Source organism: Mytilus trossulus, chromosome 10 (assembly GCF_036588685.1).
Source record: "Mytilus trossulus isolate FHL-02 chromosome 10, PNRI_Mtr1.1.1.hap1, whole genome shotgun sequence".
Classification (NCBI taxonomy): domain Eukaryota; kingdom Metazoa; phylum Mollusca; class Bivalvia; order Mytilida; family Mytilidae; genus Mytilus; species Mytilus trossulus.
This window is the reverse complement of record NC_086382.1, coordinates 12,949,996-13,022,084: the sequence shown is the minus strand read 5'-3', so window position 1 is coordinate 13,022,084 and position 72,089 is coordinate 12,949,996. Positions and strand designations below refer to the sequence as shown.

The window sequence follows — 72,089 nt, the reverse complement described above, 5'->3', positions numbered from 1 at the left end:
TCTTAAATCAGTGACATTTGATTTACAATTACTGTGAATTCTAATTAAAATATACCTCATTCGAGTCTAAATTTGAATAAAAGAAATTGATTTAAGACCAAATTTATCATACAATTCTAAGCTATTGTTACAGTAAAACATATTTTTATTGTCTCCCTTATATTAACATAGTTTCAAGTACAATTGTAATTAGCAAATACTAACATGCGACTCTTCCCGGTAGTTTTTTACCATGAAATCCCTCTCGTTGGAGTGGAACATATTTGGGTATCTGTAACAGAAGGAAATAATAAATTAGTATCAGCTTCAAAATGGGGAATATATTTTGGCTATTGAAATTGATGTGATGTGTTTTGAATTAAATCTTAAATCAGTGACATTTGATTTACAATTACTGTGAATTCTAATTAAAATATACCTCATTCGAGTCTAAATTTGAATAAAAGAAATTGATTTAAGACCAAATTTATCATACAATTCTAAGCTATTGTTACAGTAAAACATATTTTTATTGTCTCCCTTATATTAACATAGTTTCAAGTACAATTGTAATTAGCAAATACTAACATGCGACTCTTCCCGGTAGTTTTTCACCATGAAATCCCTCTCGTTGGAGTGGAACATATTTGGGTATCTGTAACAAAAGGAAATAATAAATTAGTATCAGCTTCAAAATAGGGAATATATTTTGGCTATTGAAATTGATGTGATGTGTTTTGAATCAAATCTTAAATCAGCGACATTTGATTTACAATTACTGTGAATTCTAATTAAAATATACCTCATACGAGTCTAAATTTGAATAAAAGAAATTGATTTAAGACCAAATTTATCATACAATTCTAAGCTATTGTTACAGTAAAACATATTTTTATTGTCTCCCTTATATTAACATAGTTTCAAGTACAATTGTAATTGTACTTAGCAAATACTAACATGCGACTCTTCCCGGTAGTTTTTCACCATGAAATCCCTCTCGTTGGAGTGGAACATATTTGGGTATCTGTAACAAAAGGAAATAATAAATTAGTATCAGCTTCAAAATAGGGAATATATTTTGGCTATTGAAATTGATGTGATGTGTTTTGAATCAAATCAGCGACATTTGATTTACAATTACTGTGAATTCTAATTAAAATAGGCCTCATTCGAGTCTAAATTTGAATAAAAGAAATTGATTTAAGACCAAATTTGTCATACAATTCTAAGCTATTGTTACAGTAAAACATATTTTTATTGTCTCCCTTATATTAACATAGTTTCAAGTACAATTGTAATTAGCAAATACTAACATGCGACTCTTCCCGGTAGTTTTTCACCATGAAATCCCTCTCGTTGGAGTGGAACATATTTGGGTATCTGTATCAAAAGGAAATAATAAATTAGTATCAGCTTCAAAATGGGGAATATATTTTGGCTATTGAAATTGATGTGATGTTTTTTGAATTAAATCTTAAATCAGTGACATTTGATTTACAATTACTGTGAATTCTAATTAAAATATGCCTCATTCAGGTCTAAATTTGAATAAAAGAAATTGATTTAAGACCAAATTTGTCATACAATTCTAAGCTATTGTTACAGTAAAACATATTTTTATTGTCTCCCTTATATTAACATAGTTTCAAGTACAATTGTAATTAGCAAATACTAACATGCGACTCTTCCCGGTAGTTTTTCACCATGAAATCCCTCTCGTTGGAGTGGAACATATTTGGGTATCTGTAACAAAAGGAAATAATAAATTAGTATCAGCTTCAAAATGGGGAATATATTTTGGCTATTGAAATTGATGTGATGTGTTTTGAATTAAATCTTAAATCAGTGACATTTGATTTACAATTACTGTGAATTCTAATTAAAATATACCTCATTCGAGTCTAAATTTGAATAAAAGAAATTGATTTAAGACCAAATTTATCATACAATTCTAAGCTATTGTTACAGTAAAACATATTTTTATTGTCTCCCTTATATTAACATAGTTCCAAGTACAATTGTAATTAGCAAATACTAACATGCGACTCTTCACGGTAGTTTTTCACCATGAAATCCCTCTCGTTGGAGTGGAACATATTTGGGTATCTGTAACAAAAGGAAATAATAAATTAGTATCAGCTTGAAAATAGGGAATATATTTTGGCTATTGAAATTGATGTGATGTGTTTTGAATCAAATCTTAAATCAGCGACATTTGATTTACAATTACTGTGAATTCTAATTAAAATATGCCTCATTCGAGTCTCAATTTGAATAAAAGAAATTGATTTAAGACCAAATTTGTCATACAATTCTAAGCTATTGTTACAGTAAAACATATTTTTATTGTCTCCCTTATATTTTTACATAGTTTCAAGTACAATTGTAATTAGCAAATACTAACATGCGACTCTTCCCGGTAGTTTTTCACCATGAAATCCCTCTCGTTGGAGTGGAACATATTTGGGTATCTGTAACAAAAGGAAATAATAAATTAGTATCAGCTTCAAAATGGGGAATATATTTTGGCTATTGAAATTGATGTGATGTGTTTTGAATTTAATCTTAAATCAGTGACATTTGATTTACAATTACTGTGAATTCTAATTAAAATATACCTCATACGAGTCTAAATTTGAATAAAAGAAATTGATTTAAGACCAAATTTATCATACAATTCTAAGCTATTGTTACAGTAAAACATATTTTTATTGTCTCCCTTATATTAACATAGTTTCAAGTACAATTGTAATTAGCAAATACTAACATGCGACTCTTCCCGGTAGTTTTTCACCATGAAATCCCTCTCGTTGGAGTGGAACATATTTGGGTATCTGTAACAAAAGGAAATAATAAATTAGTTTCAGCTTCAAAATAGGAAATATATTTTGGCTTTTGAAATTGATGTGATGTGTTTTGAATCAAATCTTAAATCAGTGACATTTGATTTACAATTACTGTGAATTCTAATTAAAATAGGCCTCATTCGAGTCTAAATTTGAATAAAAGAAATTGATTTAAGACCAAATTTGTCATACAATTCTAAGCTATTGTTACAGTAAAACATATTTTTATTGTCTCCCTTATATTAACATAGTTTCAAGTACAATTGTAATTAGCAAATACTAACATGCGACTCTTCCCGGTAGTTTTTCACCATGAAATCCCTCTCGTTGGAGTGGAACATATTTGGGTATCTGTAACAAGAGGAAATAATAAATTAGTATCAGCTTCAAAATGGGGAATATATTTTGGCTATTGAAATTGATGTGATGTGTTTTGAATTAAATCTTAAATCAGTGACATTTGATTTACAATTACTGTGAATTCTAATTAAAATATGCCTCATTCAGGTCTAAATTTGAATAAAAGAAATTGATTTAAGACCAAATTTGTCATACAATTCTAAGCTATTGTTACAGTAAAACATATTTTTATTGTCTCCCTTATATTAACATAGTTTCAAGTACAATTGTAATTAGCAAATACTAACATGCGACTCTTCCCGGTAGTTTTTCACCATGAAATCCCTCTCGTTGGAGTGGAACATATTTGGGTATCTGTAACAAAAGGAAATAATAAATTAGTATCAGCTTCAAAATAGGGAATATATTTTGGCTATTGAAATTGATGTGATGTGTTTTGAATCAAATCTTAAATCAGCGACATTTGATTTACAATTACTGTGAATTCTAATTAAAATATGCCTCATTCGAGTCTAAATTTGAATAAAAGAAATTGATTTAAGACCAAATTTGTCATACAATTCTAAGCTATTGTTACAGTAAAACATATTTTTATTGTCTCCCTTATATTAACATAGTTTCAATTAATTGTAATTAGCAAATACTAACATGCGACTCTTCCCGGTAGTTTTTCACCATGAAATCCCTCTCGTTGGAGTGGAACATATTTGGGTATCTGTAACAAAAGGAAATAATAAATTAGTATCAGCTTCAAAATAGGGAATATATTTTGGCTATTGAAATTGATGTGATGTGTTTTGAATCAAATCTTAAATCAGCGACATTTGATTTACAATTACTGTGAATTCTAATTAAAATATGCCTCATTCGAGTCTAAATTTGAATAAAAGAAATTGATTTAAGACCAAATTTGTCATACAATTCTAAGCTATTGTTACAGTAAAACATATTTTTATTGTCTCCCTTATATTAACATAGTTTCAAGTACAATTGTAATTAGCAAATACTAACATGCGACTCTTCCCGGTAGTTTTTCACCATGAAATCCCTCTCGTTGGAGTGGAACATATTTGGGTATCTGTATCAAAAGGAAATAATAAATTAGTATCAGCTTCAAAATGGGGAATATATTTTGGCTATTGAAATTGATGTGATGTGTTTTGAATTTAATCTTAAATCAGTGACATTTGATTTACAATTACTGTGAATTCTAATTAAAATATACCTCATTCGAGTCTAAATTTGAATAAAAGAAATTGATTTAAGACCAAATTTATCATACAATTCTAAGCTATTGTTACAGTAAAACATATTTTTATTGTCTCCCTTATATTAACATAGTTTCAAGTACAATTGTAATTAGCAAATACTAACATGCGACTCTTCCCGGTAGTTTTTCACCATGAAATCCCTCTCGTTGGAGTGGAACATATTTGGGTATCTGTAACAAAAGGAAATAATAAATTAGTTTCAGCTTCAAAATAGGAAATATATTTTGGCTTTTGAAATTGATGTGATGTGTTTTGAATCAAATCTTAAATCAGTGACATTTGATTTACAATTACTGTGAATTCTAATTAAAATATGCCTCATTCGAGTCTAAATTTGAATAAAAGAAATTGATTTAAGACCAAATTTGTCATAGAATTCTAAGCTATTGTTACAGTAAAACATATTTTTATTGTCTCCCTTATATTAACATAGTTTCAAGTACAATTGTAATTAGCAAATACTAACATGCGACTCTTCCCGGTAGTTTTTCACCATGAAATCCCTCTCGTTGGAGTGGAACATATTTGGGTATCTGTAACAAAATGAAATAATAAATTAGTATCAGCTTCAAAATGGGGAATATGATTTGGCTATTGAAATTGATGTGATGTGTTTTGAATTAAATCTTAAATCAGTGACATTTGATTTACAATTACTGTGAATTCTAATTAAAATATACCTCATTCAAGTCTAAATTTGAATAAAAGAAATTGATTTAAGACCAAATTTATCATACAATTCTAAGCTATTGTTACAGTAAAACATATTTTTATTGTCTCCCTTATATTAACATAGTTTCAAGTACAATTGTAATTAGCAAATACTAACATGCGACTCTTCCCGGTAGTTTTTCACCATGAAATCCCTCTCGTTGGAGTGGAACATATTTGGGTATCTGTAACAAAAGGAAATAATAAATTAGTATCAGCTTCAATAGGGAATATATTTTGGCTATTGAAATTGATGTGATGTGTTTTGAATTAAATCTTAAATCAGTGACATTTGATTTACAATTACTGTGAATTCTAATTAAAATATACCTCATTCGAGTCTAAATTTGAATAAAAGAAATTGATTTAAGACCAAATTTATCATACAATTCTAAGCTATTGTTACAGTAAAACATATTTTTATTGTCTCCCTTATATTAACATAGTTTCAAGTACAATTGTAATTAGCAAATACTAACATGCGACTCTTCCCGGTAGTTTTTCACCATGAAATCCCTCTCGTTGGAGTGGAACATATTTGGGTATCTGTAACAAAAGGAAATAATAAATTAGTATCAGCTTCAAAATGGGGAATATATTTTGGCTATTGAAATTGATGTGATGTGTTTTGAATTAAATCTTAAATCAGTGACATTTGATTTACAATTACTGTGAATTCTAATTAAAATATACCTCATTCGAGTCTAAATTTGAATAAAAGAAATTGATTTAAGACCAAATTTGTCATACAATTCTAAGCTATTGTTACAGTAAAACATATTTTTATTGTCTCCCTTATATTAACATAGTTTCAAGTACAATTGTAATTAGCAAATACTAACATGTGACTCTTCCCGGTAGTTTTTCACCATGAAATCCCTCTCGTTGGAGTGGAACATATTTGGGTATCTGTAACAAAAGGAAATAATAAATTAGTATCAGCTTCAAAATGGGGAATATATTTTGGCTATTGAAATTGATGTGATGTGTTTTGAATTAAATCTTAAATCAGTGACATTTGATTTACAATTAGTGTGATTTCTAATTAAAATATACCTCATTCGAGTCTAAATTTGAATAAAAGAAATTGATTTAAGACCAAATTTATCATACAATTCTAAGCTATTGTTACAGTAAAACATATTTTTATTGTCTCCCTTATATTAACATAGTTTCAATTGTAATTAGCAAATACTAACATGCGACTCTTCCCGGTAGTTTTTCACCATGAAATCCCTCTCGTTGGATTGGAACATATTTGGGTATCTGTAACAAAAGGAAATAATAAATTAGTATCAGCTTCAAAATAGGGAATATATTTTGGCTTTTGAAATTGATGTGATGTGTTTTGAATCAAATCTTAAATCAGCAACATTTGATTTACAATTACTGTGAATTCTAATTAAAATATGCCTCATTCGAGTCTAAATTTGAATAAAAGAAATTGATTTAAGACCAAATTTGTCATACAATTCTAAGCTATTGTTACAGTAAAACATATTTTTATTGTCTCCCTTATATTAACATAGTTTCAAGTACAATTGTAATTAGCAAATACTAACATGCGACTCTTCCCCGTAGTTTTTCACCATGAAATCCCTCTCGTTGGAGTGGAACATATTTGGGTATCTAACAAAAGGAAATAATAAATTAGTATCAGCTTCAAAATGGGGAATATATTTTGGCTATTGAAATTGATGTGATGTGTTTTGAATTAAATCTTAAATCAGTGACATTTGATTTACAATTACTGTGAATTCTAATTAAAATATACCTCATTCGAGTCTAAATTTGAATAAAAGAAATTGATTTAAGACCAAATTTATCATACAATTCTAAGCTATTGTTACAGTAAAACATATTTTTATTGTCTCCCTTATATTAACATAGTTTCAATTGTAATTAGCAAATACTAACATGCGACTCTTCCCGGTAGTTTTTCACCATGAAATCCCTCTCGTTGGATTGGAACATATTTGGGTATCTGTAACAAAAGGAAATAATAAATTAGTATCAGCTTCAAAATAGGGAATATATTTTGGCTTTTGAAATTGATGTGATGTGTTTTGAATCAAATCTTAAATCAGCAACATATGATTTACAATTACTGTGAATTCTAATTAAAATATGCCTCATTCGAGTCTAAATTTGAATAAAAGAAATTGATTTAAGACCAAATTTGTCATACAATTCTAAGCTATTGTTACAGTAAAACATATTTTTATTGTCTCCCTTATATTAACATAGTTTCAAGTACAATTGTAATTAGCAAATACTAACATGCGACTCTTCCCGGTAGTTTTTCACCATGAAATCCCTCTCGTTGGAGTGGAACATATTTGGGTATCTGTAACAAAAGGAAATAATAAATTAGTATCAGCTTCAAAATGGGGAATATATTTTGGCTATTGAAATTGATGTGATGTGTTTTGAATTAAATCTTAAATCAGTGACATTTGATTTACAATTACTGTGAATTCTAATTAAAATATACCTCATTCGAGTCTAAATTTGAATAAAAGAAATTGATTTAAGACCAAATTTGTCATACAATTCTAAGCTATTGTTACAGTAAAACATATTTTTATTGTCTCCCTTATATTAACATAGTTTCAAGTACAATTGTAATTAGCAAATACTAACATGTGACTCTTCCCCGTAGTTTTTCACCATGAAATCCCTCTCGTTGGAGTGGAACATATTTGGGTATCTGTAACAAAAGGAAATAATAAATTAGTATCAGCTTCAAAATGGGGAATATATTTTGGCTATTGAAATTGATGTGATGTGTTTTGAATTAAATCTTAAATCAGTGACATTTGATTTACAATTACTGTGAATTCTAATTAAAATATACCTCATTCGAGTCTAAATTTGAATAAAAGAAATTGATTTAAGACCAAATTTATCATACAATTCTAAGCTATTGTTACAGTAAAACATATTTTTATTGTCTCCCTTATATTAACATAGTTTCAATTGTAATTAGCAAATACTAACATGCGACTCTTCCCGGTAGTTTTTCACCATGAAATCCCTCTCGTTGGAGTGGAACATATTTGGGTATCTGTAACAAAAGGAAATAATAAATTAGTATCAGCTTCAAAATGGGGAATATATTTTGGCTATTGAAATTGATGTGATGTGTTTTGAATTAAATCTTAAATCAGTGACATTTGATTTACAATTACTGTGAATTCTAATTAAAATATGCCTCATTCGAGTCTAAATTTGAATAAAAGAAATTGATTTAAGACCAAATTTATCATACAATTCTAAGCTATTGTTACAGTAAAACATATTTTTATTGTCTCCCTTATATTAACATAGTTTCAAGTACAATTGTAATTAGCAAATACTAACATGCGACTCTTCCCGGTAGTTTTTCACCATGAAATCCCTCTCGTTGGAGTGGAACATATTTGGGTATCTGTAACAAAAGGAAATAATAAATTAGTATCAGCTTCAAAATGGGGAATATATTTTGGCTATTGAAATTGATGTGATGTGTTTTGAATTAAATCTTAAATCAGTGACATTTGATTTACAATTACTGTGATTTCTAATTAAAATATACCTCATTCGAGTCTAAATTTGAATAAAAGAAATTGATTTAAGACCAAATTTATCATACAATTCTAAGCTATTGTTACAGTAAAACATATTTTTATTGTCTCCCTTATATTAACATAGTTTCAAGTACAATTGTAATTAGCAAATACTAACATGCGACTCTTCCCGGTAGTTTTTCACCATGAAATCCCTCTAGTTGGAGTGGAACATATTTGGGTATCTGTAACAAAAGGAAATAATAAATTAGTATCAGCTTCAAAATGGGGAATATATTTTGGCTATTGAAATTGATGTGATGTGTTTTGAATTAAATCTTAAATCAGTGACATTTGATTTACAATTAGTGTGATTTCTAATTAAAATATACCTCATTCGAGTCTAAATTTGAATAAAAGAAATTGATTTAAGACCAAATTTATCATACAATTCTAAGCTATTGTTACAGTAAAACATATTTTTATTGTCTCCCTTATATTAACATAGTTTCAATTGTAATTAGCAAATACTAACATGCGACTCTTCCCGGTAGTTTTTCACCATGAAATCCCTCTCGTTGGATTGGAACATATTTGGGTATCTGTAACAAAAGGAAATAATAAATTAGTATCAGCTTCAAAATAGGGAATATATTTTGGCTTTTGAAATTGATGTGATGTGTTTTGAATCAAATCTTAAATCAGCAACATTTGATTTACAATTACTGTGAATTCTAATTAAAATATGCCTCATTCGAGTCTAAATTTGAATAAAAGAAATTGATTTAAGACCAAATTTGTCATACAATTCTAAGCTATTGTTACAGTAAAACATATTTTTATTGTCTCCCTTATATTAACATAGTTTCAAGTACAATTGTAATTAGCAAATACTAACATGCGACTCTTCCCGGTAGTTTTTCACCATGAAATCCCTCTCGTTGGAGTGGAACATATTTGGGTATCTGTAACAAAAGGAAATAATAAATTAGTATCAGCTTCAAAATGGGGAATATATTTTGGCTATTGAAATTGATGTGATGTGTTTTGAATTAAATCTTAAATCAGTGACATTTGATTTACAATTACTGTGAATTCTAATTAAAATATACCTCATTCGAGTCTAAATTTGAATAAAAGAAATTGATTTAAGACCAAATTTGTCATACAATTCTAAGCTATTGTTACAGTAAAACATATTTTTATTGTCTCCCTTATATTAACATAGTTTCAAGTACAATTGTAATTAGCAAATACTAACATGCGACTCTTCCCCGTAGTTTTTCACCATGAAATCCCTCTCGTTGGAGTGGAACATATTTGGGTATCTAACAAAAGGAAATAATAAATTAGTATCAGCTTCAAAATGGTGAATATATTTTGGCTATTGAAATTGATGTGATGTGTTTTGAATTAAATCTTAAATCAGTGACATTTGATTTACAATTACTGTGAATTCTAATTAAAATATACCTCATTCGAGTCTAAATTTGAATAAAAGAAATTGATTTAAGACCAAATTTATCATACAATTCTAAGCTATTGTTACAGTAAAACATATTTTTATTGTCTCCCTTATATTAACATAGTTTCAATTGTAATTAGCAAATACTAACATGCGACTCTTCCCGGTAGTTTTTCACCATGAAATCCCTCTCGTTGGAGTGGAACATATTTGGGTATCTGTAACAAAAGGAAATAATAAATTAGTATCAGCTTCAAAATAGGGAATATATTTTGGCTTTTGAAATTGATGTGATGTGTTTTGAATCAAATCTTAAATCAGCAACATATGATTTACAATTACTGTGAATTCTAATTAAAATATGCCTCATTCGAGTCTAAATTTGATTAAAAGAAATTGATTTAAGACCAAATTTGTCATACAATTCTAAGCTATTGTTACAGTAAAACATATTTTTATTGTCTCCCTTATATTAACATAGTTTCAAGTACAATTGTAATTAGCAAATACTAACATGCGACTCTTCCCGGTAGTTTTTCACCATGAAATCCCTCTCGTTGGAGTGGAACATATTTGGGTATCTGTAACAAAAGGAAATAATAAATTAGTATCAGCTTCAAAATGGGGAATATATTTTGGCTATTGAAATTGATGTGATGTGTTTTGAATTAAATCTTAAATCAGTGACATTTGATTTACAATTACTGTGAATTCTAATTAAAATATACCTCATTCGAGTCTAAATTTGAATAAAAGAAATTGATTTAAGACCAAATTTGTCATACAACTCTAAGCTATTGTTACAGTAAAACATATTTTTATTGTCTCCCTTATATTAACATAGTTTCAAGTACAATTGTAATTAGCAAATACTAACATGCGACTCTTCCCGGTAGTTTTTCACCATGAAATCCCTCTCGTTGGAGTGGAACATATTTGGGTATCTGTAACAAAAGGAAATAATAAATTAGTATCAGCTTCAAAATTGGGAATATATTTTGGCTTTTGAAATTGATGTGATGTGTTTTGAATCAAATCTTAAATCAGCAACATTTGATTTACAATTACTGTGAATTCTAATTAAAATATGCCTCATTCGAGTCTAAATTTGAATAAAAGAAATTGATTTAAGACCAAATTTGTCATACAATTCTAAGCTATTGTTACAGTAAAACATATTTTTATTGTCTCCCTTATATTAACATAGTTTCAAGTACAATTGTACTTAGCAAATACTAACATGCGACTCTTCCCGGTAGTTTTTCACCATGAAATCCCTCTCGTTGGAGTGGAACATATTTGGGTATCTGTAACAAAAGGAAATAATAAATTAGTATCAGCTTCAAAATGGGGAATATATTTTGGCTATTGAAATTGATGTGATGTGTTTTGAATTAAATCTTAAATCAGTGACATTTGATTTACAATTACTGTGAATTTTAATTAAAATATGCCTCATTCGAGTCTAAATTTGAATAAAAGAAATTGATTTAAGACCAAATTTATCATACAATTCTAAGCTATTGTTACAGTAAAACATATTTTTATTGTCTCCCTTATATTAACATAGTTTCAAGTACAATTGTAATTAGCAAATACTAACATGCGACTCTTCCCGGTAGTTTTTCACCATGAAATCCCTCTCGTTGGAGTGGAACATATTTGGGTATCTGTAACAAAAGGAAATAATAAATTAGTATCAGCTTCAAAATGGGGAATATATTTTGGCTATTGAAATTGATGTGATGTGTTTTGAATTAAATCTTAAATCAGTGACATTTGATTTACAATTACTGTGAATTCTAATTAAAATATACCTCATTCGAGTCTAAATTTGAATAAAAGAAATTGATTTAAGACCAAATTTATCATACAATTCTAAGCTATTGTTACAGAAAAAAAATATTTTTATTGTCTCCCTTATATTAACATAGTTTCAATTGTAATTAGCAAATACTAACATGCGACTCTTCCCTGTAGTTTTTCACCATGAAATCCCTCTCGTTGGAGTGGAACATATTTGGGTATCTGTAACAAAAGGAAATAATAAATTAGTATCAGCTTCAAAATAGGGAATATATTTTGGCTTTTGAAATTGATGTGATGTGTTTTGAATCAAATCTTAAATCAGCAACATTTGATTTACAATTACTGTGAATTCTAATTAAAATATGCCTCATTCGAGTCTAAATTTGAATAAAAGAAATTGATTTAAGACCAAATTTGTCATACAATTCTAAGCTATTGTTACAGTAAAACATATTTTTATTGTCTCCCTTATATTAACATAGTTTCAAGTACAATTGTAATTAGCAAATACTAACATGCGACTCTTCCCGGTAGTTTTTCACCATGAAATCCCTCTCGTTGGAGTGGAACATATTTGGGTATCTGTAACAAAAGGAAATAATAAATTAGTATCAGCTTCAAAATGGGGAATATATTTTGGCTATTGAAATTGATGTGATGTGTTTTGAATTAAATCTTAAATCAGTGACATTTGATTTACAATTACTGTGAATTCTAATTAAAATATACCTCATTCGAGTCTAAATTTGAATAAAAGAAATTGATTTAAGACCAAATTTGTCATACAATTCTAAGCTATGGTTACAGTAAAACATATTTTTATTGTCTCCCTTATATTAACATAGTTTCAAGTACAATTGTAATTAGCAAATACTAACATGCGACTCTTCCCGGTAGTTTTTCACCATGAAATCCCTCTCGTTGGAGTGGAACATATTTGGGTATCTGTAACAAAAGGAAATAATAAATTAGTATCAGCTTCAAAATGGGGAATATATTTTGGCTATTGAAATTGATGTGATGTGTTTTGAATTAAATCTTAAATCAGTGACATTTGATTTACAATTACTGTGATTTTTAATTAAAATATACCTCATTCGAGTCTAAATTTGAATAAAAGAAATTGATTTAAGACCAAATTTATCATACAATTCTAAGCTATTGTTACAGTAAAACATATTTTTATTGTCTCCCTTATATTAACATAGTTTCAAGTACAATTGTAATTAGCAAATACTAACATGCGACTCTTCCCGGTAGTTTTTCACCATGAAATCCCTCTCGTTGGAGTGGAACATATTTGGGTATCTGTAACAAAAGGAAATAATAAATTAGTATCAGCTTCAAAATGGGGAATATATTTTGGCTATTGAAATTGATGTGATGTGTTTTGAATTAAATCTTAAATCAGTGACATTTGATTTACAATTACTGTGAATTCTAATTAAAATATACATTCGAGTCTAAATTTGAACAAAAGAAATTGATTTAAGACCAAATTTATCATACAATTCTAAGCTATTGTTACAGTAAAACATATTTTTATTGTCTCCCTTATATTAACATAGTTTCAATTGTAATTAGCAAATACTAACATGCAACTCTTCCCGGTAGTTTTTCACCATGAAATCCCTCTCGTTGGAGTGGAACATATTTGGGTATCTGTAACAAAAGGAAATAATAAATTAGTATCAGCTTCAAAATGGGGAATATATTTTGGCTATTGAAATTGATGTGATGTGTTTTGAATTAAATCTTAAATCAATGACATTTGATTTACAATTACTGTGAATTCTAATTAAAATATGCCTCATTCGAGTCTAAATTTGAATAAAAGAAATTGATTTAAGACCAAATTTATCATACAATTCTAAGCTATTGTTACAGTAAAACATATTTTTATTGTCTCCCTTATATTAACATAGTTTCAAGTACAATTGTAATTAGCAAATACTAACATGCAACTCTTCCCGGTAGTTTTTCACCATGAAATCCCTCTCGGAGTGGAACATATTTGGGTATCTGTAACAAAAGGAAATAATAAATTAGTATCAGCTTCAAAATGGGGAATATATTTTGGCTATTGAAATTGATGTGATGTGTTTTGAATTAAATCTTAAATCAGTGACATTTGATTTACAATTACTGTGAATTCTAATTAAAATATACCTCATTCGAGTCTAAATTTGAATAAAAGAAATTGATTTAAGACCAAATTTATCATACAATTCTAAGCTATTGTTACAGTAAAACATATTTTTATTGTCTAAAAAAACTAGAGGCTCTAAAGAGCCTGTGTCGCTCACCTTGGTCTATGTGAATATTAAACAAAGGAAGCAGATTGAAAATTGACTACAAAGGTCAATAACTCCTACAGGAGTCAATTGACCATTTCGTTCATGTTGACTTATTTGTAGATCTTACTTTGCTGAACATTATTGCTGTTTACAGTTTACCTATATCTATAATAATATTCAATATAATAACCAAAAACAGCAAAATTTCCTTAAAATTACCAATTCAGGGGCCGCAACCCAAAAAACAGGTTGTCCAATTCTGAAAATTTCAGGGCAGATAGATCTTGACCTGATTAACAATTTTACTTCATGTCAGATTTTCTCTAAATTATTTGGTTTTTGAGTTATAAGCCAAAAACTGCATTTTACCCCTATGTTCTATTTTTAGCCGTGGCGGCCATCTTGGTTTGATGGCCAGGTCACGCCACACATTTTTTAAACAATAAACCCCAAAGATGATTGTGGCCAAGTTTGGATCAATTTGGCACAGCAGTTTCAGAGAAGAAGATTTTAGTAAAAGATATATAAAATTTACGAAAAAATGGTTAAAAATTGACTTTAAAGGGCATTACTCCTAAAGAGGTCAACTGACCATTTTGGTCATGTTGACTTATTTGTAAATCTGACCTTGCTGAACATTATTGCTGTTTACAGTTTACCTATATCTATAATAATATTCAATATAATAACCAAAAACAGCAAAATTTCCTTCAAATTACCAATTCAGGGGCCGCAACCCCAAAACAGGTTGTCCAATTCATCTGAAAATTTCAGGGCAGATAGATCTTCACCTGATTAACAATTTTACCCAATGTCAGATTTGCTCTAAATGCTTTGGTTTTTGAGTTATAAGCCAAAAACTGCATTTTACCCCTATGTTCTATTTATAGCCATGGCGGCCATCTTGGTTAGTTGGCGGGGTCACCGGACACAATTTTTAAACTAGATACCCCAATGATGATTGTGGCCAAGTTTCAAATAATTTGGCCCAGCAGTTTCAGAGGAGAAGATTTTTCTAAAAGATTACTAAGATTTACGAAAAATGGTTAAAAATTGACTATAAAGGGCAATAACTCCTAAAGTGGTCAACTGATCATTTTGGTCATGTTGACTTATTTGTAGATCTTACTTTGCTGAACATTATTGCCTTTTACAGTTTATCTCTATCTGAAATAATATTCAAGATAATAACCAAAAACAACAAAATTTCCTTAAAATTACCAATTCAGGGGCAGCAACCTAACAACAGAATGTCAGATTCATCTGAAAATTTCAGGGCAGATAGATCTTCACCTGATTAACAATATTACCCCATGTCAGATTTGCCCTAAATGCTTTGGTTTTTGAGTTATAAGCCAAAAACTGCATTTTACCCCTATGTTCTATTTATAGCCATGGCGGCCATCTTGGTTAGTTGGCGGGGTCACCGGACACAATTTTTAAACTAGATACCCCAATGATGATTGTGGCCAAGTTTGGTTAAATTTGGCCCAGTAGTTTCAGAGGAGAAGATTTTTGTAAAAGTTAACGACGGACGACGACGGACGACGACGACGGACGCCGGACGCAAAGTGATGAGAAAAGCTCACTTGGCCCTTCGGGCCAGGTGAGCTAAAAACTAAGTCCATTTAAAAGTAAAATACTGAAAAATGGATTTATTTTTACAAAACTTACTTCTGGATACTATTTTATGATCATAAACAAGCTTCTGTCCAAGTTTGGTAGAAATCCAGTAAAGGTTAAGAAAGTTATTAAAATTTCACAGTGAATATTTGTGGCCGCCGCGGACGACGACGGAATGTAGGGTCGCTAAGTCTCGCTTTTTTTACTAAAGTCGAAGGCTCGACAAAAAAGGTCCATTTTGTTAACAAACATGAACATAGTTTTAAGAAATACATACATTATGACTCTTGCTATCTGCCATGAATGGGTCTTCTTCCATCAAGGAGGGCAACATAAATTAAAGAAATTTAACAAAAGCTCTTAATTTATATCTGCTTTAAACAGAAGCTTTTTGCTGTTACAATTTTTCAGAATTTTTATCAGTGAAAATACAGCCAATTATGAAAATCTATTTTGGTGCACCAGCCATTAGCCATGCTATCAAATTTCACAAATTGGTAAATATTAAAATTCAATTTTCTTAACACTTCAAATTGGCAAACTCATTTATACTGTGGAGAAACTATAATAAGTCTTGGGTCAAAGTCAATCCAATGTTTTAATGCATGATTATTTATCAATGCAACTATCAAAAACATGATTTCATCATAACACATCAATATAGAGGTCAATAATGAATCTGTTTTTTGAAGGAGCTAGTTCCAGTGGTCCCTAGTCCCCTTTAACTTGGATATTATGTCTGAAGTCTTTAGTCTATGTGTAGTATTTGTCTTCAGTCCAGGTGCAGTGTTTGTCTTCAGTCCAGGTGCAGTGTTTGTCTTCAGTCCAGGTGCAGTGCAGTGTTTGTCTTCAGTCCAAGTGCAGTGTTTGTCTTCAGTCCAAGTGCAGTGTTTGTCTTCAGTCCAAGTGCAGTGTTTGTCTTCAGTCCAGGTGCAGTGTTTGTCTTCAGTCCAGGTGCAGTGTTTGTCTTCAGTCCAAGTGCAGTGTTTGTCTTCAGTCCAAGTGCAGTTTTTGTGCAATACATAGGACCTACAGAGTACAGATGAGTAAAATTATTTTTAATAAAAATTTTCTTCACAAATTTGTTATATATATGGTGTATGACTTAGAATACACTTAGAAGTTTAGTGTGCTTATAATTGGGATTCATGCAGTTACAACTTATTGTTAAAAGAAATGGCATCCAACATCATAACCAGTTTTTGGAAAAATGAAAATTTATCTGTAATTGATGTAAGCATGGCTATGGCTAATGTTATATTGGAAAAGTGTTTGATTTCTTTAAGTTGTGTTATCATTTTAAAGAAATGCTGAAAAAAATGTTTATCAATTATATACCAAGAAACAAGATTAAGAGAAGGCATACACATAAATTAGCTCATTTAAATACATATCTTAATTACCGAAATAAATATAATTAAAAATAAACTAGTTTTAAAATGCTTTAAAATGGACCTCCTCTCAATGTGATTGGAGTTATCTCCCTTGGCATACTTCATGAAAACAACTACCAGTCACTTTTCAATAACTTTTTTCAGTTCATGGTGATTAAGAACTTGAAATACTGAAGGCTTTTTCTTCAGTTAATACTAATATATATTTAAGTATCTTGTAATACGAATGATGCAACAAAAAACTAATCGCCATGTATGTTAATAGCTAATATTCTTAATTATCATACTTTTTTGTTATACGTTACCTTTACATTGCTTTCTCTAAACCTTTGGTTGTTCAAATTTTCTGCTAGTTATTAGATTTCTGTAAAATATCAAATTTGCATATATATAAATGTTTGAAAATAAAATTGAGAATGGAAACAGGGAATGTGTCAAAGAAACAACAACCCGACCATAGAAAAAACAACAGCAGAAGGTCACCAACAGGTCTTCAATGTAGCGAGAAGTTCCCGCACCCGGAGGCGTCCTTCAGCTAGCCCCTAAACAAATATATAATAGTTCAGTGATAATGAACGCCATACTAAACTCCAAATTATACACAAGAAACTAAAATTAAAATAATTCAAGACTAACAAAGGCCAGAGGTTCGTGACTTGGGACAGGCGCACAAATGGGGCGGGGTTAAACATGTTTATGAGATCTCAACCCTCCTCCTTTACCTCTAGCCTATGTAGAAAAGTAAACGCACAACAATACACACATTAAAATTCAGTTCAAGAGAAGTCCAAATAGAAAGTAAGCTTACTCCTTATTTTAACCATGATTTTGTTTACTTAAGCGATAAATTTAGATATGATCCAGCTAAACTTAACAAATGCAAGTGCAACCTCAACAGAAGGGCAAGGCCAAATAATCTCCATGGAAATGAGATGTGCCTAGGTAATACAACTGCAGTGTTCTCCCCAGAGTTTTTGGATATAACGCTGTGGTAAGCGTGTAATTTTGGACAATTCTCAGTAATTTTGTTGAGGTGCACTGATTGTTTGTAACTGATTTGTTATGCGTTTTTCTTATTGTAACAAACCCCTGTGTTTGATCCTTTTTAAGATCATTATTTGTTTAAAGTTCGTAAAACAAGTTTGTGATTGTCATTGGGAAATGCAGTCAATTTATTTCATCTCATTTCATTCATATATGCCTCTATATATATATATATGCCTCTATATACTGTAAATTCAGAAATTATTGTGAGGTTTTTATTAATGCAAATAATGAGACTGAGTTGTTAATGCAATAATTAAAACTCGCATTTTGTAATATTTTAACTGAATTAAGCATGACTTTTCTCAAAATCGTAAAAATAAAAATCGCATTAAAATGTAAAATGACAAAATCGCAATAATAAATTCACGCAATAATTTCTGAATTTACAGTGTTCTTTAAATTAATAAACAGCTGCGCCATGAGCGCATAATACGCCTGACGTCTTATGTTGAAGTCATATGCAATAATCATAAATAGTTTCTGAGAAAGTTTTAAGCAATAACCATATATAGTTTTTGAGACACGGCAGGAAACCACCCACCCTGTTTTTTTTATTACAAAAAACTAAATATCACTAAAATAAAATTTTGAATCAAACCAAAAAGTACAGATCTTTAGATAAATATAACAAAGAAGTGTGCAAAGTTTAAAGCAATAATCATAAATTATTTTTGAGATACGGCGCGACATGTAAAAAAATCTCCCCTGTTTAACAAAACTCAATAACTCAAAAATAAAATTTTGAATCATCACCAAAAAGTATACAGATCTTAAGTTGAATATAACAAAGAAGTGTGCAAAGTTTTAAGCAATAATCATAAATTGTTATAGAGATACGGCACCATATGTAAAAAAAACCTCCCCCTTTTTTACAAAATACTCAATCACTCAAAAATGAAATTTTGAATCATCATCAAAAAGTATACAGATCTTAAGATTAATATAACAAAGACATGTGTAAAGTTTGTAGCAATTATCATAAATCAACTTTGAGATATGGCACGACTTGTAAAAAAAAACTCCCCCTTTTTTACAAAATTTTGAATCATCACCAAAAAGTATCCAGATTTTAAGATTAATATAACTAAGAAGTGTTTAAAGTTTTAAGCCATAATCAAGAATCATTTTTGAGATACAGTGCGACATGTGAAAAAAACACACCCCTGTTTTAGTTACAAAGTGCTGTAAATCAAAAAGTTTAAATCTAATTTTCACCAAAAAGTATACAGATCATAAGAAACAACTATATTAAAATTCAAGAAATTTGGATAAGTCATTCTCAAGTTACGATGCAACATGTTTACGCCGGACAGACAGATGAACTGACATGTGTATACCATAAATTTTGACGGGCGTATAAAAACAAGAATGTGTCCCCTGTACATGGATGCCCCACTCGCACTATCATCAAAAACTACCTCGACCAAAAACTTTTACCTGAAACTGGCACTATCATTTCTATGTTCAGTGGACCATGAAATTGGGGTCAGAACTCTAATTTGACATTAAAATTAGAAAGATCATATCATTTGGAACATATATATATACTAAGTTTAAGGTTGATTGGACTTCAACTTCTTTAAAAACTTTAACCCTAAACTGGACAGATGAACGAACAAACGGACGGATGGACGAACAGACAGACGGACAAACGAACAGACAGACCAGAAAACATAATGCCCCTCTTCTATCATAGGTGGGGCATAATAAGTAGAGGCTCTAAAGAGCCTGTGTCGCTCACCTTGGTCTATGTGAATATTAAAGAAAGGAAGCAGATGGATTCATGACAAAATTGTGCTTTGGTGATGGTGATATGTTTGTACATCTTACTTTACTGAACATGTCAGATTTGCTATAAATGCTTTGGTTTTTGAGTTATAAGCCAAAAGCTGCATATCACCCCTATGTTCTATTTTTAGCCATGGCAGCCATCTTGGTTGGTTTGGCGGGTTACGCCACACATTTTTGAAACTAGATACCCCAAAGATGATTGTGGCCAAGTTTGGAATAATTTGGCCCAGTAGTTTCAGAGAAGATTTTTGTAAAAGATATATAAAATTCACGAAAAATGGTTAAAAATTTACTTTAAAGGGCAATTTCTCCTAAAGGGGTCAACTAATCATTTTGGTCATGTTGACTTATTTGTAAATCTTACTTCGCTTAACATTATTGCTGTTTACAGTTTATCTCTATCTATAATAATATTCACGATAATAACCAAAAACAGCAAAATTTCCTTAAAATTACCAATTCAGGGACAGCAACCCAACAACGGGTTCTCTGATTCATTTGAAAATATAAAAGCAGATAGATCTTGACCTGATAAACAATTTAACACATTGTCAGATTTGCTCTAAATGCTTTGGTTTTTGAGTTATAAGCCAAGAGCTGCATTTCACCCCTATGTTCTATTTTTAGCCATGGCGGCCATCTTGGTTGGTTTGGCGGGTCACGCTACACATTTTTTAAACTAGATACCCCAGAGATGATTGTGGCCAAGTGTGGATTAATTAAGCTCAGCAGTTTCAGAGGAGAAGATTTTTGTAAAAGTTAACGACGACGGACAACAGACGAAGACGACGACGGACAATGGACGCCAAGTGATGAGAAAAGCTCACTTGGCCCTTCGGGCCAGGTGAGCTAAAAATAGATGTCAATGTTGAAATCTTTGTTTATTTTGATCTTTCAAAGTCGACATTTTGTAAAATTCATTAGACTGGTCCTACAGAGTTACTAAATACAACAGAAATAATTCATATCTTACTTTGCTGAACATTATTGCTGATGATTTTTGGCCCCTTATTCCTTAATGTTCAGGGATACTAACCAAGGCTTCGAAAATCTTCCCGATTTGAATATCTAAGACTACATCACAAAAGGCAATTATGGTAATCAGATGGCCATCCCAATGATTGACATTAGTCTAGATTAAAAAAAAACGATATTAAACTTTACTTTGATATGAATTCTAAGTTATGAAGTAAACTTAAAATTGCCAGTGCATCATTCAAAGTGTACACATCAGCGTGCTCATATCTGCCTTAGGCTCTTTATTTGTGCAAAATGACATTTTCAAAAACTTTTAGTTTTTAAAGTCACATTTTCCCAAACCTGATGTTGACTTGTCAATGGTAAAACATGGACCAAATTGGATAAGTAAAATCATAACGTACGCAAGATACAGGTATCAATGATAATTTTAGCATTTTTGAAGAAATGTAGGATGCATAATTGAATTTCCCTAAATTTCCCACCTGTGCACATGGGCACACGTGTACTTGTTCATGCAACGTAGTTCTGATGATTTTTCATTAAAACCTTTTTAAATGTTTAATCAAATCATGTTTATAAATGTATTTATTATAACTTAATCTTTTGGTCTAAATCAATTAGATACAAACCGCTAAAATGTATGAAAATAATTGTGAATAGACGGATTAATTTAAATACGATGTCCGGTACTGAAAATTATAGTTTACCTGTCACCTGAACAGGTAGTTTTCAGCTGTCCAACAACTAATCAGCCTTGATTAAAATTAGAAAGTATTGAAGTAGGTGTTGTTTTGATAGTAATTAATCATCATGTCACTTTTATGACCGGAAATGTGGGGCTTTTAAAGCAAAAGTTTAGGTCAAAAAGATCGTGAAATATATTAAAATGACCGAAAAAGTCTTGAAAACTAAAAAGTATATGACCGTTTCATGCTTTGCCTAGCCGGACTTTTAACGGAAATAATACAAATGACCGGAATATATGACCGTTTTGGAAGCCTTGATATTAACCCCAATCAGACACTAAGACTTCCCTTATAATATATAATTGTCCCGAAACTTTAAAATGAGACATCTCTCAATCCAAATCACAATTTGTAAAAGAAAAACCATTAAATACAATGTGCCCTGGCTCACACCTAACAATAAGCTAAAAAGAGCCCCAAAAATCTTTCAAAAGGGAAAACCAACTTATCTATAAAAACAAGAGGCTCTCAAGAGCTTGAATTCCCTGAACCTGTTTTTCATAGATTTTTAAATGTTAGCAAAATTGATGAACAAGTTGTGAAAAATTGTCTTAAGGGTAATAACTCCTCTTAGGGTTCAATTGACAATTTTGGTCATATTTTCTTTTTTGTAGATCTTACTTTGCTGAACATTATTGCTGTTTACAGGTTATATCTATCTATAATAATATTCAACATTATAAAAAAAAACTGCAAAATTTCCTTATAATTAGCAATTCAGTGGCAGCAACCCAAAAACTAGAGGCTCTAAAGAGCCTGTGTCGCTCACCTTGGTCTATGTGCATATTAAACAAAGGACACAAATGGATTCATGACAAAATTGTATTTTGGTGATGGTGATGTGTTTGAAGTTCTTACTTTACTGAACGATTTTGCTTCTTACAATTATATCTATCATGAACTTTGCCCATTAGTAACAGAGAACTATGACTATATTTGGTAAAAATTTACATAAACTTACCGAATTAATGAAAATTGTTAAAAATTGACTATAAAGGGCAATAACTCCTTAAGGGGTCAATTGACCATTTAGGTCATGTTGAATTATTTGTAGATCTTACTTTGCTGAACATTATTGCTGTTTACAGTTTATCCCTATCTATAATAGTATTCAAGATAACCAAAAACGGCAAAATTTCTTTAAAAATTACCAATTGGAGGGCAGCAACCCAACAACCAGTTGTCCAATTCATCTGAAAAATTCAAGGCAGATATATATTGACTTGATTAACAATTTAACTTCTTGTCAGATTTGCTCTAGATGCTTTGGTTTCATAGTTATAAGCAAAAAACTGCATTTTACCCCTATGTTCTATTTTTAGCCGTGGCGTCCATCTTGGTTGAATGGCCAGGTCATCGGACACATTTTTCAAACTAGATACCCCAAAGATGATTGTGGCCTAGTAGTTTCAGTGGAGATTTTGTAAAAGATTACTTAGATTTATGAAAAATGGTTAAAGATTGACTATAAAGGGCAATAACTCCTAAAGGGGTCAACTGACCATTTTGGTCATGTTGACTTATTTGTAGATCTTACTTTGCTGAACATTATTGCTGTTTACAGTTTATCTCTATCTATAATAATATTCAAGATAATAACCAAAACAGCAAAATTTCCTCAAAATTACCAATTCAGGGGCAGCAACCCAACAACCGATTGACCGATTCATCTGAAAATTTTAGGGCAGATAGATCTTGACCTGATAAACATTTTTATCCCCATGTCAGATTTCCTCAAAATGCTTTGGTTTTTGAGTTATAAGCCAAAAACTGCATTTTACCCCTTTGTTCTATTTCTAGCCGTGGCGGCCATCTTGGTTGGTTGACCAGGTCACGCCACACATTTTTTAAACTAGATACCCCAAAGATGATTGGGGCCAAGTTTGGATTAATTTGGCCAAGTAGTTTCAGAGGAGAAGATTTTTGTAAAAGATTACTTTAATTAACGAAAAATGTTTAAAAATTGACTATAAAGGGCAATAACTCCTAAACGGGTCAACTGACCATTTTGGTCATGTTGACTTATTTGTAGATCTTACTTTGCTGAACATTATTGCTGTTTACAGTTTATCTCTAACTATAATAATATTCAAGATAATAACCAAAAACAGCAAAATTTCTTCAAAATTACCAATTCAGGGGCAGCAACCCAACAACCGATTGACCGATTCTTCTGAAAATTTCAGGGCAGATAGATCTTGACCTGATAAACATTTTTACCCCTGTCAGATTTGCTCTAAATGCTTTGGTTTTTGAGTTATAAGCCAAAAACTGCATTTTACCCCTATGTTCTATTTTTAGCCGTGGCGGCCATCTTGGTTGGTTGACCGGGTCACGCCACACATTTTTTAAACTAGATACCCCAATGATGATTGTGGCCAAGTTTGGTTTGATTTGACCCAGTAGTTTCAGAGGAGAAGATTTTTGTAAAAGTTAACGACGACGGACGACTACGACGACGGACGACGGACGCCAAGTGATGAGAAAAGCTCACTTGGCCCTTCGGGCCAGGTGAGCTAATGAGTTATTCGATTTGTCTGAAAATTTCAGGTCTGATAGAATTTGACCAATTGAACAATTTTTCCCAAGTCAGATTGCTCTAAAAAGTTTAGTTTTTGAGATTTGAGCCAAAAACTGCATTTGACCCCTATGTTTTATTTTTAGCCTTGGTGGCCATGTTTGGCGATAGATCAATATTTCAGATACAATTTATATACTAGATACCCTAAGGAACATTAGGTAAAGTTTGAAGGTATTTGGCCCAGAGGTTTCAGAGAAGATTTTTTTATTGGTTTACCATGACAGAAGACGACTGACACCAAGTGATGGCATGAGACCCTTCGGGCAGCAGTGAGCTAAAAATGAAAGATTAACGAGAAATAATATTATTTGTGTTTTTCTCAATTTCATTAGATTTCAATAAAATGGTCACTAGTTTGAACCGAGAGCAATGACCAAATAAAACTAACAGATACCATACAGATATAATTCTGAGCCACTTAAACTTTGTTTTTAAAATAACAGTTTGTACATTGCAAATTAATAGTTGTTTTTTATTTCTAAGTGCAATAATAATTTACCGGATATGAAATATATTTACCACACACTTTTATATTGAGAAATGCATTTATACATTCATGAGTGAATCATTGATTGAGTGAAGACCAGCGGCAAATATTTCTATGTACATCCAGTAAATTCAGGAATTATGTTGCTTTCCGTCTTGATAAGGGGTAAATAAAGCTACAAAAAGTTTTCTTTATAACATTGAAGCAACATATCAAGTTTAGCTAATTAATTCTGTACAGAACTTTATTACAAATTTTTTCGATATTAATTTTTACTCAAAAAAAATTTGTTCTTTAGATATACATGGCTAGTTTTTTGTACTGTTAACTCAGACAAGGCCTACATTGAAAATCAACTGCATGTAAAAATACCATGATTTAACTACATGTAAACCTTGAGTTTTATCAATGAGAACGTAAATTTCACAGTTCAGTTTACGTGTGGATTACACTATCACAATAGTTTACGTGTGGATTACACTAGCACAACACTGTGTTTAGGTCAACATTAACATGGCCCAAGACAATGAGGTCATGTTAAAACAAATACATTGCTTAGCTGAGCACACCTGAATAAACTGCAGATGTCCAACACTGAAAAGTTGTGGCCAAAATGGACAACATTATTTGCACTTGAAACAGGTCTGAATTTGGATTGTTATTAAATATAGTCACAAATTCTTATTTACCCCTCCCCCTCCCCACAATTTTTTTCAACTCCCTCATTTCTTTCTTCCAAAAATAATCTCAATTCAAATTTCTAATGGAGCTAATTTGCAACCATAACTACTTATTTAAATACATCAAAAATAAACATAAAATGACATACAGTCATGGTTAAAATTAATAATAATTGATAGTTGCTTCTAAAATAAATTACCAGCTTATCATCTAAAGACAATCATCACTTCTTAATACATTATTTACATGCAGTGTAAGGGAGGTACAATGTTATCACAGTATTCTTTAAATGGATTGGATTACCTCCCTTGCACTGCTTTTAAATTGTCTAAATTGTCCATGCTTAACATTGACCAAGAAAACTCAATATTTATATTTCCGACAGACATATGTACAGCTAACAATTCTTCCATTCAACAAATATAGTTGACATATTGCTTATAAATAAGAAAAACAAACCAAAACAAAAACTTCACACTGAGCAATGAACCATGAAAATGAGGTCAAGATCAAATAAAAACTGCGCGACCGACATATATATATATATGTAGATAGATTGTAAAGTACATGTATTTCTATACACCAAATATTGTTGACCTATTGCATAGTATTAAACAAGAATGTGTCCATAGTACATGCCCCATCACTCTATAATTTTTTATGTTCAGTGGACTGTGGAAATGGGATAAAATCTCTAATTTGGCATTTAAATTAAAAAGATCATTTCATAGGGAACATGTGCACTAAGTTTCAAGTTGATTGGACTTCAACTTCAAACTACATGGACCAAAACCTTTAACCTGAAGTGGGACGAACAGACACATGTAGGAACAGTTGGACGCATTCACAGACCAGAAAACATAATGCCAATAAACATGATAAATAGGACATAAAAAGACCAAAATCCAAAAACTTAACTTTGACCACTGAACAACAAAAATGAGGTCAAAATCAGATGACACTTGCCAGCTAGACATTTACACCTTACAATCATTCCATACACCAAATATAGTAGACCTGTTGCATTCAGTATAAGAAAAACAGACCAAATTGCAAAAACTTTACTTTGACCACTGAACGATGAAAATGGATCAAGGTCAGATGACACCCACCAGTTGGACATGTACACCTTACAGTCCTCCCATACACCGAATATACTTTAATTACTAGACCTGTTGTTTGTAGTATCTGAGATATGGACTTGACCTCCAAAACTTAACCTTATTCAATGATCCATATAATGAGGTCAAGATCAAGTGAAAACTGTCTGATGGCAAGAGGACTTTGCAAGGAACGCACATACCAAATATAGTTATCCTAGTATTACTTATAATAAGAGAGTTCTAGAATTTAACATTACAAGAATCTTAACTGAATCATGAAAATGAGGTCAAAGACATTAGACATGTAACTGTCAGAAACTTCGTAACATGAGGCATCTATATACAAAGTATGAAGCATTGTAGTTAAAAACAGCCTTTCTGAGCATTATCTAACTTATATTAAAAATTTCACAGCTCAATTTAAACTGACTAATGTATGACTTTGATAGAAAATACTGGAAAATTTCATTTTGGGCTACAGGAACATAAACTTTAAATATCAAAATCAGTTTTTGCTGACTTTTTCTTGTTTGTCCTACTCCTTTAAAGACTTTCAACAATTTTTACAATGAATTTAGTACAAAATCCAAGGTATTGAAGTGTCAAAGAATATGTTTAACCACATTTCGCTTAAAGGAGGGTGGTAAAGGGATATTTTCGTGAAACGTTTCCCGCCTTTTTATTTCACTTGTTTTCGTGTTTTGGTGTTTTATTTCTCATTTTCTCATGTTTGGTTTGATGTGCGTGCTTCGTATTTCCCCTTATTTATTTTCCGTGTTTCGTGTCGGTGCTCCTAATTCCTCGTTCTTGCATTGTTCCGCATTTGATTAAAAAGTAAATTGGAACTAACTCAAAGTCAGTGAGTTATAGTACCTTTTGAAACTTGTGTAATAAAATAGAAATTGATGTATATTGTTACCATTCTACTTTCTACTGTATATGTATGCTATACATGTAATAAAGTCCATCATAATATTTTTTTTCAAATCAGATGCAAGTAGCATACGCTAAAAAGTGACCACAAGGTATTTATGTCCATTAACAATGTCTACATGATCTCCAAAAACGGCTGAGTAATAACTGCTGGTACTTTTTTTTCTTAAATCTTATGATTTTTTTTCTCGTGCTTCGTTTTTCCTGATTTTTATTTTTCATGCTATGTTTTTGCGATTTTTATTTCACGTGTTTCCATGTTCAGTATCCCCCTTTACCACCCTCTTAAAGGTGTCACACCACCAATTAAAAGTGCCAATCTGTTCAACCAAATTTTGCAATTTTCACAGCTTTCAAAATATTTTATCCCTAAGGGACAACATCAAAAGTTCAATGAAGGATAAAAAACTTTATTCGCTTAGTTTTTTCACTGACCCCCCTTCCCCCTCTTTAACTTAATTTGGGAAAAATTGATTGACCCATATGGATATATGTAAAAATTATGTCAGATAACCAAATTTTGCAGCAGTTCAAACCCCCCACCCCCAAACTATTTGAATTATGTTTTTTTTTATCTTACATTGATCTTTTGATGTCGTCCCTAAGTTTAACTTCATAGAAACTAGGTATATACTGAATTGTACAGGTGTCACCTTTCTGCATGCCAATTTCAACATACATTCAAAATCACACAAGAAAGATGAGAGCTCCTGAAAGGAGGTACCACTAAAAATAACCCCTGGTTTTCTTGAAATCTTAAATTAGTATACAATGGAGCGCATTAATCCTCAATTTTAAATGCAAACTCCTACACAGGTAAAATTTGGCTCAAAATGGTCTTAATATATTTCTCTTTCAACAAAAGTTTCATTTCTGCAAATTTGTTGGTTTGTTTAGGTGAACAGTGTCATCAAATGCACTATTTTTTGTCCAAGTAGGCTGCTACTTTCACATACATTTTAAATTTGAGGGAGTAATTGGTGGTATGACACCTAAAGCAGGTTTTTTCAGATTTAAAAAAAAAATAAACATTTATTTTTCATTACAAATTTTATTAATTACCTTAAGTAATTGTTACTTTATCATATGGTACAAAAATCATTCCCAAAAATCAATTCCTGTTGGCCCCAGGTGACATATCATTGAAAAAACTCCAAATTATCTCCCTTTGGTGAAAAAATGCCTTTTTTAGCATTTAAATTGAAATATCTTTTTTAACTTATCTGTGACCTATATTTTTTAGTGTTGTTTTCGAATAAGCTGTATATAAACTAAATTATAGTAAAATTGAAGCGATTTCTGTAATAAAATTCTTTTTTTATTTCGATATAACTGCCTTTTCTCGAATTAGTTCAACAGAAATAAAGGTCATTAACAAAACTGTATGCTTCTTTCAAAGGCAGATTGTGAACGTAAATGAACAATGACCCCATTTTGTTATTTCATTTTTCTACTAAGTATAAGATAAAGTTCATTTATAGAAAAATATAGCGAAATCTTATATTAAATTATAAAAAAATGATTTAGACCCGCGATCCCCCTGATCCCCCTTAAAATAGTGAAAAACCGACCAAAACACAAGTTATTAGTAACATGGTGAAATGTCTCGCCTTATTTTATACTAACTATTGATTTTATGTTGATAGTCCTATAAATAAATCCTTACAAATATCACATTAACTTAACATGATCCAAGAAAATGAAGTCAAGGTCAAAAAGGGGAAAAGAGAAATACATGTACACCTTACAATCAATCATTTTATATATATACCGAATATATAGTTGACACACTTCTTATAGTTTCTAAGTAAACTAAACTAGACCAATGAACCATGAAAATGAGGTCAAGGTCACTTGAACCTTGCCAGACAGACATGTACACTGAACAATCAATAGATGCATTAAACATAGGTGACTTATTGCTTAAAGTATCTAAGAAGACAAACTTAACCATGAAAAACAGGCCAAAACACAAAAACTTAACACTAAGATTTATGAACCATTAAAAAGAGTTCATGGTGAAATAAACATCACAAATAATTTCATACACCAAATATAATTGACCTATGGCTAGTGTTGGATAATCGGTTGAAATTACCAACCGATTATCTATTACAATCGGTTGACAGCAACCAACTGACTATCGGTTATAATCGGATCATAATACCTTGCCCTTTTTTTTAAAGGAAATCATGTATTTAGTCTCATTGTCTATTGTCTATTGTGTACATTCAATATCATTGCAGAGTTTATATATTCATATTTGATCTTTTGTTTCCTTTTCATATTCTTGTGTACTAAATTATAATCCTGGTACCTTTGATAATTATCTATTCAGTAGTTAAAACAATGAAATGTCTTGATAAGAATCAAGATTCATATTGAACATATTTTATCTCATAATTACAACATTTATTACCAACAGTGACACTAACATTTCTAAATTTCAATGGTGTAACTCACAAAACAATTTCAATAACATAGCTGTATGAACATTTGAATGCTTCTAATTAGGAAAAGATATATAAAGTTTTTAATTTTTAGAAATTTAAAATTAACACAAAAAAATAAAATAATGCATTTGCATTATAAGATATACAGTATACAAAGGGTATTAAGCCATTGTCTGTTAATTCGTGAAGAACGCTTTTTTTCACTCTTGTGATCATTAATTCTGTCAATTGTGTCATTCGTACGTCTGAACTTATAATTTTAAGAATGCGGAATTATTACATAGTTGAACCGTATCCGATTCGTGATTCTTATATTTTTATAAATGGCGGACAAATTTCGGAAAATTTACAACAATAAACGATGTTTGGCAAACAATTTGGAAAGGAATATGACGTTTTTGATGCAACACATGGATAAACATTTCTAAAAGGCAATTTGCAACGTTCTAATGAAGCAACGAAATTATTTTGTCTAAAATCAAAATGATTTGTACCGCTCTCAAGTAACAAGTACCGGTAATGAAAGAAAGTATTTCATACAAAGTTATTAATGTTAAATAACCTTCCATCAATCTGCAAATGCTTTTGTCACGTTTATAAAGAAGGAAATTGGTTTATTCTTTAATTATTGGATGTTTGACATTGTTACTGTCATCGACTGGTTAATATTGTTTGACTGCGCATATAAAATGCAAACCGTAAAACAGACCGGAAGTTGACAACCTAAAGGTCCGGAAATTTAAAACGACAATCGATTGAACAAAATCCCAATCGATTATCGACATCGCAAGGCCCAACCAACTGATTTCCGACTTATTCCGATCATCGGAACAACACTACCTATGGCATATAGTATATATCAAAATAGACAATAACTGCGAGGGTGGGGCCAAATAATCTCCATGGCAATAAAATGTGCCAATTCTTATACAACTGCATACCAAATAGCTTTGACCTACCACTAGTGGGTCACCATAAACTTGACCAAATCACAAACTAATACATTGTTGATGCCTGCAATGACCCCAGAAACAGCATACCTATGTCTCACTTTTTGACTCTGTCAAGCAAGACAAAAATGAAAGATTTATTGACTGTTGGTGGCTGCTTAACGTATAGTGACAAATAGTTCATGCATGTTGAATATTTAGAATGAAAACAAGTCAATAAATACAAGACATTGTCTCAAAAAAGGCCATCCAGGATGATGGTCATGGTCAGTAACGGATCCAGAGGGAGGGTTCAGGAGTTGGAACCCCCCTTCTGTTTGGACAATCAATGCATTTGAATGGAGACATTAAGTTGTCCCCCTCCCAAAAAAATCCCTTTATCCTCTGTTGTGTTTTTAAAACTGCGAAATTTCTGAGTTACAGGATAAGATTCTAATTAACCATATTAGATAAAACAATTTAATTTTCTATGGCATAGTAATATTTCAAATCGATTTGCACATGCATACCGGTCAACTCGAATCGAAAATCCGCAGAGTTCAGCCCAATTCTTTGGTTGAACCAGAAACTTAATACAATAGCATTTAATATATATTAAAAGATGAAATCTTCTCTTCTTATCTTTATTATAAAATATGTTAAACTGTTTTTATAAAGTGAATTACAAAAAGTTTTCTATGAAACTCAAATTAACATTGCGATACTGTGTAACTTTTAAAACTTGACTATTTATACTGCGTAACAAAATATACTAGGCCATATATTATTTATAAATTAAAAGAAAGAATACAACCTACCTTTTCGACGAAACTTTCAAATCAAATGTGTTAACAGCCGTTCAGATCACCATTTTTATACCAAAATGGATCCTTCCACAAGAGTTGAAAAATTAGATCAATAGAAAATTCCCGCCAGTAGTAGCCCACAATGCACGTGGTTCGATGAAGCGTGAAGGAAATGTCTTGGGGATTTACCGAATAGAGAATAATTGATCATTTTAATTGGCAAAAAAAAAAGATAGAGAAAAATGGGCAAGCATTACAGAAAAAAGAGAATAATGGATTGTCAAAAAGGATTCCGCTAAAATATAAACTGAACGCAAAAAAAATGGGAAATTAATTAAAGAATTTGTAAAATTAAATAATTTGATGAAAATATACCGATTACAGAAAAGAATCATGTGTTATTCATTAAGCAATTGCATCACTCAATAAAACTTTTCATTCAGGATAACACGTGGTCCCACAATAAAGTGCACAGGTGAATTAAATAAACAAGTTGTAAAATTCGTGTGTTCATGATTTTAGCTAAAAAATGTAATTATAAGTATTGAATGCTTCTGTTTGTAACTGCATAGGGTTGTAAAAGCGTTGACCGTGCGCACATTTTTAGTATTATGAAGCGCTTCATACAAAATGTACTTCCGAGTCGTTCAACGCTTTTACACCCCAATGAAGTTACAAAAAGAAGCATTCAATTCAATTCTTAAATGAGCGAATGTTTAAAAAAAAGGATAACAAATCATAATGAAGGACCCGGCTTATTTAGTGGCAGGTCAGGAATTTGTCATAAGTGGGCCCACTGACTACAAAAGTGGATGCATTTTTCTTGAAAAAAAGCAGCGGGGACTCAAACAAAAAAAGTAGGATGTTATTTATGTAAAAAAAAGTCAGGCTAAACTGAGACTAGGACAACATTTTCCAGCCTAGCCCCCTCCCCAATACAAATCAAATGAATGCTCCCTAGATTAGTATTAGCTAGCATACTGCATACTGCAATGTCTGATAAAAAAAGAATAGTTGAACTTTTTATAAAGCAAAGAGTATATATGTTTTCCGCATCAACACCAAAAATATCGCCAGAAAGAAGTTCCATAAAGATAAAAAAAAATAATAGCGTTTGTTTGAGCTTTATGCAACATAAAACCAATGCTCTTCAACTTCGTAATTTATTTGGCCTTTTTAATTTTTTTGGATTCGAGCATCACTGATGAGTCTTTTGTAGACGAAACGCGCGTCTGGCGTATATACTTAATTTAGTCCTGGTATCTATGATGAGTTTATTTAGATAGTATGAATGATTTTTTACTTTGGATATACATCTAACGACAGCACATTTTCATATCAATTTGTGTTTTAATAAAAATAAAAAAATATTTATAGGAGTATTCATTGAAAAAATGAATTTGAAACAAGCGATAAGTAATGTTATTTTGCACTCAGACAATGACCGCGGATCTATATTTTTTATGGATCGGTTGAAAACCCAAAAAATAATTTGCATAATGGAAATTTAGGCAATAACAATACATCGGAATGACCTCACGGTCATCTCGAAGTAAAAAAAACACCGATTGAATTAAACCTAATACTGAACTATTTGAGTATTGATATTTTTATTATATCACAGTGTTCGTGTGTCCGGCTACAAAATATATGCCCTAAAATGTTTGCACCAGAATCAGGCGCGGAGCTTATTTGTGTCAAAACGCTGTGGTGTATGCACATGCATTTTGGTGCTAAAAAAAATAGAACTAGTATTAAAAAATCAAAATAACTAGTTATGTATGTTAGAGTTTGTTTTTGTTGCACTTCTGTGTTTCTGATGTTCAGTTGTTTTCTTCATATAATTGCTGTCCACTATATATCGTGTTGTTTGTTGCGTGCGTTACTTCTAGAGGGAAATATTTTATGCATTCTAGTAAAACAAAACATTATGAAGTATCCATAAGGCCAGAGGCTCCTGACTTGGGACAGGCGAAAAATGCGTCGGGGTTAGACATGTCTTTGTGAGATCTCAAGTTCTCAACCCTCCCGCTATACCGGCCTCTAGCCAACGTAACATAAAGACACACATATCAATATCCTTATTATAAAAAATAAGTGGACCCCTTTTTGAAAAAAGTCGTCGCAAATACATCGTGTAATATATATAGGGGGTTGAATCCGCGTTTCCGGAAATACTGTTCAGTCCGTATATGATTTTGTTATATACATGTATGTAATTGTAATCACATGTACTGTCTCTTTTTCATTTTGCAAGTGCCATTAAAGGACGTAATTTTATTAGCTGTTAATGTTTTGCCTCTCGCACCCCCATACAGGATCATTACATGGCGGAGGACCCGAAATATAACTTCATTCAAAGGACTTTATTTGTGTAAACCTGAACTGAAATGATCTGAAATGAATTGAAAATTGTTTTCCCCATAATTTTCACTGAAGTGGGAAAACCACGTGGGTGGTCAAATTTTTGTATGTGTGTCCATGCAGATTAAAATTTTCTTCAAGTTGCCTTATGAATCCCAGTTTTCTGTACGTGAGATTCATCTCATTACAGGCGTATTATTGAACATGCACATTTAATTTTTTTATCTGTACGTGAGATTTATCTCATTACAGTGTTGGTTTTTTTTTCTGCGTTGATGTCGGCGCCGAAATATAGCAATTTAAATGATATGAGCGATGGTGAGTCTACTTTAAGTTTACACTCATTAGTTGAAACGGACGAAGAATTTACCGACGATTCACTTTTAAGTTCATATTTATTGGCACCGACTAGGCCTTCTCAAAACCAAGAATTAGATCAAAGTTTACATTTATTAGACCCGACTAGGCCCTCTCAAACCAACAAATTAGATCTTTCTATGCCAATTTTAACACCACAAATAAGTTTGGTTAACAGATTGCATCAAAATAATTTGACTTATAACACAAGTGCATGTTACACTACAAGTACGCCTAGATTAGAACATACAAGTATACCTAGAATAGTACATACAGCTGTCATGGAAAAATTAGCTCCGTGTAGGAAATTCGGGGGATATCCCCATGAAAATGGACTTGTTTTCTTGCGCGAATTTGACTCTTTCGCTACACTACATAATATCATGCCTTATGAATACCAAAGGCGAATAGCAGCTTTTCACCTCCAGTTAACGGGCCCGGCCCTCACGTGGTTTAACTCGTTAACATTCAATGACAAAAGCTCCTGGGAAAAACTTATTGAACTGTTTAAGAGAAAATATGTTAATCTCGATTGGCAAAGTCCAACAATCATGCTAGAAAATGAGGTTTTTGAACACATAAAGTTGTCACCGGGTCAAGCACTCGAAGATTTTTACTGCCAGCTTGTAGAAAAAGCTCAATTATTACACAAAGCTGATCATGAAATTCTCACCAAATTCATCAAGGGTCTTCCCGAAAAGTTAGCTTTCTTTGTAAGGGCAGGTAACCACAAAGACAGTAATGGTGCACTATCATCTGCCAAAATGGGCGAAGCATACGGGTACAGGTTACATGATGAGATATCTGTTTCTGCCATCAAACAACAAATTACACCTAAAGCTGTTGCCGAACAAAACCCGTCAGTCGTACATGAACTGAAATCTCAAATTCAAGATTTGACAAGTGCAATACAAAAACTTTCAGCTCAATCAGAACAGCCCAGACAGCAATCTCAAAACCGCAGGCAAAATTATCAAAATTTCCGTCAGTCTGATTACCCTAAAGAACAGCGGGATTACAATTTGAACAGGCGGTCCGAAGATCGTCCACCCTTTTATTGTCACGCTTGTAAAGGGCCACAACATTTTAAGCGCGATTGTATGTGGGATGGTGAAGGTCAGGCTAACCCAAGCTCACAATGTCAGCTCTGTAGTCAGTATGGGCATTCAGCATCACACTGTTTACGTTTTTCAAGACAACAGGGAAACTGTCCGAACCCGGGGGACACTGGGCACGTTCCCTCGGGCGACCACCGATAAGTGCCAGAAGGCGTAGTCGCTCTCCTAGTAGACAACATAACGTACATGTACAATCTTGTAATTATACTTGTGACAATAATGAATCTGACTCATATGATAGTACTTGTTCTGAAGTGGAAGGAGAGGAGTCATCTCGCCCTAAATTTTTATATATGCCAGTAACTATAGACAATATAGAGATAGCCGCACTCATAGATAGTGGCAGTTCCATAAATGTAATATCACAACAACTTTTTAATTCGTTGCCAGAACATTACCGTAATTCTTTTAAAAGTGCAAACGAAAAGATACTTTTGGCAAATAATGCGTCAATAAACATTGTTGGTACAGCACGTATAAAGATCAAAGTTCCGACTGGCAAACATTGGTTACATGTGTACATACTATCTCAAACCTCGAATCCGTTGATATTAGGTACCAATTATTTATTTACTAACAAGATAGTGCTTGATTTTGGTAAATTGTATATAAATACTAAGACTGTGAAGGTTAAGTGTCAAAAACGAATTTCTGTCCCTGCAAATTCAGAATTTTTTATGTGGAGTAAACTCGGAAAGAATGTATTATACGGTACGCAGGGCATATGTACTAGTAGTGACTATATGAACAAAATAGGTTTATTAACAGCTAAGGCTGTAGTGTCGGTTGATCAGAAAAACTCAGTGCCGGTAAAACTAATGAACGTTACTAATGAACCTATCACAATTCAAAGAGGGAAAGTTTTAGCAATTTTTAAGGTATTAGATACTGATTATTCAATCACTTCATTAGAACAGGACAATGGTAAAATGCAAAGTGTGCAAAATGTACAGCTATGTCATAAAACGGAGAATGAAAGTGATGATAGCAAATTTTTATCTTACTTTGATATACCTAGTCACTTGTCCGATACTGAAAAATCAAAACTTAGTCAGTGTTTGCAGTCAAATAAATGTTTGTTTGTAACGGATGAAAATCCAGATTTAGGATACACAGACATTGTTCATCATAAAATATGCATGAAATCCGACTTTAAACCTAAAAACCAAAGACCTTATAGACTTCCGCCTGATAAAAAAGAGGCCTTACGTGAACACCTTGATGAACTCCTTCGTCAAAATATAATAGCGCCAGTCAGTGAAACTGAGGATGTTCCAATAATCAGTCCTATTGTTTTGGTTTCAAAACAAGATCGAAACAAGAAACAACAAGAAAATTCACAAAAGAGCAGTGCTAAGTACAGATTTTGTTGCGACTTTCGCTATTTAAACTCCCAAGTTCAAGATTTTTCGTATTTTATTCCTGATCTGACCGAACTAACTGAATCATTTTCTGGGAAAAGTCCAACTTATCTGGCTTCAATCGACTTAAGCTCAGGATTTTTCCAAATGCCTGTAGATAAAGACAGCCAAAAGTACACTGCGTTCAATACATGTTTTGGAACTTTCAAATTTCGTAGACTTCCAATGGGGTTAAGTTCTGCGCCTTCATCATTTCAGTTATTGATGGATAAAATTCTTCAGGGATTGACATTTAAAGTGTGCTTATGTTACTTGGATGATATTCTTATAGCATCAGAAACTTTTGAACAACATATCGATGACTTGAACACTGTTTTCGGCCGCTTGAAAGAAGCCGGTCTTAAACTAGGACCCAAGAAATGTAGCTTTGCACAGCAGTCATGCGTTTTTCTGGGGCATTTAATTTCCAGCAAAGGCATTCAGCCCCCACCGGACAGGTTGCAAGCGATCAAGGATTATCCTTCTCCAAAATCTGTTAAAGAACTACGCCGTGTCGTCGGTCTACTAAATTGGTTTAGAAAATACATTCCAAATTTTAGCTCAGAAATAGAACCAATGACAAAATTACTTAGGAAAAATATGAAATTTCGGTGGTCTGCGGAGCAAGAAAATGCCTTTCAAAAACTGAAAAATTTGCTTTTAAATTCACCAGTTCTTGCATTTCCAAATTACAATATACCATTTCATTTGGCGGTTGATACATCCAGTAAGGGCATAGGATACGTCCTTTACCAGATTCATACTGATGAACATGAGGAGGACATGATCAGAGTGGTCCGTTTTGGTTCAAAATCATTAAGTCGTTGGCAAAGATCTTATGGCCCCACCAAACTTGAATTACTTGGAATGGTGACTGCAATTCTTGACTGTTCAGTATACTTGCGTGGGCGTAGATTTATCGTTGAGTGCGATCACCAGGCTTTAAAGCCTTTGTTTCAAAAACAGCTGAAGGGAGCAATTTATGAGCGCTGGATCGCCATACTACAACAATATAATTTTGATCTTCGCTATAAACCAGCAAGGGATATGCAGGTTGCCGATGCCCTATCGCGTATTCCGCGGCAGGAGATTTCCGATGGATTTATTAGTCCTGATATTGAAGACCCATACTTCCCGTATAAGGAGGAAATAGTAGGTGATATAAACATTGAAGGTGGATACAAATTTCCATCATTTAGACATTCGGATTCTAGTGAAAACGACCAGATAAACAATATTCGAGTTGATCAAAATTTAACATCAAATTTCAATTCATTAAATCCGGATCATCAACACAAACCCGACTTACAAACGACAGCAGAATATGATGCCGATACGGAAGATGATGTTCCTTGCAAACAAAACAAACTAAAACGCAAAATTATTTCAAAGAGAAAATTACTTTCCATTCCGACTTTGAGAATAAATCCGTCCGAAAATAACACAGTTTCAGTAAACAACACGGATATAGAGAGTGTTTCCGACAATGATATGAAACAAAATAGTGAAATACAAAATCCGACAACTACCGTAGATACCGATATAAGCGTACCATCAACAGATCGTAGTAGTGATGATCAATCAACTGTTTTAAATGAACATGATTCGGATATTTTCAATCTTACAACGGATGTGAATACGGATCAGGATAACCAAATGAGACGTCAAGTTGAAATGATAGATCTGTTCGAGAAATCTGACTTTAGTGTAGAAAGTTTAAGCAATCTACAACGGAAAGATTCAGACTACGGAAAATTTGTTTCGTACTTTGATAAGGGAGAACTGCCAAAATCACAAAAAGAGGCCCGAAAACTACTTTTGCAATCGCCTGATTTTATGTTGATAAACGGATTACTTTTTCATTCTCGAATTGCAAAATCAAAGCGCGCTAAAAATCTAAAAAATTACCAACTAGTTTTACCAGCAGTTGTAGTGAAAACCGTTATTTCTATGTATCATGACGCATCTCTTGGCGGACACGGCGGAATCCAACATACAATTGACTTAATAAAGGAAAAATATTTCTTTTTAAAATTGGCGCAGAAAATTTCTGACTATATAAAAAGTTGTCCGGCATGTCAAAGAAGGAAATTGACAAAAATCAACACTAAGGCCGGAATTGTCGCATACCGAACGCCAGATTCGCCGTTTCAAGTGTGGCAAATTGACATTTTTGGACCAATAAACCCAATATCTCCAACAGGAAATCAATATGTTTGCACGGCGATTGACCTTTTTAGTAAGTTTGTATTTGCCGAGGCTATTCCTACCGCCGATACTATTACAGTGTCTGAAGTTTTATTCAGGATGGTTTCGCAGTTTGGTGTATTTGATACTATAATCAGCGATCAAGGCTCCGAATTCATCAGTAAATGTTTTAAAGAAGTTTGCCGGTTACTAGACATAAATCATGAGTACACCCCGAGTTTTGCGCATCACTGTCTGGGTGCGTGCGAACGTTCGCATAGAACTTTAGCCGAACGCATGACTCCATACATTGCAGATGGTAAGAACTGGCAAGATGTATTACCTTGTATTCTTTTCTCAATGAACAATACCGTTAACGCCAGTCTAGGATATTCTCCATTTGAGATAGTTTACGGCAGGAGGCCTACTTTTCCATTAACCGGACATTTTAGACAGGATATAAACACGCTTCCAAACGATTGTCATGAATATGTTCAAAATTTATGCGCAAGATTAGAAATAATTCGATCAGAAGTGAAAGAACATGCATTAACTTCTCAAATAAAAATGGTAGAACGTGTAAATGACAGTTTGAACCCTCTACAGTACGCCGAACATGATTATGTTTATCTCAGCAAAAATCCTACAGGACAGGGACAAAAACTGAAATACCGTTATGCTGGTCCATATATAATTCATAAAATTCACAGTCCTCATATGGTAGTTTTGAAGGACCCAGATTCACAAAAATGCCTTCCGAATCCTATTCACATTAATCGGATAAAACCGGCGTACGTGCGTCAACCAAATGCTGCACAATACTTCATGGATCAAGTTAAAACAAAAATACATGTAAATACAACCACGGACAAAAATACTGCATCGGACTTCTCTGAAACAAGTGAACTATCGAATACGACAGTGTCACATTCTGAAATAAATGACAATGATTCAAATGATACAGAGAACGACACGGGAAAAATTTTGATGAATAACAATTCAAACAATGCGACAGACGAACAAATAAAAAAGTGCAAAGGGAAAAGTATTCAGTCCCCAATCCGGAAATCAACCCGATTAAAAAAGAAACCAGCTCGTTTTGAAGATGAAAGTTTTACCGATCCAGGAGCCAAAACTGTTTCGAGTGATGAAAATCGTTTTTACAAAGTTAAACGAATACTTGCTAGGAAAATTGTGGACGGAACAATGAGTTATTTAGTTCATTTTATTGGAGAACCTGCTCAAAATGCCCGTTGGCTAAAGGAGTCCGATTTTGACAAGAAAACCCGTGATTTAATAAACAACCGACCACCTCCACAAATTCTTTAAGTCGTTTTGTGTCCGTGAGGTTTACCTCATGATACACCGTTTTTTAATGTTTTATTCAGACGTGAGCGTTTAATTTTATAGAATGCTCATATTGTACATATTTGTTGTAAAATTCAAGACAATTGCCAATGCTTGACGAGGATGTTTATTTTGAACCTTTTGTCCGTGAGATTTATCTCATGACAATTTATTAATCTGTGTACAGCGATGTTTTTCTTGAACTTATTGTCCGTGAGATTTATCTCATGACAATGCCCTTTGATGATGGTACAACGACTTTTTCTGGCGAACTTTTCATGTTTTTGTCCGTGGGATTTATCTCATGACAAATCGTTACTATGATGTCAGATGAAATTCAGTACAGAGCGGAGCCCTATTTCAATGTTATTCAATAAGAACTTTTTTTTTTAAATATACGGACATTCGTTTGTTTGCATATATAATATACATGTACATGGAAACTGATTATTAACTGCTTAAGATTTTTTTTTGCATATGTTGATATTACTTATCTTTTTGAAATACTTGAACAATTCATATTATGTATGTTTAATTTGCTTGGTTTTTTCTATTATTCTGAGGAAAATAATCACCGGAACGATTGTTGATATTGCGTATACATGACATTATGCTAAACACATTTTTATACATGTAGATTTTTATTTCAATTTCATTCACATGAGTATCAAGTTTGAATTATCTAGTCATTAATATTTGATTTATTTAATTTTGTAACATAATAGCAGAAAGTTGGTACTGCGTTTTCAGATATGTAATTCAATAATTATTTTCTACGAGAAATGCCGATTTTTGTATGTTTATATTGAACATCGATCTTTACTATTTTTGAAATATGTTGATGAGATCGTATGAATATGGTTCATTTTGTATTTAGTGGATTTTTAAGGAAACACGATAGTGATATACAGTTTCATTAGCAAACAAATTGAGGAAAATGTAGAGAGAATGTTTTTGTTTTTGTTTTTGCATTGTATAAAGACGGAAATCTGTAGTTAACGTCCTTTTGGAACTTTTATGAGGAGTGTATTATCTAGGATCTATGTTAGTGATATCGAGATAATTTCATAAATAAACCCCGTGAATTGTATCTTTCTGATATGTTTTATCTGTTAGCAATTTTATATTTTTTATGAAAGTGTGTGTGCGTAAATGGGTTCAATTCTGTGAGAGATAGTTGATATATTTTTTTGAAACTTGCAACTTATGAAATGTGATCATTATAGGACATTTTCACAATATTGTAAGAGTTAGGGGCTCTGTTGAATTTATTACTCAATGATACATGTATCACGAAACAATTTCGGATCTGTAAAAATATATTTAACTACTAACTTTCAAAAGTTGAGATTTCGCAACGTCAGATAATTGTAATTTTTCATGCTGTGTTTTGAGATGGTATATGAGTTGGTGCATATATATTGTAAAGCGAATTCAACCCTGAGAAAAATTTACATTTTTCTTTTGTCGGGGGGATGTAATATATATAGGGGGTTGAATCCGCGTTTCCGGAAATACTGTTCAGTCCGTATATGATTTTGTTATATACATGTATGTAATTGTAATCACATGTACTGTCTCTTTTTCATTTTGCAAGTGCCATTAAAGGACGTAATTTTATTAGCTGTTAATGTTTTGCCTCTCGCACCCCCATACAGGATCATTACAATCGAATTCAAGTACCTCATTTTAAGATAAAAATGCGAAGTGTTTCTCTTTTCCTTTCTACATCAGCAAATTGACTTCTTGTCTTTTGGGGATTGCACCCAATACAAAATGTGCATTTGAAGAAAATAAAACCATGATTGTTTTGAAAAATCACAGACATATTTAAACATAGATTACTTGACTTGTTGGTCCATAATGTGCTAGCCTTAAAAGTTTGCAAAAAATTTCATAAACAACTTGTACAATCCAAAACTAATACTTGTTTTATCCAATATCTTTAAATACATGTATGTGTTATAGGGACGCTGCATACAAATTAGACTATATATTAAGAACCGAATGTTCAAATATAGGAGTACAAGGGGAAAGGCAGAAGCAGATTTTTTAAATTCTCATATATTGAGCAGGAGACCTATGATACGTATACTTTATGCCTCTAGCTTAGCATTGAAACACCAAAAGAGCACATCATCTTAAATCGCGGTTTTTTAAAATGTTATTTTTCTTAATTTTTCAAAAATCTGAAATACATCAATTTTGGATAAGTAGTTAAAACGCACCGTCATAACTAGGATCATCTTGATTTAAACTTACCATAAAATTATATAAGGGTATGGGTGGGGATTTATAGAATTTAGATTAATGAGCAAAAAATAGAAAGAATAGAGAAAAATTAACCCGAAAATAAAGAAGAGAGAATAACGAGGTGCTTATATATATTGTAAAGAGAATAACAGACAAAACGTATAAAGAATAAAAAAAATGGCCTTACAAATTTAAGTATACAGAAATCATGGACCTCCAATACATCTTTCAGTCGTATGTCACATCACATCTTTCATGGAGAACACAACATTTCAAAGTTGAGTTTGTCTCGCCTGTCTAATTGCTATAAGGGTCACTGATTAACATGTTATCATTGAGCAAAGCTGGCTAGCAGGAGACATCAATATCGTTGAGACCACTAGTTCAAAACTTAAATTACACCGTTTGTTTTCCGGTTTTACACTTTTTTGTTTTTGGAGACCTTTATATCTCTCTGTTTGGTATGAGCCATACTTTGAACTATAATGGTTTACTATTTATCAAGTGTGGATTTGATGGAGAGTGGCCTAGTGTTGTCTCAGTGGCATTTATGCCACGTTTTTTTTTTTTTTTTATATCTATTCAATGTATAAAGAAAGGTCATGATTGTTTCTAACTTATTGTTCAGGGGCAAACATTTCTCGATATTTAATGCTGTTGGAGAAAAAAATAATTTGTTTTTACCGCCGAAGGTGGAAAAAAGTTTGCCTAGAAAAAAATCCATAGCCCCCCCCCCCGAAAATAAAATGGTTGCTGCATTTAGACCTGACAGATGACCTCTATACACCTCACAATAGTTGTCAAGTTAGGCGGCTGGAGGGAAACTGATCTGGTTACATCAATCTAAAGAAGATCATTTGCACCAAAATTCAAAATATTTCCGATTTTGTACTTAAACTGGACTTGCACCGGAAAGTAGTCATTTCCTTGGCAAATTTTGATAATAAACATGCCCTCGGGTTAACACTATTTTTCGAAGTTTCAGGTCTCATAACTTAGTGTTTCAGACCTGCGGGTAAGCCCACTCCTAAAAAAAAATCAATTTTGTCCAATTTCAATTTTTGAAGTTCGTATTTGATCTCAAAATGAACATTTAAAGATCATTGATCTTCACAACTTAAAGTAAAATTATTGACAAAATGAATACTTTTCGTCCGAGTTTATATTGGGAGAAATGTTTACGGCTTGTATAATATCCACTTAACATTAGTAGACTACTCAAATTACTATTTATATGTAGTTTATTGGCTTTATGTAGTGAACTTTTTCAAAGGTTTCGAAATAAAATAATCTAAATATTTTACTGTTATGACCAAACTCAGTAAAGACTCGTCATTCAATTTACACTAATAAAATCAACGGTACCAATTTTCTTGCACCAGATGCGCTTTTCGACAATACATGTCTCTTCAGTAATCGTTATCTTGATGATACTCTTTCGATAAATAATCAAGAATTTACTAAATATACTGCCGGAATTTATCCCAAAGGAACTTACTTTAAATAAATCAAATGTATAATTTAATAACTGTCCTTTCCAAGATTTAGATAGTTCGCCTTTACATGGGAAACTCACACTAAAAAAGGGACGATTTTTCATTCTTTATTGATTTTTTTTTTTGGATGGTGATGTTCCTTTGGCACTCTCTTACGAATACGCGGTTTATATTTCACAACTCGTTTGCTTTGATCGTGTCTGTTGTGACGTTTTAATTTTAACAAACGTAATATATGTATTACTGGTTAATTAGTAAGCCAGGGATTTCGTTACCACAAATTACTTAAAACCTCAAAGTTTACTAAATTATTCCATAGATATAAAGATTGGGTTTTGAAGTTTAGCTGTACCTGTAAAAAACTTATTATTCAATTTAGGGACGACATTACAAAATCAATGAAGGATAAAAAAATAAAATAAAAAAAATGGGGGGGGGGGGGGGGGGGGGGGGGGTGTCATATTACTGCAAGTTTTGTATAAATTGACATCGATTTTACATATATCCTTATTGGTCAATCAAGTTTACCCAAATTAAGTTAAGGGGGGTAGGGGGTCAATGAAAAAACTATATGAATTAAGTTTTTTTATCCTTCATTGAACTTTTGATGTCGTCCCTTATCGATCCTTTAATAACCTCATTCTCAATACAACAATGTACTAGTACTTAGATCATTGAACATTGTTTTTATTGGTATTTATATTGATTTTTTTCCGGTAAATTAAAAGATACTAAATATTATTGTTATATACATTACATACACACATTCATGGATCTACAATCTGTCGATACTAGTATCTTGGCATTGCACACTGTCAATTTTTTTTCTGACTGTTTATGACGTCTTTACACTAAATCCATTGGATGTTTGATGTGAACTGATCGAAAATTAGTTCTTAGAAGCATGATTTTTTGTCTCTGTGTTGTAAGTGGCTTTGAACTAGCTGTCAGTAAATGCGAGTATCCTCAGATCTGTACTTAGTGTCTTTTTGTTGTTGGGATATTCAAGAACCCCGCCACGTCCTCTCTGTGTAGTAAATGTATTTTTATTCATCTGATTGATTAAGTCTTTTTCAATTGATTTTTATAGTTCTTTCTTAGGTTGTGCTGTTACACCACTGTCCCAGATTAGAGGGAGGGTTGGGACCCCGCTAACATGTTCAACCCCGCCACATTCCGTACGTATGTGCCTGTCCTAAGTAAGGAGCCTGCAATTCAGAGGTTGTCGGGTTTTTTTGTGTTACATATTTGTGTTTAGTGATAAAAAAAAATTAATATTTGTGTTTTTATAGCTGATTATGCGGTATGGGCTTTGTTCATTGTTGACGGCCATACGGTGACCTACAGTTGTTAATTTATGTGTCATTTTAGTCTTAGTCTTGTTGAGAATTATGGCGTATATGCTTTTAGCCATAGTATCTATGATGAGTTTATTCATACCACATCTTCATTTTTTGTATTTCATGATACTTGAATTAACACACACAGTTCTTGGTGATATATGTAGACTAATATGTTTTCTTATCTATCAAATATATCGTATTTTCAATGATTCACTTCCTTTTCAGCCTTGCTCAGTTTAATTTCAAAATTTAATAAAGAGAACATAAATACCTTTCTCAGTGAATTTGAGCGGTCCTCAATGCTTTTCAACTTCATACATTATTTGGCCATTGTCACAGGCTTGATTAAAGCATTACAGGTCATAAACTGTGATTTATAACAATACAAAAACAAGTCTGCTATTAAAGGGGTGAAATTTGTGCCCATTGGAAAAGCACTTTTTTTTTTTTAAATAATGAGAAAAGATTGGCCTACACTTATGTTCGGCTGCTGTATCTAACGAGCCAAATCCTTGATGAAACGTATGATACTTCAAATAAAATGCCTTCTATGTTTCTGTTTTTATGTGTAAATCATGTTTAATATAAATTATAATTATATGTTACTTAACGGAAATTATGCTTGAAATTGCAATAAGTGTTTTATATATAATATGCTGTTTTACGGGATAAAGTAAAGTGTTTCTTAGGTTTTCTGGTTGTGTATCGGATACGGTGTTAGTATCCTTTCACAGGTAACACCTGCCTCAAATATTATTTTTTTACGTCATTTGTTAGATCCCAGGTTGCACATACCGTGAGTTAATTCACAACTTTACCGTCCAAAATATCACGTGACTAGCAACCTTCCATCGTTTACAATATGGAGGACGACATTAGCCAACTTTAATATTTTGTTTACATGTTAGAATTAATAAACCATGGATAGAGGTAACTCTCATTAACATAAAACCAGTTGATATAATTCTCTGTCTCTCTCGTACAATTAAGATTGCACTAAGTATAAGTGTGAAATACCATAAAATTTAACAGGTGCCCGTTCGGAATTCATAAAACTCTTAGATTTTATTGATGCATTTTTTTTAATGTGAAAATTTAGAAATTGTATTTGCAAGTTTAATACGACACCACAACCTACTAGCTGAAAAACCCCACAATGAAGCTGTATACACTTATACAGTACAACAGGGGTCTGATCGAGGATCCTGCTTAATGTTCGTCAGATTCCTGTAATTCTCTTATTTATAGATATGTTCCAGACCGTATGAGTATTTGGACGGTGGACCGTATGGCTACTTTTTAAAAAAACTCATAGGGTCGGACCGTATGTGTACGGTCTGACTCGCGTACGGTCCGACTAATATTAAAAAAGATGGTCAGGTTTATTAGGTACAAATGGAAATAGCAGATCAACCTAACTTAACTATCAAATTATTATAAAAAAAGTTCAATTGAAATTAAAAAACTTATATTTTAACTTTTTTTTTAAATTCACTCTAATTAAATATGTTAATCTCTTGTATCTAGCATGTCGATCGGTAATACATTAATTAAATTATGATCACTGAAATTGAAGATATGGGAAGTAAATATCATGTGGGAGGTCAATTGTTTTGGAATATTTAGCAACTTTACCACAAAATGTAAATGCAAGGAACATGCATGAACTGCATATATGAAAATGTAAAAAATATTGCCTTACTTGAATTGTGTCACCTTGGGCGATAGTATCAAAATAGGATTGAGATATACAATTAAACAAATACTTAATGTCAATTGTTCGTTTGTTCATTTTATCTATTTGTAATACATTACCAATAACAATTTGTAAAACTTAAAATCACTAGTAAAGATTGTGAAAAATGCTTGTTTCAATTTAATTTATTACCCATATGATCAAATAACATGTATGGTCAGCTCGTACCGGACCATACGCGTATAATCATATGGGGATATGGATACCTGATTTTTTCATGATTAATCACAAACACAGCTATTTGTTTGTTCAATAAGTTTTTGTTTAAAAAATTCATTAATGTAATGCTATAAAAAAGAAGATGTGGTATGATTTCCAATGAGACAACTCTCTACAAGAGACCAAATGACACAGAAATAAACAACTATACAATGTAGGTCAACAATGAGCAAAGCCCATTCCGCATAGTCAGCTATAAAAGTCCCCAAAATGACAATGTAAAACAAACAAAAAAACTAACAACCTAATCTATTTACAAAAAATGAATGAAAAACAAATATGTATCATATAAACAAACAACAACCACTGAATTACAGGCTCCTGACTTGGGACAGCCACACACATACAGAATGTGGTGGGGTTAAACATGTTAGCGGTCTAGATTATGTGATCAATGGTTATTAAATATACTTTGATTTTTAGGAAGAAACAATTTTTTCGAGGCCCTTCATGAGGTGGAAGAGGGAGAGGAGCCTGAAGATTCAGACGATGAAAGAAAGAGACAAGTAAGTACAATGTTATATAAATGTTAGACAAATAAAAAAAACACTATTTGAATGAAGAAGAAATGTAGGATATAAGACAAGACAAACAGACAGAAAGAAAGACATAAAAAGACATCTATCATGAACAAAGGTTATGCTAGATGTCAAGATCTACCCCAATATAGAAATAAAGAGATGTGGCATGTTTGCCAGTGACACAACTATCTATCAGAGTTCAAAAGATGAAGACGTAAACAAATATAGAGCACTATTCAGCTGTCACAATGAGAAAACTCAGTAAAGTCCATACTGTATAGTCAATAAAAGACACAAGTATGACTATGTGAAACAATTCAAATAATAATAAAAAACAACAGCATGATTTCTGCTAAAAAAGATTAACCCCAAAACACCAGCATGATTTCTGCTAAAAAAGATTAACCCCAAAAATATGGGAGACAGCAAGCAACCACAATTACTGGACTACAGGAACCTGAATTGGAACACACATAACACATTATGTGGTAGGGTCAAACATGTTTGTGATTGCTCAACCTCTCTTAACATAGGACAAGCTTAGCATATATTAAAAACAATAAAGGTTCTTTGCTATCTGGATGTTTTAATTTGCTGTGTGTTTTGTGTTTACATATTATATATCCACATAGAAATAAAGAAACAATGACTGTCTGAATTTGTAAATAAACATTTCTTTCTATCATTTAAATTATATATTAAGTTGTGTTTATATTTTAGGGGTCATCTGATGAATCAGATAGTTCCGATGATGAGGAACCTGATCCAGCAGCAAAGAGACGTGAACCAAACAAGTTTGACAATCTTTGTGATGGAGTTCTCAATGCTATGGCTTTAGTTCACACTGCAATGACGGAGGTAGGTTGACAATCTTTGTGATGGAGTTCTCAATGCTATGGCTTTAGTTCACACTGCAATGACGGAGGTAGGTTGACAATCTTTGTGATGGAGTTCTCAATGCTATGGCTTTAGTTCACACTGCAATGACGGAGGTAGGTTGACAATCTTTGTGATGGAGTTCTCACTGCTATGGCTTTAGTTCACACAGCAATGACGGAGGTAGGTGGACAATCTTTGTGATGGAGTTCTCAATGCTATGGCTTTAGTTCACACAGCAATGACGGAGGTAGGTTGACAATCTTTGTGATGGAGTTCTCAATGCTATGGCTTTAGTTCACACTGCAATGACGGAGGTAGGTTGACAATCTTTGTGATGGAGTTCTCAATGCTATGGCTTTAGTTCACACTGCAATGACGGAGGTAGGTTCACAATCTTTGTGATGGAGTTCTCAATGCTATGGCTTTAGTTCACACTGCAATGACAGAGGTAGGTTGACAATCTTTGTGATGGAGTTCTCAATGCTATGGCTTTAGTTCACACTGCAATGACGGAGGTAGGTTGACAATCTTTGTGATGGAGTTCTCACTGCTATGGCTTTAGTTCACACAGCAATGACGGAGGTAGGTTGACAATCTTTGTGATGGAGTTCTCAATGCTATGGCTTTAGTTCACACAGCAATGTCAGAGGTAGGTTGACAATCTTTGTGATGGAGTTCTCAATGCTATGGCTTTAGTTCACACTGCAATGACGGAGGTAGGTTGACAATCTTTGTGATGGAGTTCTCAATACTATGGCTTTAGTTCACACTGCAATGACGGAGGTAGGTTGACAATCTTTGTGATGGAGTTCTCAATGCTATGGCTTTAGTTCACACTGCAATGACAGAGGTAGGTTGACAATCTTTGTGATGGAGTTCTCAATGCTATGGCTTTAGTTCACACTGCAATGACGGAGGTAGGTTGACAATCTTTGTGATGGAGTTCTCAATGCTATGGCTTTAGTTCACACTGCAATGACGGAGATAGGTTGACAATCTTTGTGATGGAGTTCTCACTGCTATGGCTTTAGTTCACACTGCAATGACGGAGGTAGGTTGACAATCTTTGTGATGGAGTTCTCAATGCTATGGCTTTAGTTCACACTGCAATGACGGAGATAGGTTGACAATCTTTGTGATAGAGTTCTCAATGCTATGGCTTTAGTTCACACTGCAATGACGGAGGTAGGTTGACAATCTTTGTAATGGAGTTCTCAATTCTATGGCCTTAGTTCACACAGCAATGACGGAGGTAGGTGGACAATTTGTGTTATGCAGTTCTCACTTTTATAACTACATGTATGATTTGCACAGCTACATGTATGTAAGAATCACAATTCAATAGAACAGGAAGGCACAAAGGTGCTTAGGAAACTAAATACATTTTACATTTATTTAGATTGAACATTCGTTAAAGACAAGGAGAAAATTGATGTGCAGGGTTAACATAAACATGATAACATGGTAATAGACCACTTTTGAGTTCATCCGTCACTGGAAAAAACTCGTCAATTATGTTTGCTTTTATGACGTCATTTACCAGATAGAGGGGATCGCCTGTATCCATGCACTATTTACGTTCATCAAGCTTCTTAGTGATCTTCATTGTGCAGGATAAACTAGAAATAATGGTTGTTCTGTATGTACTTAATGACAATTCCCTAATGACAGCCGTGCTGATTTTCAATTTTGAAAATTAATTTGCCGAATAATTTGTACAATATAGAATTATAGTTTTCCAACCACTCGCTCAACATTGGAATGGATGTGACGACGCCCCTAAACGCACAAATGATGTTCACTATAACCAGAGTTTTTGACGGAAATGCATCGAACTCGAAAGTTGTCTATTCCTTTGCAAGAGCTTATACTTTTTCCATAGTCATAGATTATTTTAATAACTTTTTGAAACATCTTTATATTTGTAGTTACTGGAAATGAAAGATGAAATGATCAAACATGCATTACCTCCAACAGTTCTTGTCAAGCTGGCCACCATAACAGGAAAAGTATTTAGAAGGTAATTACTTTTAACATAAATAGTGGATATGAGCTATCTGCATTAAAGTCTAAATCATGATAAATTGTTATCAAATCCACTTTTAAAAATTAATACAATTATACAATCAATGAATTTAAACTTAATGAATAAATATGTTTAAACTAAAATATTTGTAAAATTGTTGGGTACCTTTTTACTTTTATATGTCACATTAATAAAAGATATTTATCCTTTAAGTGTCAGTGATGCTAACATGCCAGTAAATGAACTTGTAAGACTGGTGAGAGTGTACTCTACTCCGTGGGAAGAAAAAAGTGCAGCCCTGAAGAAACTACACGAGGACTATGAGAGTAACCAAAGACAATTAAATATAGCAATTAAGAGATTAAAGTTGGTTGAAACACAGGTATGTTTTTCATTGAGTTTTAGATTTTTAATGGACACAAAAAAAATGATAATGAAATTTATACAATAAAACAATAAGTTAGGTAATTGTTTATAGTGCAGCTCCAGTACATTTATTCAATTATAGGCAACGAAAGGTATATATGTATCATATGAAGGTGAAATCATAACTTAATTTGAGAAACAAATAACACATTGACAGATAATTTCAAATTATCTCCCCTTATCTTACTTACATGCAGCTATGTAGGAAAAGTAGCTGCTATTGAAATCACTAGTATAATAGTTTTAAATTCAATTTTGAGGTATAGCTTTTGGAAGTAATTGTTATGAGACATTTTGAATAAATATAATTATTGTTTTTTTTTATTTAGTCAAAGCAAATTGCAAGAGAGAAGAAAATAATGAACTGGGAGAAATTATTCTCTAAAATAATGAGCAACAAAGGCCATGGAAGAAGATGGAAGTTTCTGATAGAATCTATAAAACAGAAAGCTAAATTAGGGTAAGACTTTTCATATGTTTTTTAAGTTGCCGAGTAAGTTATGTGTGCAGTTTCTGTCCTATTATGTGGAAATTTTTATCTTAAGTTAATATTATCTTTTACAGGAGTGATGTTCCTTTGAAATAAATATAGAAAATTGCATTGTTGGTGATATCAGGCATACATTTCATAATATGACAAAGTTTGAAAGAACTTTAAAATACAAATATATTTATAGATTATCGTTGATTATCTCAACGAGATACATTTTCTCGCTTGAGCTGGTACAGCAAAAGTGAGAAAAGCAATCAAGTTGAGATGACCAATGATAATCTGTTTATCGCTATTTTACATATGAAGACGTTGTCAATTACGTTAGCAACACCACATGGCCTCCTTAGTTTCTAGCGATAATTTTTTCATCTCGAGCAAGAAGCATGATATGAAAATTATCACAAAAAAGATCAAGGGAAAAATGCACAGAATAGCGATAAATAGGAATTATACAGATAATTAAACAGATAAGGTATGTGCTAAAGAATGGAACATTTGAAATAAAATTGAGACTTGAAATGGAGAATATGTCAAAGAGACAACAAACCCAACCATAGAGCAGAAAACAGCCAACAGCTACCAATGGGTCTTGAAAACTGAGAAATCCCACAGCTAAATGGTTTTTCAGCTGGCCCCTAAATAAAAATGGATGTCATACTTAACTCCAAACATAAAAATGAACTAAAATTAAAAGACATGCAAGACTTAAAAAGGTCAGAGGCTCCTGACTTGGTACAGGCACAAACACTGTTCCTTAATAAATTTTATTACAATTACAGATTAGAGCATGTTCAAGAGTACACACGAGCATTAGAGGAAAGTTCTGATGAAGAAGAGGAGGAAGAGGACGATGAAATGCCATTATCTCTCAAGCCTCAAGATGAAGCAGATGATAGTGATAAATTATCGGTACTACATTTTTATTTTCTATTAAAAATTTGTTCAAATTTAATTAATTAAATACTTGTAGTGATCAATGAAAAACTGTCCAAACCAGGCATATATTTTAAGCGGGAGGGGGAGGATACAAGCCATTCAAGTTAAATGATGAGAAAATGCATATTGGGTTCACTAATGCTATATTGTTCACATGAGTGACTGCATTAAATAACTTGCCTAGCTTGGAATCAATATAATAAATGTATATAAAAATCATCTCTTACACAAAAATGTAGATTTTTGATTGCATATAAGGTGACCGTCTTATTTTCCGTCTTTGTAACTAGCTGAAACTTGGGCTAAACACAAGCTTAATTTTATTGTAACTGAATTTGTTTCATGAAATGCATGTCAAAGCAGAACTAATATATATTCATAAAATGGGCATAGGATCTGCTGTAACTTGGATCAGATTAAACTCTTGCATATTTTCAGAAAATTGGAAACCTGTCTCAGTTATTTAAAAATTGATGTCTAATATAATACTAATAATTTTTACGATTTCTGTAGCAAAGAAATGTAAGTAATTTTCAAATTGGTGAATTGACTTATATTAATTTATCTTTTCTTTTATAATTTTCTTTGAAGGATAGAATCTTTAATTAGGATTAGAAGTTCTCTTTGCAACAAAACCTAAGCAGCTAGATTCTTAAAATAGTGAATTTATTAACTTTTGATAACTGTCAGCCATCTTGTTTGAATTCTGCTGAATTCACCTGTTTGTCTTAACTTTTACTGTGATACGATGATTTTTTTTATCTTAGTACAATGTAGCTTTATGAACTTTCTATTTTCTCTTGTTTCTTAGAATTAAAAATTATGTGCTTTGATGTTTTTTACGTCATATTTTATCAATAGAATAGACATCAAAAAGTGATGTTTTTATGGCATTCAGGTAATTTTCTTTGATAAAAGTCTAAAGAAGTTCTTAATTTAAAAAAAAAAATTAATTTCCAATTCGATTTCATATCAATTGAATGAGAAAATAAAAATATTTCAAAACTTAAGAAAGTGTGATCTACATGTTATATTATAAAAATATGAAATTAAAATATTTTGTTATTTCATTTTGATACACTATGGATAAAAATGCAATAGTCTATGTTTGTAAAAGACTTGAAACAAATGTTCTGAACTACCTGCACCCTTATGCATGTTGCTTCAAATTTCAAGAGAGATAATTAAAAACCATACAATGTAAGACAGACAACAACATGACCAAGAGAAAAAAAAATAAGACATACCTATGTCCAAATGTCTACAGTACATTACACAGAAAAAATTATGTTGAACAACAATATTTTATGAACTCACAGATGATAGCGGATATGTTCTTATGTCGTAACTACAGACCAGTTCCGTTATCCCAAATGTGATCTACTGAATTAGATTTATTACCTGGTTTGTACTTAATGAGCAACACTATGGATGCCATACATGGAGCAGGATCTGCTTACCTTTCCAGAGAAGCTGAAAACAGCCCCAGTTTTTGGTGGGGTTTGTGTTGTCTCTTTAGATTTCTTTGTTGTGTGTTGTGTACTAATATTTGTCTGTTTGTCTTTTGCTTTTTAGCTATGGAGTTGTAAGTTATTGTTGACTTATGAGTTTGAATGACCCTGTGATATCTTTCACCTCTCTTTTATGAAATGTGTAATGTTTTCTGTTTATTTTAGGATTTAGAAGAGGAGGGTGAGGATGTTAGCAGTGACAAAGGAGTAATGTATTTCTGTTTATTTTAGGATTTAGAAGAAGAGGGTGAGGACGTAAGCAGTGACAAAGGAAGTGTTGACAGTGATCAGAAACTAGGACTAGAGGAATACGAGAGTGATGCAGAAAGGGAGCAATCTCCTAAGGTTTGTTAAAATGGCTGACAAAAGGAAATGCTTTGTTTAACATGTTTATGTAATAATCCTCACAGGGTATATTTAAAATCAAAATTTATGATACATTTATGATAAATCACGGGTCAACCACTAAATTAAATATTTAATGTATGAAAAGTTTCCTAAAGACTTTTCAGCAGATTTCTGCATAACTAAGAAATTAAAAATCCATCAACATGCATATGTAAATTTACCTTAATCCATGAAAATAAATGAATCTGCAGTACATTATGTGGCAGACATGAAACCAAAATGAGGCTTGAGGAAATTCTGCAAAACAGTCAATGCTCAACATTGTTGTAGAGAATAAAAACCTTTTCAAATAGAAATTATGAAAATATGTTTAAAAACAAAAGTATGATAGAGATGTAGAGCTGAAATGGATCTTAATTAAATGCTGTCAATTAAATGCTGTCAATGAATGATTAATGTAATTTGTCTCTGAATTTATCTTTTCTGGCCTATTAGCATAAATTTATGTGTGCAAGAATTTTCAATTTGCAGTTATACTAAATATATAGGTATACATTGATAGAATTGTAGGTAACTGCAACCCAATTTAAGATTAAATCTTCAAGTAACCTATGGGCAGAAGAGCTATAAAAACAAAATGTGGTATGATTGGAGACAACTCTCCTCATGATATCAAAATGTCACAGAAATATACAATTATTGCTGGTCAATATTCAGCCTTCAAAAATGAGCAAAGTCCATACCCAGTAGTCAGCTATAAAAGGCCCTGAAAAAGACTATTTTAAAACAATTCAAACTAGAAAAACCAACAGTCTAACTTATGTATAAAATAATAAATGAAAACCCCAAAATATTTAACTCAGCAACGATAACCACTGAAATACAGACTTCTAGCTTGTGACAAGCACATACAGAATGTGGCAGGATTAAAAAATATTATTGTAACTCTTTATTAAACAAACATTTTATCATCACATCAGAAAGAAGGTAAGATGTCTGACTTTTTATCATTGTAGAAAGTAAGATTTGCTGAAGAACAGGAAGAAAAGCCACCTGAGCCGCCCAAACCAGAAATGAAAGAAGTGGCAGTGTGGACACATGAACCAGAATATGATCATTACTTATATGTCAGGGTACACACGCCAAAATCTATCAAACAGGAAGAACTGAAATGTATGATCACGTTCCAAAATAAAATACTTAAAACTGGTAGGCTGGATGTTGTTGAAGAGGTGAGGATTGATTTTGAGTTCATAAATTTGATTTGAATATATAAAAGAAGATGTGGTATGATTGCAAATGAGACAGCTCTTCAAAAGAGACTTAATGACACAGAAACTAACAGTTTTAGGTCACTGTACAGCCTTCAACAATAAGCAAAACTCATAAAAGGCCCTGAAATCACAAATGTAAAACAATTCAAACAAAAAAACTAACAGCCTAATTAATGAACAAAAAACAAATATGTAACACGGCAACAAATGACAACCACTGACTATCAGGCTCCTGACTTGGGACAGGCACATACATACAGAATATGGTGGGGTTAAACATGTTAGCAGGATCCTAAACTGGTATATTATTATTTTCAATTAAACTTTATACTTAAAACTGTAGAAATGATTGAATTTTGTTTGTATTTTAGGTGAAGCCAGAAACCCCAAAAGAAGAGGAAGTGAAACCTAAGAAAGGTTTGATTGGGTCTAGAGCTAAACCTGCTGAAGGTGTGTGCTGCTAACATCAGGAGTTTTAGAAAGTTTATCATTATCAAAAATTATCTTTCCCAAATCTTCTTTGTACACAAGTTTATCATTATAAAAAAATATTATTCCTAATCCTGTTTTATTCGTATGTCTATCTTTATCAAAAATTATCATTTCCAATTCTTATTTATACATCAGTATATAATTATGAAAAATAATAATTCCCAAAAATTATCATTCACTATCCTTCTATATATTCAAAAATATAGATTTTACTAAAAAAAATATATAAAATTTTGTTGCCACCTTAAAATTTCAATATTTAAAAAGTACATTGCATATGTACAAACTTAATTGTATCTTTCATTTCAAATATATTAACTTATCCTAGCTTCATACGATACCTAACTCACAAATCCTATAGTATTTTAGTATACCTACTCTCTATGTATAAGATGAGTATATTCCTTTATTTCACTGCAAAAGAAAGATTTTTTACCAAGATTCATAATTTATTTCTTTTCAACCATTTTCTGGAAGTTAATTTGAATAAAGAAAAATTTCAGATTAAAACTTTCTATGACACCTATGCTAAAGGTAATATTTATAGTTTTGACACCTATGCTAATGGTAATATTTATAGTTTGAGATATAATAGGTTAGCTTTACCCATGCTTACATTATGCTGTACTTTATGATAAGTAATTACAATGTACTTGATTTTTAGCTTTCATACCCTATTGGGAGACTCAATGGAGTAATATTTGTCATTTATTTGATATTTAATGCAAAATTTTGTTAACATATTAAATTTCTGGTGTAAGGCTAAAATAGAAGAAATTTTGTTAGTCAAAATGAAAGAGAATATTGGAAAAGGAGGGATTAAATATGTAGGAATAAATTTTTCTTTTAAATCTGTCGTAAACAATAAATTCATACATTTTTGTGATGTTGTGGAAATTTTAACCGGATAGGTTTCGCAGAAATAAAAGTCATATTTGAGATTTTTTGTGCCCCCCACTACAGGGGAGGGGACATTAACTGTTACCCTCGTCTATTCATTTGTATGTGCATCCCAAAATAAGTTTCCATTTTCTTTGCCTCAAATATGATGAAACCTATACACAATGCTGATTACCATAAACACAGATCAAGTTTTAAATATTGGTTGCATTACTTTTATTGTTTTTGAGTATTGGTTCTTAATAATGTTATATGCAAGCGGCTGCCGACTGCATCATCTCTGTCCCAAGGAAACATTCTGGATCTATTCGTCTATTGTGTACCAATCTCAATGATAAATGCATAATTTTTTTTTTACTAAATTTACAGTAGGTATGAAGTTTATATTAAATGCAGATTTAAACAGCATAATGTAAACTGGTATTTCTTAAATATAATTATTAATGCTGACTGACATATAGTGTATGATTATGATGCTAAAGTGTGGATTTATACAGTTTTATAAGCTATCAGATTTATCATTTTATATAGTAATACAATGCAATTGAAGATTTTGTTTCTCATGCAGGCCTTTTAACATTTATTGTTATTTGATTAGAAGAGCTTATTTATATAAGTGCAGATGGTGTTTTTTTTTAAATCCTAAAATATTTAAACAAAAATCATATATGGTGAATAGATTTCCAGAGATCTAGTTATAATTTTCTGATTTTTAAGAGAGCCTTTAAATAAAAATGACTCATGATTGATTAAAGTGGTACCAAACACCTGGACTAAAATCAATTTGGCTTGTTTAATTTTCATAAAATTTTGACAAAATTTTTACTTTGACCCTTTGCCAAAAATATAGAAATTTCAAAAAACTTCACACACTTTCTCAGAAAATTTTCATTGGATATAGCACTTTGACAAACAATAATTTTGATCATTGAGAAGCTTGATATTTCCTTTACAGTACAACATGATTAAAAAAAAGAGTTATCTCCCTGTAGTGTTAGGTACCACCTTAAATCTGAAAGATATAGGATATTTGAGTAAAATTGATTGACATCTCCTTAGAACCTATTAGGTCTGAGCTTTGAGAACAAAACTTTGATGATTTTGTGTAGTCTCAATAGTATATAATTTTGAGAGTTTATTTTTTATAACATATGTAATTGCATATTTAGCTGGCATGTGTGTAGATTATTGAAATCTACTTGCTTTATAACATTTTATTATAATAGCAACTTAAGAAAATATTTGAATGCATTGGTTTGTCGTAATATTTTGCTTTGTACACATGTTTAAAAAATGAATTTTATAGCAACTTTTACTTTTACATACATGTATATACTATTATTTTCTTTAGTTATATTCCTACACATGGAGTCGTATTTATACTGCAAGTCATTGTTTGCCCATCTTAATATCTTTAATTTTACCACATCTTAATTGATTTAAAAATTTTAAAGTTTGATTTTCTTTTAATTTCCAACTTCATGATGAGATATTTTGAAAAGAAAGTTTAAAAGATTGAAATTGGGTAACAATTTTCAAAGAAGCAGGAAAAAAACTGTACATGTATATTTATATCTAAATCTCCCAGAATATAAAGAAATAGTGAATAGATTTAACAGAAACTTCAGAAAGTGTGACAATTTTTACTCACAGGCAAGTCTATTATGGACAAGTTATTTTTTTATCTGTAATATTTAATGTTCAATTTTTCATGAAATTTTTGTTCGGGGTTATATAAATCAGTATTTCTCCAACTCTTATGTCTGAACCTATACATTAAAGTTAATTTGAAGTAATGTATTTGAACGACTGTCTTTACTGTAAAATATGTTTAACTTCAAACATTTTAAAAACTAAATATCTAATATAAAGATTGTCCGATCATTATAAAGATATATTATTATCATTATTGTCCTATTTTAGACAAAAAGGCAGTATTGGAGAAGAAAATGCAGGAGATGAGAGGAGACGTGTCATCGTAAGTTTTTCGAGGGCTTGTAACCACTTGTACTTGGTTGACTGTGAAATTGTATTGTTTAGACACTTTCATAATAGAAGAGTAATAAATGATAATCAGTTGAAATTATCCATTATTATTAAAAAATGAAGAATATAAAAACATTTTTTGCTATTTGTTGTGCTGATTACATATTAAGTGTTACCACAGTATACTTAATTTTATCCGTTGAAATGACTGTTTTATTGGTAGAACTTATTAACTCATATAAATTTAATTGTTTATTAAAAATTCTTTAATTTTTCTACTGTTTAGTATTCATGAAGATGTAGTATTTGATTTACCTGGTGACCGTCTGCCAACTCCTAATAAAGAGGAACCAGATCAAAATGTCAAGGTCTCTATACACTCAGGTCAAATGGAGGAAATGATTGCCATGGCAACCATTAATCTGGAGGACATACAAGTTCTGGTAATTTTGAATATCTTTTAGAAAATAAAGAGGACGTAAATTGGGTAAATAGTTTCAGTTTAAAGGGACTAGAAATAAATGATTTGTTTGAAAAAGATTGGTGTTATGATGCACATTTTGGTTGAACATAATTTTTTAAATAGCATGATAAAACTGAATAATTCACTTTTGTTGAACTTGCACAATTTATATCAACTTTTACAGCTGCCACATTTTGATGTTATGCACAGAAATATTTTTCTTGCATTTTGATAAATCATTGGATACTTGTTGTATGTAAAATTGAGAATGGAATACTGCCACAATCAAAAGATTTCAGACATCAGGCCTCACGGTCATAAAACTTTCAAGCATGATTTTTGTACTCAGACTCGAAAATCAACCAATCAAATTGCTGGATTTCATGTTTCGAGCATGATTTTTGTGCTCGGATCACTGAGCAAAGTTTTATGCCTTCAAGGCCTGGAGTTGAAGTCATAAAACTTTGCTCAGTGCTCGGGAGTACAAAAATCATGCTCAAAACATGAAATCCAACATTTTGATTGGTTGACTTAAGAGTATGAGTACATGACTCGAAAGTTTTTTTTATGAATTCAAGGCCAGAATCCAAAAGAACAAACTTAATTTGGCATGGGTGGTGAATTATTTTATTGGGATTTAATTGGGTTGTCATGACATTTTCTGTATATTGTGTGTTTGTATTAATTTAAACAATTGTTTTGCTACAGCGAGGGGTAAGTAGATTGCAGAATGGCTATAGTATTGAATGACTTAGTGGATTGATGCATGTTTGTAAAAACAATGTTTGAAGTGTCATTTCTTTTCTGTAGTATATGTCTTGTATCTTAAATACATATGTTCAATTCAGTCTTAAATACATTTGTAAAGTCGTAAATACATATTTCAAGTCTTAAATACAAAGTCAAGTCTTAAGTACATATTAGGGACCTTGGTGGTCGAGTGGTCGTAGACGTTGCACTACTGTATAACTAACCTGTTAACAGGTGTGCAGGACTCCAATCTTGCATCAAATAGGATTTAAATTTCCAACCAAGGTTGGATGGTTCTCTCTGGACACTCAGGCTTCCTCCACCAATAAAATGCTTTAAACCAAATTCCACAAAATAGCAAAATAGAGCTGTAAGTGGCATTAGACACCAATTGATCCATCAATCAATTATATACATATTTAAAGCCTGAAGAACATGTGTTCTCTCTAATCACACAAGCCCAGTATTATCAAGATTTTAATGAGATTTTGATGAGATGGTATTTCTTTGTCAGTGGTTTTCTCTGGGCACTTCCTCCACCAATAAAATAATGACCGCCACGAAATAGCCCAAAAGTGGCATTAAAACACTAAAAATCAATTAATAAATCTTTTTATAGTACAGCTAAGTACAGTTTTTATGTCTGTTAGCAGTTATTGATCCTGGAATTTCTTTATATGAGCCATGAACAGGGTTTTTAATGCAATAAAGTCAACATTTTTTTTTAAATAATTGTTGTAGAACAATTTCTTACCATAATCTCATATAATGATTTCATTTAGTTACTTTTTTAATGATCCTTAACTTTCAGTTTAGTAAATTCCATACCAAGGAAAAGACTTTCAGTTTATACAAGATTGAAAGAAAAGTCTAGGATTAGAATTTCCTCTTTTATTGATCAAAAAGTAGTGTTGAAATGTACAATTAGATTATTAAATAGAAAACAATTATTATATTGCATGCGTATGATTCTAAAAGAAGAGATTTTATTTCCATAAAAAATATTCAGCATCAATAAGACTCTTTATTTGTGGATACAATTATTTGACAAGCAAGATTTGTCCATCTTTTGGTTTCACTACCTGTGGAATTGGTTGAATATGATTGAAACTATTCTGTATAGAAATATCCCATAGTAATATCTTGGTGAAAAAAATCTTATGTCAAATCTTGATCTTCATACTTATTTCCCATATCTATCCTTGTCCTCCAATTACCTGATCAGATATATTCCTTGTTTTTAATCCTGAACTTTATCCTTTTTTCTAAGGCAACCAGCATGACTTGTTGAAGAACCATATATATATACTTTTTAAAATCCCTATCTTTGTCCCTTTGGTATCCTTCATCTCTATTCCCTCTGAAATATGTTGGAAGTTGTAAGCATATAAAGTCAGTGGCTGTAAATAAATGTTTATAGTCACCACACTTAAAAACAGCATGAGGTTCTATTAAGGGGACATTTTTAGCTTACTGATGAAGCTTGCAATGCATGCATGATTAAGCAAAATTTTATTGAGCAGTTGGGCATGTTAAAAAAACAATAAAAAGGATCTTTAGTGTTATGTCATTAATAGTATGAAGTTTTAATTTACTTTAATGTTTTTTTTGCATTAATATAATTTTTAAAGTTTTGAATTTTTGTCTTGTAACCCTTTGTTTGGGTGTGTTATTAGTTTTAAATGAACACTTTTATGATAGTAGTTTTACTTTTAATCAAAACCATCATTTTTTTCATATTATGTTTTTCTAACTTTTGAATGGTTCCTGAACTAGACTGGAGTTTCATGGCATTTTTTTTGTATCCAGAGTTGTTATTTGTGTGTTAGAATTTTGACTACTTAGAGTGAACATTTTCAAAACAAATGTGGGATATTTGCTTTTGAAAACAACTTCAAAGGTTCTTCTGTACATTACAAATGAATCTTACACAATCCATTTTATGAAACACATATATTATTCAAAATAATTTACGAAACTACTTTTTTTTACAACGAGGACAGCAATGGTACCATTTAGCGGGTTATTTTCGCAGGTGTAAAATTTGGTGATTTTCATTCAGTAAGGTATACGAAATATGTTGGCGGTTATTATTTTGGATGATTCAAAACATTTATCAATACCTTTGCATATACACTTTTAATTTGGTAGAATTTATTTTGGCAATTTTGTTCTATCCCCAAAAATTTATACCTAGCGAAAATAACCCACTATACGTTATGTTTTACATCCATCGTTGATATAAGACAGTCATTCTTTTTACTTGTTGATTTTATAGGAGCTCCCAACCATTGTTCTGCCTGAACCTCACGGAGATGATGACGCCCCACATACACCACGTGACAGTGATGACATTGAATCAATATCAGAAGATATTGATCTAATGTTAGGTGACAAAACTGTAGATAAAGTTAAAGATGAAAAGAAAGAAGCTGATCCTGCAGCTAAATTTGCATCTTTTGATTTCCCTGTATACCCGCTGAATCAAACAAGAGGAAAACATGAACCATGTGGTTTCATACCAATTACCTTTTATTATGCCAAAAAATTCAAACCAAGAACTTTTGTTCGACAAGCAGGTAATTTATTTTTCAGTTTTGTTTATCTTGACAAATGATTTGTATCTTTAATGAATAACATTGTTTTCAGTGGACAATTTGAACTTGATTTACCAAAGGCTTACCAAACTTCATAGTTTCCTGTTATTTTTTTATTTTTTTAACTTACCCATTGGTCTCATGGTCGTTGGATCAACTCAAGTGAGGGACGTTTTGTGTCCAACCAACTTAAATTTGCAAAAACTTCTCTGGAATTTCTGTTTTTCAAATGACGTTCAACTCAAGAAGATACATTGATCACAGTGCAAATTTTGTTGTAAGAATTTGTCATTCACAACAAGATACATTGATTTTTTGCCTCAGTTGCGGTCTTAAAAGGCTGAGAAACAGAAGCTTAACAAGCAGGTAGCCATTAAATGATGTCATAAAAGTGCAAGATATTCTAAGAATTTTACATATAAACTGAAATGAGACTCACTTAAGTAAACGCCCACTTAGTCCATGAAATATTTAGTATTTGTTCATTTATATCTGATTTTCTCAGTTTTTCAATTCAAATATTATTTCTGTCTTTAAGAGAAAATAGTTGAATATAAATTACAGTTTATTTTCAGGTACAATGCCCTTCAATGACCTAGTTTTTGAAGTTGCTGGTATTGACTTGACTTCCTGGAAGAGAGATGATATGTTTAGAGAGTTCGCTGACGAGGCATTGTCAGCCATTTCTTTTTCACCAGAGATTAAGACACCAGAACCACCCAAACCTAAAACTCCTGAGCCACCAAAACCAAAAACACCAGAGCCGCCAAAGCCTCAAACACCTGAACTTCAAAAGCCTCCTTCTCCAGCCAAATCACCTGTGAGATCTCCTGTAAAAGAGGTAAGAATAGTTCACCAGAATATTCTACCTGCTCCAAAGTAGTGCACATGTGTAAGCTTAAAACAGTTTGTTAATAGTTATCAAAAGTACCAGGATTATAATTTTATACTCCAGACGCGCGTTTCGTCTACATAAGACTCATCAGTGACGCTCAGATCAAAATAGTTAAAAAGCCAAACAAATACAAAGTTGAAGAGCATTGAGGACCCAAAATTCCAAAAAGTTGTGCCAAGTACGGCTAAGGTATTCTACTCCTGGGGTAAGAAAATCCTTAGTTTTTCGAATAATTCAAAGTTTTGTAAACAGAAAATTTATAAAAATGACCATCTAATTGATATTCATGTCAACACCAAAGTGCTGACTACTGGGCTGGTGATACCCTCGGGGACAAAACGTCCACCAGCAGTGGCATCGACCCAGTGGTGTAAATAGTTATCAAAAGTACCAGGATTATAATTTTATACGCCAGACGTGCGTTTCGTCTACATAAGACTCATCAGTGACGCTCAGATCAAAATAGTTAAAAAGCCAAACAAATACAAAGTTGAAGAGTATTGAGGACCCAAAATTCCAAAAAGTTGTGCCAAATACGGCTAAGGTAATCTACTCCTGGGGTAAGAAAATCCTTAGTTTTTTCGAATAATTCAATACGTGATGCTGTAAATGCAGAAATTATTGTGTGCATTTATTATGGCTATTTTTGAAGAATAAACAAAATTGGGAGATGAATTATTGCATGAATTTAGAAAAAGCTAGACACAAATACATCATACATGTATTAGATATCAGAATGCAAGTTCTTATTATTGTGATACTCGAGGATTGCATAATTTGCATTTAAGAAAACCTCAAAATCTTTTTTGAATTAACAGTAATTAGATATTCATGAAGTGTTTTGTCTTTTAAGATAGACAGTAATATATAGACACTGTTTGTTGGGTTTCTTTCTTTGTTGCTTGTTGTATAAGTTCAAATCATTTAAAATTTTCAATAATTAAGACTATCATTGAAATTTGTGTATTTTTTTAAGACATTGACTTGTTTTAATTATTCAATGTTATTTTAAAGACATATTTAAAAGTATGCACCAATTATTGATTTATTGTATTTCATGAATAAATAAAATAAATATTGTCTACAGTCTATATTTTTCTTTTTAAGGAAATGGTGAAGAAATCTGATGTTGAAAGTCTGGTATATAAACATAATGCTGAATTAGAACTTGTGCAACAAGAATATGAGTAAGTCTCAAATCTGACCCTGTCTAGTAAAAAACTCACTAGTACAGAAACACTGGTGATAGCCAGATTGATGTAGTGAACATCTGAGAGCATTTGTAAACTAGTATTTTTTATGAGTACATGTTGCAAAATTGTCGCTGACCTTGTTTAGTCCTCTTACAGGTTCTGTCACTTTAAATCAAAGACAAAGGGAACCTGTCTTCAACACCAAGTTATATACAAAATTCAGAACAAGGCTGGACCATGTATTTCATAAACACAATCTATAAATATCACTCAATATAAATAAACTATCATGGCTTTGAATATACATCCTGTAAGCTGTACTTGCTTTTGGAATAAAGTATTATTTATTTATTTAAGGAATGACTGTAATTTTTTTTCTGTCTATGAAGAAATGGTGCACATTGAATAACTTGCGTAGCGGGTTATTTAACAGTGTGCACCACATTTTTTATGTTATTTCGAATAGACAGAAAAATATTACAGTAATTTCTTATAATTTGATTCTAAATTGCAATTTAAACCGTAGAAAACCATGAAAAAACGTTGATGACGTCACAGTCACATGACTAAATTACATCTATGGGCTCATAACAAAATAACGTCGGCCAATCAGAAGATGCGTTACTTAAAAAATTAAATTATTTGATGCTGAAATGAACACAAGGCTGTCCCATTGAAAAGTCCTATATATGCAAACACCAGATTTACAGCTTGAAATCAAATCTTCATTGATCAACCAATGTACTTCTTATGAGAGTAATTCATTTCTTTCTGCTTTTCTTAATAACAGAAAGAGATTGCAGTCTTTGATGGAAAATATGCATGAAATGCAACAAACTCAGGAACAACAGAAACAACAGTTGGAGCAACAACACAAACAACAGAAACAGCGCCCACCTCTGGTACATCAACGACCAGTATCATCAGAGAGTAGGAAATCTGCAGGAAGTACTGGAAGGAAATCAGCCAATCAGAACCAAGTTCCTCCTCCTAAATCACCTGCCAGATTATCTCCAAGAGTTCCCTCCCCTGATAAGAGACATGAGGTTCCTGTGCATCCTAATGAACAGCCACCACCAGTTCAGAAACTTGTAGAAATGTAAGTTGATCCAAATTTTGGTTGATGAAAAATCAAATTTTCTCTCCTTATGAATTTATTAATTATAGGTAACATAATCTGAAGGTTATCACAAAGTTATAACTATAATTTATTTAAAACTGTGCTATATTGCAGGAAACAGAATTGGAGAATGATAGATTTTAAAAATATTTTTGAAAATATTGATGGTTTATTGAAAAAATATTTTTTTTAAAAATCAAGTTTTAGTATATTATTGTACACTTCCAATATATGAGATATTCCCTTTTCATCTATATCACATGAATATAAATAAGAAGATGTGGTATGAGTTCCAATGAGACAACATTCCATCCAAGTCGCAATGTATGTAAAGTTACAATTATAGGTCAAAGTATTGCAATCAATGAATGTATGTTTTCATTTTTTTTTTCAATTACAGATCGGATTCTGTTGATCGTATTCCACAGCAATCTCAGCCTCATCCAGCACCTCCTCATAGACCTCGTAAAACACTGAAACCAATAGCTCCCAGACAGAATGTAACCTCTGCTCCAGCTTCACACCAACCAGATAAACATATAGCTACGGGAGTACCTGAAGATGTAAGTACAGTTATCTCCCCTCTTTACTTTATAATTTTTAAATTTTTTTCTGAATTTATTTTATATTTTTCTGTGTAATGTGTGTAATTTCACCGAAAGGGTCTTGATGATTTTAGTGCACAGAATCTACATAATTCTGGCCATATAAAAAGTCAAAAACTCTAAGTGGTTGTATGAAAGCCATGTTTTTTGTCATTATGGGATTATAGTGTTGAATTTATATCTTTTAATAGTCTTGTTAAAATTACTTACAATTTAGCTAGACATTTTTAATTAAAAAAACATGTAATAACCTTTAGATGTTTATTTTAGACTATGTTAAAATATTTCTATAAGAATATTTTCTGTAATGGATACATTGGTTTTTCAGTTCTTTGAGCGCCTTCAGTTCTTTGAAGATGAAAGCAAACAACATAAGAAAGAGATGATGGAAAAGACAACTAAGGCCATCAGGGATGATTTAGAAAAGAAACTGGCTGGTCAACATAAACTTAGTAAACATGAGGAAGAAATTTATGATGCTTTAAAAGGTGAGCAAGCTATTGTTATGATATAAAAATTTCTGTAAGTTAGACTTTAGATTGAAATGAATTGATAACCTCCTAATTTGATACGTCTTAAGATTTATTTTACTTCATTTTTTTTGCCGCAAAATGATATTGATGAAGATGATTTTTTTTAATTTAAATTGTAAAAAAATATTTTTAAATTACTGATTTAGTAACTTTTGAAGATGAATTTTACTTTACTGTTAACTCATCAAATTTATTTGGTGAAGTTATGGTTAAGATTAAAAGATCTTTTAAAAAATGTGTTAAATTTGTCCACAAATATAAGAAATGATACAGCCTACTTTATAATTCAACCTTTGACATTTTGTTGCCAATTATAAGCTCACTTGGCTTGAATTTCTCATCACTTGGTATCTGTCGTCATTGGCGTTGTCGTCGTCATTTTCGTCAGTTAATATGTTATATAAAATGTTATAAAACATTAAAACCCTTTTAAATTGCAGATGTCAGTTTACCAGCTTTATTTATGCCGTTCAAAACAGGAACAATATTTAATCCAAGAGCTCATCAGTATTTCCACGCCACAGGTAAATTTTGATTTTCTTTTTTAGCTGTAACTCCACATGTTGAATATAAAAAAGATGTGGTATGATTGCCAATGAGAAAAATCTCCTCAAGAGATCAAATGAGACAGAAATTCCTATTTTTTTTTTTAATTCTGACACAATTGCAATTAGTTCTATCAAAATAAATAGCATTTAATCTAATGCATTTTAAAATATCTTACAATTTAAAAATGGAAATGGGGAATGTGTCAAAGAGACAACAACCTGACCATAGAACAGACAACAGCAGAAGGTCACCTATTATATTGTATCCTATTAGTATTATTCAATGTACACAAAATATAAATAAGGTGACCAGGGATATGCTATTATGATATAGGTATAGGAAAATATTTCTCTATTATATGATTAACTACAAATCACACATGTTTAATAATTTATAAAAATTATAAACAGCAGCACTATCTGACCTAGACAAAAATTACTTATTATTAGATTATAGAAATTGGTATTATTATGTTTTTCAGGGTCGACTGATTTGAGGTTGTCACAACCCCCTTCTATGTTCCAGCTACCACCACTACCTACCAAAAGTGTATCCTTAAATATTATAACAATTACTAAAGGTTTGAGGTACCAACGAGTAATTGGTAATACTAATTTAAATTCAGAAATTATTGCATGCATTCATTATTGCGATTTTGTCATTTAAGACTAAAGAGCGATTTAAATTTTTGAGATATTCAAGATACTGAGTTTTAATTATTGTGATTATAACCCTGTAGCATTTGTCGCAATAATTTCTGAATTTTGAAAATTACAAGCTTTTTTGTCATTGAAAATTGTCTGCCTATTAAAATATAGTGTGAACTATGTTTTAGTAAAGGAGTGCAACAGTTGAGGCAGGACATTATACATTAATGTATTTAAACATAATATGTTATGATATCATATTTGAGCCATACGCCCATTTTACATATAGCTTTTGGTTAAATAAATTGGAATATCAGTCTTTCCCATTAATTTGCACTATTTACTCAAATAAAAATCTATGAGATATATATTTTTTGGTCATATCTTAACCTTCAAATTTAGACAGTGAGTGACAATTTCTTTCAATATTCTTTTATTTAAATATTGAAGCAAACATATATCATACAATTCAAATGAATTATAACTGATATTTAATTTTCAGATCATGCTTTTCTTGATATTAATTTCAGTATTTCAATAGTTCTCTTAAAGTTCAGAAGTATAGAATATAAAGATGTGACACAGATAATCTTCAATTTAAAAAAGAAGATGTGGTACAGAGATGGGTCTGATTACTTTCAATGTAATTGATTAAATTACAATTACTTTGTCATTTCTAGGATTAAATTAAATTAATGATTACAGCATTTCTGAAAGTGTCTGATTAAATTAATGATTACATTGGAAGAGTAATCAAGACTACATCTGGTTACAATGAATTAAAAAAAAAAACACTTTTGAATGATGTGAATGAACAAACGTTTAATATAACTAGAAAGGATTTTGCTTGATTTATTATAAAATGAGAACTTCAAACTTCATCTATTTAATAAACCACAAAAGTTCACTACATATATACATGAACATTGTGTCACTGGTTATGACCCATAACACTTTATCATCATTGATCTCTGAATTATTTTGACTTCAATTAAATATAGCTTTATATTAAAAGAGTTTGCTGTTTGTCTTCTGACCTCTTTCAGACTTTGTATGTATTTCAAGTTGCAGTTTACTAAGGCCCCAGACATATAACATGTAAACAAATCTATTTTAACATGATAAATATCTATTAATTATGAATAACAAAAAAGTTGATTTGTTGACCATGAACACAGTTAACGATTTTTTTCATTGTAATCAGAATGAAATCAGAAAGTAATCAGGATTACAGGATATTTTGAAAAGTAATTGATTAAATTAGATTACATGTAATCATATTTTTGGCTGATTAATGATTACAAAATTGTAATTAATTACAGCTGATTAACGATTACAACTACAATTACCCCAAGTCTGATGTGGTATGATTGCCAATGAAACAAATATTATCCACAAGCGACCAAATAACACTGAATTTAACTATAGGTTACTGTACGTCCTTTTATTAGTAGTATTATATTCTGAATAAAACTTTCCTTAACTGATTCACAGAGAATGTCTGTGGTTAATTTATTTGAACTGAGTAGAAACTTTTCAAGTCGAGGCCAAGCTTGGTTAATGGAGAAATACATTCAACAACAGGAACCAGTAGCAAACGTGCACGGAGTTGTCCCCCATACACCTGTACCAACAATAACTAATGCCTCCCGTGGTCAGTCAGCACCGCAACAAGATAAAGTGTCGTCTGGAATGAACTCAAACCAAAGTCAAATAAACAGTATACGGGATCCTAGAGAATTAGATGCAGAACTGGAAATGGAAATGGAATGAGTCATGTGACTATTAATAAAGTGTCATGTGACTATTAATAATATGGCATGTGACTATTGATTCTGTGTCATGTGACTATTAATAATGTGTCATGTGATTTGATAATGTGGCATGTGACTATTAATAATGTGTCATGGGACTTAATAATATGTCATGTGACTTAATAATGTGTCATGTGACTATTTATATTGTGTCATGTGACTATTATATTCTGTCATGTGACTATTAATAGTGGGTCTCATTGGGGTCTAAGTGTGACAGGGGATTGCTGATTTTTGTAAGCGTGATACATGAAAGTCAACTTATTTAGTCGTGAAAACGGGAAATAAGTCTTGGGGGAACTGGAAAATGACAAGAAAATGAGCACTGCTTACATACATAGTGTAAGCGGGATATGGGAATATGACAAAACAGTAAGCAGGATCTGGGATTGGAACACCCCCCCCCCCCCCCCCCCCCCCCCCAATGAGACCCCCTTAATAACATGTCATGTGACTTAATAATGAGTCGTGAATATTAATAATGTGTCATGTGACTGATAACAATAAGTCATGTGATTATGATATTTGGAAAAGGATATTTCAAACTGTTTTTATATTTGATTATGGTTCAAACCAGGGTAACAGCGACATTTTTATGATAATTTCCTGTGGAAATTTCTTTTTTCCTAGTATTTTTGTTTTTCTATGCAATATGAAATATATTGTAGTACACAACTGTATTCAAATACAGTATCGTATGCAAGTCAGTTATAAGCTTTTTTTCTTCAACAGTTTGAGAAATTTTGAAAAGAAAGTCTTACTACAGTTATGGATAAGTTCAGGATAACCTTAACATTCTTCAAAGATGAATTCCATAAATCCATGAACTAATACAGTTAAGTTGTCAACTTCTGCTTGATGTCACTTTTTCTAAAACTTACAGTGAAAGCTCGAAATTTCTAAATTAATGAACAAGGGTTTTTGTAACAACCTACTCTAACAATATGGGTCTTGCATGGTCAGTGACTTTATATTTGAACTTTTGATATATGATAAGTTATCTTGCAGTAGATTTTTTTATATTACCAGTACTGTGATAACCAGCAGTTCTGTTAACCAGTTTTTCCTGCAATTGATCATATCAATTAAGATTTTTTTTTGTATGATGTATTTGTAATCATGTTTTTGACCATTTATTGGTTGATAAAACTTATCTTGAGGTTTCTTATTTTCTTCTCATTTTCATATATTGATTTTACATTTTTGAAGTATTTTATACTAAAATAGGAAATGCATTTTTGACTCCATATTGTCGCCTTATGTTAGTGCATTTTGATTCTATAATATGACTGGTGAACATGTTTTGTAAGCAATGACTGTGATATTTTTGTTTCTTTATTTTTGTATCTATTTGTGCATACTATACAATTTTCCGTCCAATAAAAAAATTACATGTATTTAAGGAGTCCAATTTTTTGTACTTTTAATTTGGTATTTTTTTTAACTCTTT

At 31.8% G+C, this 72,089-nt stretch overlaps 1 protein-coding gene across 8 annotated transcripts; it reads left to right on the top strand.

Annotated features, from left to right (window-relative positions):
- Positions 1 to 46,524: 46,524 nt before the first annotated feature.
- Positions 46,525 to 71,056, top strand: LOC134686873 (titin-like). 8 transcript variants are annotated; one of them, XM_063546691.1, is made up of 21 exons: positions 46,525 to 46,636; positions 48,105 to 48,187; positions 48,923 to 49,060; positions 51,010 to 51,101; positions 51,321 to 51,489; positions 51,863 to 51,993; positions 52,806 to 52,935; positions 54,705 to 54,818; positions 55,838 to 56,053; positions 56,467 to 56,512; positions 59,411 to 59,465; positions 59,760 to 59,916; positions 62,965 to 63,265; positions 63,859 to 64,124; positions 65,286 to 65,365; positions 66,162 to 66,470; positions 66,892 to 67,054; positions 67,425 to 67,584; positions 68,070 to 68,153; positions 68,660 to 68,727; positions 70,320 to 71,056. In XM_063546691.1, the coding sequence occupies exons 1-21, from the start codon at positions 46,627 to 46,629 to the stop codon at positions 70,596 to 70,598; spliced, it is 3,051 nt and encodes a 1,016-aa protein (XP_063402761.1). In that variant the 5' UTR covers positions 46,525 to 46,626; the 3' UTR covers positions 70,599 to 71,056. The 8 variants fall into 8 exon arrangements, with proteins under 8 accessions (XP_063402761.1, XP_063402760.1, XP_063402766.1 ...); XM_063546690.1 differs by having other exon boundaries at positions 56,467 to 56,545; XM_063546696.1 differs by lacking the exons at positions 46,525 to 46,636; positions 48,105 to 48,187; positions 48,923 to 49,060 and adding an exon at positions 49,284 to 49,328 and having other exon boundaries at positions 56,467 to 56,545.
- The last annotated feature ends 1,033 nt before the right edge of the window (positions 71,057 to 72,089 follow it).

What these genes read in the sequence shown, in the direction of transcription:
- LOC134686873 (XM_063546690.1), top strand. An exon ending in GGCTGGATGTTGTTGAAGAG is followed by an intron (nt 56,054 to 56,466) that starts GTGAGGATTGAT and finishes TTTGTATTTTAG; the next exon opens with GTGAAGCCAGAAACCCCAAA. An exon ending in CTACGGGAGTACCTGAAGAT is followed by an intron (nt 67,055 to 67,424) that starts GTAAGTACAGTT and finishes TTGGTTTTTCAG; the next exon opens with TTCTTTGAGCGCCTTCAGTT.